The sequence below is a fragment of the Peromyscus eremicus genome, chromosome 17 (assembly GCF_949786415.1).
Source record: "Peromyscus eremicus chromosome 17, PerEre_H2_v1, whole genome shotgun sequence".
NCBI lineage: Eukaryota > Metazoa > Chordata > Mammalia > Rodentia > Cricetidae > Peromyscus > Peromyscus eremicus.
This window is the reverse complement of record NC_081433.1, coordinates 38,462,749-38,534,837: the sequence shown is the minus strand read 5'-3', so window position 1 is coordinate 38,534,837 and position 72,089 is coordinate 38,462,749. Positions and strand designations below refer to the sequence as shown.

Sequence of the window (72,089 nt, the reverse complement as noted above, 5' to 3'; positions counted from 1 at the left end):
TCGGGTGTCAGCGGGACTGGTTTCTTCCTGGGGCTTCCTGGCCTTTGTCATCTTCCAGTGGCTCAATGTGGCTCCTTCCTCCATTTCTAAAGCCAGTCGTTCAACTTCATCTCTTTTATTTGGTACCCGGGGCCCCTCTGAAAAGGTTAGGCTCAACCAGATAAGTCCAGAATGACTTCCTCCATTTTCCAGTGTCGTTAATCATATCAGCAATGTTCATTTCACCACAGAAGGTGATTATATGTGTGTGTCTCTTGTGTGTGTGTATGTATTTCAAAAAAATTCCTATTCATCCTGTGGTTGATATATTGTGCACCCCAGTAAACTTCTCTGGGGGGTCAGAGAACAGCACAGCCATAATATTAAACATAGAGGATAGGCAGTGGTAGCACATGCCTTTAATCCTAGCATTCCAGAGGCAGAGATCCATCTGGATCTCTGTGAGTTCAAAGCCACACTGGAAACAGCCAGGCATGGTGACTCACGCCTTTAATCCCAGGAAGTGATGGCAGGGAACAAAAAGGTATGTAAGGTGTGAGGACCAGGAACTAGAGCCTGGTTAAGCTCTTAGGCTTTTGAGCAGTTCAGCTGAGATGCATTCGGATGAGGACTCAGAGGCTTCCAGTCTGAGGAAATGAGACCCGCTGAGGAATTGGCGAGGTGAGGTTAGTTGTGGCTGGTTCTGTTTCTCTGATCTTTCACCCCAAGACCTGGCTCCAGGTTTGTTTTTATTAATAAGACCTTCTAACAATTCCTGCTACATCCTCCTATTCCTCCTGCATTTCCAAGTCGGTATCACTTCCCTACCTCAGTTCCCAGAGTAGCTTTGTGTACCTGAGTTTTTGAATACATATATACAGTGATTGGAACATGGGGATATTCTGGAGGTGGGAATCATGTAAAGGAGTCAGAGGAGGTCACAGTGACTAGGTGACAGTCAAGTGCAGCCCTGTCACTCTCGATACCCTCGGTACTCATGGCGTTGCCCTGGCAAATGAATTCACAACAGTGTGAGTTTCTCTCCTCTGGAAGACCCTGCTATCCCTACTGCATCCTGTGGTGAGCTGGTATGGCCAAGACCGTGACTTTATAGGCCATTCTCATCCTGTTTGATAAGTTTTGGTCCATGTACCGATTTCCCCAATAGCCTGTGAATTTCTTCAGGACAAAAAGGAATGAATTTTTCCCCACCCCCACCCACCCTGTGCTCTCTGCCAGGCATAGGAAGTGACCAGTGAGTAGCTCACAGACACTTGATTATATGAACGGGACCTGGTCTTAGAACCAAATACGAACTCAAACTCTGGGCCTCCCACTCAGCAGTTAAAGTAATTGGCAAGGTTCCAAATCCCTCCAACCTCTTTTCTCATCGCCGAATGGGATGACAGGGATGTCGCTTGCTTGCTAGGATTAATTTGGGAATCTAATAAGGATAAGAATATGTAAAACGTCTAGTGCTTGGCTTACGGTGGAAATTTCATTAAATCACAGAAAGCTGTGTTTTATAATATTGGGGGTGAAGAGCAGTTCACAGAAGAGAAGTTACTGAAAATTTGTCCCCAGTCACTTCAAATCAAGCTGAGGCCCTAGAGCTGAGTGCACACACACCGGAGGCATTACCATCCTGGGGGAGGCCTTTGGCCTCTGTTTGCAGAGTTCTTTGTTGTCTCACTTACACTGTGTCCCTCTGGGGCCCAGAGCATACTTGTTTTAGGTAACACAGATGTAGGAAGTGATCACTGTACCCCAAGAACTCGCCGGGTACCAAGGCTCCACAGATCACCAGACAGGCTCATTTCAAGAGAAGGACAAAGGAAAGTAAAGAATCTGACTTAAGTCTGGGAGGGAGTGTGTATTCTGGGTAAAAGAAAGTAAAAGCTTGACTCAAGCCTGGGAGGGAGTGTGTATTCTGGATAACATGAAGATAATATTTGCTTCACAGAACTCCTTGGCCTGTTTGACTTCGTTTCAGGGTTGGAAGAGAACACAGTCTACTTTCATGAGATGTCCCCCTATTATCCATGCAGGCTCTGGGCAGCCATACCGCGTCACGTCTATGGAATGTGCTGGCACACCCGTTCTGATCTCCCATACTGAAAGACGTTCCATGACATCTGTGCAGCTCCAGTCGGGAACATGCGCACACAGGTGTGTAGAGAGGTAGGCAGCCGCACAAGAACAGCCACGGTCTCTCTGGAAGTTTCCACTTGCTACCTCTCCACTTCTTGCTGCTCAACCATGACGTTGGGTGTCTCCAGACGGTGAGAGAATGTGAGATTCCCAGTCAAACTCTCAGCCCCAGTTATGCTACTTATTTTTCTGTTGCTGTGTTAAAGTACTCTGACGGGCGTAACTGAAGGGAGAAAGGGTTTAATTCAGCTAACGGTTTCCGAGGGATACCGTCCATCATTGTCGGGAAGAACAGGCAGAGAAGGCATGGCGGAAGGGCAGGAGGCTGACTGGTCACTCTGTGCCCATACTCAGGAAGCAGGGTGTGAGCAGAAGTGTGGCTGGGCTACAAAACCTCAAAGCCTACCCCTACTTCCCTTCCTCCAGGGAGAGTCTACATCCCAAAGATGCCACAGCCTCCCCTAACACTTCCACCAGCTGAAGACCACGCACTCAAAACACATGAGACACACACACACACACACACACACACACCTCACGGGGGCATGTCTCATTCAAATCGCATCTGGGATGTTATGTGGACATCCTGTCAAACTAGCCTGCTCTTTCTACAAGGTCAGGTCCTGAGTGTCAACTCCTGCCTGTGCGCCCCAACACTGAGAGGTTGCTACACAGTTGTCATGGAGAGTAGCATCTGGCCTGCCCTCATCACTCCCCTCCCTGGCCCGGTGAGAGGCCACTAACAGGGGTGTGGCCACACACCTTGCCCTTTGTTGTGGGTGCCACGGAGGCAGCTCTAGGAGAGCTGCTAGTCGGGTAGCCATGGCAACGGATGTGGGGGCCGGGTACCACCACTTCCCAGGTCTCACCCAGGTGCGTGGGCGACCTGCCCCCCACCCGCTCTAGCCCGCAGCTGACTTTGGCTTTCCTCACTGACCTCCGGCCTCCTGCTGAACACCATCCGCACATTTTCTCAAAGATGCAGCTTGAATTTTCTCTCCTGCCTGTTTGTCCTGGATGCCAGTGAGAGTTCAGCAATGATGGGAAAGGACAACGTGGCCAAAATGGAGTCTGTAAGGACCGGGTCCGGCTTATTTTGAAATTTAAATTCGGTTTTAAGTCATAAAAGGGCAATAAAAACCTTACACTAAATAAGGAAAAGGATCCCATCCGGGGGGCCTAATCCCTGCCCCGTTCTGCTCGGCTTCTCTTCTTCATTATGCTTGTATAATACAGTATGGTTTCTATTGAGTGTTTCCTTCCTGTTTTTACACTTATTCTTGCTTCACTGACTTTATTATCGGTAGAATTTTGCTGCATTTTTTTTTACACAGCCATAAATACTATTCAATTCAACAAATGCATACAAATGGTTTCCATTAGAATTTTAATCTACTCTCCAAATGAAAGAAAAGCTTAATATAAATCTTTTTAAATTACCAGAACATAAATTCAGACAGGGACAGCTCCACCTAGACTACGCACACGGGGTCACATCCTGCTGTCCTCGCTCATAAATTAATTGAGGTCTCTCGCTGCCGTAAACGAACAGTGTGCATTCCGGAAAGATCATATCTGCCAAGATTGTAGATTGCTTTCCCTCCGACTTTGTAAAAGTCACAGCTTACAATACCTTCATTATGCCAATGAGAATGGCTGTCTCCCCAACTGGAAAGAAATAGGTGTTTTGTTCTGTTGGACCAAGATTTACAGAATGCAATTTTCCTCCATGCAGGAGATATGACAAACCTACTGGAAAAAAAAAAATGTCATTTCACAACTTTTCACTCCGTCACCTTTTTTTTTTTTTCCACTGTGAGATGTGGACTCTCTCCCCCCTGTGAACGGGGCTGCGCTGACATTTAATGGCTAAGTTGAGGTAGTCGCCGGTGAGTGAAGGCATCTTTCCAAGGGGCTGAGCTGAAGAGAGCTCATGTCCTCTTCTTCGCTCCCTGTCTGGAGAGGTCCCTGTGCCTGCAGCAAGGGATGGAAGGAATCGTCGGGTCTTGGGACCTACTTGAACATGAGAACTCCCATGAGTCTCGACATTCCTTTGAGAACATTCCAGACTCCCAGCCTGCCTGTTCTGCCTTTGGCCAACAATGGCGCGCTCTCTCTCTCTCCCTCCCTCTCTCTCCCTCTCTCTCTCTCTCTCTCTCTCTCTCTCTCTCTCTCTCTCTCTCAGGAGGACACCTGAAGGGCAGAGTTGGGGCCTGGATTTTTTTTTTTTTTCCCAGTTTCTCGTGTCATAACCTAATGCTGTCTAGCAGAGCTTCTGCATATTAAATCGCCTTTTAGCAACTGGGAAGGGGGCGGCGTGATGTGGAGAGGAAGGGCCCCTTATGTAAATGCATGATGGCTGACATGACCTCACCGAGAAGAAAGGGCAAGATTAACTGAGAGACCAGGGGTCAGGAAACCCCAGGAAACATCACTCTGCAAAGCCACTTCCCTGTCCTTGAGTCAAGAGCCACTGCTACCGATCTGAGCTCTTCGTCCAAGGCTGTACCATCCCGGATCTGTCACCACTTGGTCTCTGGGCTTTGGTGGGTGAGAAATCCGAGGAGGTGTGAGGAGGGGTCAGGAACTGTGCTTTGAGTTCTGAGGGCTTCTATGAGCTTTTCATAGCAGAGAAGAAGCAGACAGCTAGGGCAAAAGGGAGGTTCTCTTCCTCCCCCCGGGGTGGGGGTGGGGGAGCCAGGCTGGTCCCAGGTGACATCGGTCCTGCAGCAAGGCTTCCCACCTGGGTGGCTGCTTAGCTGCAGTGGGCAGGAAGGACAGGACAACGTCCTGGAGCGGTGGTGTTCCCATAGGCTGGCGAGATTTCTGGACGTCTTTCTGCAAATGATGATCTCCAGCCACATAAAGTGGCCTAAGAGCCTCTTCGCAAACAGAGCGGTGCCAGGCTGCTCAAGTGCCTATTTCTTGATTCGAAGCCCATTTGCTTCCCATTAGCGGTAATCCCAAGCCTGAAAACTCCAATCACCGAACACGGGGTCCAAATGGATTGAGTCCTATGCTTAGCCATGAGCCTTCATGTTTATGCCCCAAGGGCCAGGGGAGCATGTCTGCATCACAGGGACCTAGGGAGCTGGTAGAAACTGGTCCGATATTCCTGAGAGGCTGAAATGCTGAGAGAAAGAGAGAGAGAGAGAGAGAGAGAGAGAGAGAGAGAGAGAGAACAGAAGATATGGGGGTTAGAGTGCAGGAAGTTCAGTGTATGTCTGTTGGATACGTGGTTGGGGGAAGGACATACCGTGAACTGAATCGCATCCTCCCACTGCTGTGGGATGTTCTGTATGGCAAATGTGTTGCTGATTAGTCAATAAATAAAACACTGATTGGCCATTGGCTAGGCAGGAAGTGTAGGCGGGACAAGGAGAAGAATAAAGCTGGGAAGTGGAAGGCTGAGTCAGAGAGACACTGCCAGCCGCCACGATGAGAAACAGCATGTGAAGATGCTGGTAAGCCACGAGCCATGTGGCAAGGTATAGATTTATAGAAGTGGATTAATTTAAGCTGTAAGAAAAGTTAGCAAGAAGCCTGCCACAGCCATACAGTTTGTAACCAATATAATTCTCTGTGTTTACTTGGTCAGGTCTGAGTGGCTGTGGGACTGGCGGGTGAGAGAGATTTGTCCTGACTGTGGACCAGGCAGGAAAACTTTAGCTACATCCCACCATCGACCACCAATTCAGTTGAAGCCCCAGTGGGATGGTTTTTGGAGATAAAGCCTGTGGGAGGTTGTTGGGGTTAAACGAAGTCTTAAGAGAATTGTCATCATGATGAGTGACAATTATGTTTGAATCTGAAACGTCCCTCAGAAGCTCATGCTTTGAGTACCCATGCCTCAGCGCAGGGTGCTATTTGGAGAGGCTGTGGGACCTTTAGGAAATGGCGTCTAGTTGGTGGAAATAGGTTATCAGGCCTTTGAAGTGCGTATTAGGCATGGTTCTGCAGAGGAACAAGACTGACAGAATAAAAATATATCGCAATGAGGTTTGGATTAGCTAATGTGATAGACAGGTGTAGTCAGATTTTGGAGGGGGGGGCCACCAGCTCCCAAATAATAACACGGAGACTTATTATTAATTATGAAAGCTCGGCTTTCAGTTTAGGCTTGCCTCAATGAGCTCTTATAACTTAAATGAACCCATTCATTTTAATCTACGTTCTGTCACGTGGCCCCTTACCTCATCTTCCCATACGGCCCATGCTGCTTCCTCCCCATGCAGCTGGCAGCCCTACCTTCTCCTTCCCAGAGTTCACTCTCTTTAAAGACTTTATTATTTTTAAACATTTTTTTTTTCTGTGACTGTCTATACCCATTTTCTTTCTTCAGCGTCGAAGCACATTTTTAAACATACTGTCCCTTTTTCGAGGTTTTCTGGGTCTGGACCTGGCTTTCCTAAACACCTGCAGCATTCTCTGACTGCGTGAGCCAAATCTTAAACTGTCATGGCAGCCACGGCGTGGCTCATTTTGTGCGTGGTGCTGGCACAATGCACTGGCTGGTTAAAGCCAGCAGGCAATGGCGGGGAGCCACATCTCTGTACACCCAGCACTGGCCTGCCTCAGAGACTGCAGGACTAGGGATCTACATCCACTCCTTGTCCAGAGCTTTTCTTAGCTTTCTTGGGCCCTATGCTTGGCTATTCCAGCCTCCACGTTGGAGGCCATATGTGGCAATTCTTTCTCTGTACTGCCAGCTCCCAAATAACAACACGGAGACTTATTAAATATGAAAACTCGGCATTCAGCTTAGGCTTGCCTCAATGAGCTCTCATAACTTAAATTAACCCATTTATATTAATCTATGTTCTACCACATGGCTCTTACCTCTCTCCCATTCTGTGTGTCCTCTTCCTGTCTCTGCCAGGAAGTCCCGCCTATCTCTCCTGCCTACCCATTGGCCGTTCAGCCTTTTATTATACCAATCACAGCAATTACATCTTCACACGGTGTACAAGCTATTGGCATGCTTCAGAGACGAGGAACATGGTGGCTTCCTTCTCAGCGTGTGAGACTGGACGCTTCCACAGTCCCAGTCTGGCACTGTAGGCCAGCAGGATTCCTGGGAAAGCAGCGGTCTGCAGTCCACGTGGAAAGGCTGAAGGAGCTGGGTACCAATGTCAGCAGTAGGGACAGGAACAGGCTCGGCAGGCTGACTGGCAAGGAGCGAAGACAGGCAGACAGAACAGCATTCCCCCTGCACCCCCTGCCCCCGTCCCCCCTCCCCAGGCCTCTTCATATCTAGACCTCCTCCAATGCAAGGTCCTACCCATCAGTCTTCCTCCTTCAGTTAATCCTTCCAGAAAACACTCTCACAGACCCACCCAGAGGCGCGTCTTTTAGTTAATCCCGGATCCAAATGAGTGAACAATCACGACTCACCGTCAACAGTTTGGACCCTGTTTGCTGTTATGTTCTCTGCTCCCTGACCCATTGAGACGCCATCAGCTCCCACGACACCCTCCACCACCTCTCTCTCAGAGAGCTGTGCTGCTCTGCCACAGCTTTCCCACTAGTGGCCTGACACGCCCCCCAAAACCGTGAGCCCAAACAAGTTGCTCTCTTACTTTATTTTTGTCAGATACTGTATATGGCCACAGCAGTGCAAAAGTGACTGATACACTGTCCTTGAAACAGACCAGAGAGCTCCTCCCGTCATATGAGCATCCAGTAAGAAGGTGGCCACCTGAGTTAGCCAGAGTTCAACAGGACCTGGCTATGCTGGCACCCCGATCTCAGACTCTTGGGCCTTCGGAACAGTGAACAGACAGACGCCTGTTGTTAGAGGCTGCTGTAGTAGTCATGGTGTCCTGCTAGAACAGCTTACACTGACTAAGATGGGCAGACAAAGAGCAAGTCCTGAGGTCAATACCAGGTGAGACCATCCAGAACCGACCCCAGGCTGCTGATCCTCAGCCATTCTACAGGCCAAGGCCGCTGCTTGATCTTCGGTTGTGGCGGGGAACGTAACATGACATTCACTGAGCCTTCCTACATGGTCAGCGCTAGCTATACGCACATGGGTGTGGGACCCGCCAATCTCTTCATCTTGTCAAACCGAAACTCCACCCATTAATGACTCCTCACCCCACCCCACCCCCGCTCCTTCCAGCCCATAATTCCTTCTGCCTCTATGAATTTGTGTTCTTTACCTACCTCTTCAAAGTGGCATCAGACAATTTTATCAGTCAGGATAATGTATCCTTTCTACTTCTTTCACTTAGCGTGATATTATCCAGACTCATCCTGTTACTGAAGACAGTAGGCCTTCCTCCTCTTTAAGACTGAATATTCCACAGCACGGACATACCAGTTTGCTTACCTGGCCATCCACGGCGGAATGACTCCTGCCTCTTCACTACTGTGAATGTTACTGCCATGAGCACGGGTGTGGAGCGGCTGGTTTATAAATGCCAGGCATTCTAACATCCCTCACATCTGCTATCTGCTCCCTTACTCCATCTCTAGCACCTCCTGAGATCTCTCCCATAAGCACCCCGCGACCCCAGCATTTACCCTGGCTGAATTTCCTATCTGCCTGTCCCACATGTTCCCCAGTCACAACTGTGGAATGCTGGCCACCCCAATACAGACTCGCAGAGAACTCCGGAAGTCTAAACTCGAAGACTTGACTCTCTAGAGCTTGCGATTCTCCCCCTGAAAGCTGGCTGGTGCTTCTCTGAAAGTGGAAACCTGCCAACCCGCAGCCCAGGGACACTGACAACTCACTTGGCCGGGTGAGCAACGTCACAGCTGTGTCCAAGAGAGGAGAGGCAGGAGGAGCGAGACACAGGCAGGAAGCCCACTCCGGGACAATGAGGCTCTTAAGAGTCCTGACTGAGCAAGCAGGCTAAATTGAAACATCATCCCAGTGCCGCGGAGTGATTGCACTGAGGCACATTGGCAACGCATCAGACAGCAGGCAACATGGCCGCCCGGGCAGGGGGGCTCCAGCTGACTTCCTAATTGGGCCAAAGCTCCTCCAGTGTCCTGGAGTCCAGCATCAGCACCAGTGGCTAAAACACTAATCCTCGAATCAATTAAACCGTGTTGCCAAAGCGGCATCTCCTCCTTCCCCGAAGCCACGGGACTTCTCACTCTTTGTGATCAGTCACGGCTTTGAGCCCCACATTCAAGGCTGTGACCCCAGGGTAGCTCGGAGCTTGTTGTACTCTTCCTGAAACCCTGGCGGCTTCTGCTCACTGTCCATTTTGCTCCTCTTCACTTAGACGCTCACAAGTGATGCTTCGTCAAGGGGTTGGATGACAGGGTACGTTCATTCCATAGTAATCCTTTCTGCATGCACACACCATTCACCGTGAGTCCCCAGGGAAGGAGGAAACCCCGTCACAGGCCGCTTTCTACCTCTCAGAGTTGGAACTGCATTCCCGAATCCTCTACCGCTTCATCTCCCCGCCACTGTTTGAAATGTAAGGAGTTACTTAATCAAGTAAGTGATACTCCAGTGGGGCCTCAAAGGCCTGGATTGCCTTCGCTGATTGGTTGGTTTGGGTTTTGGGGGGAAGGGTCTCACTATGTAGTTCTTGCTGGCCTAGAACTCATGGTCTTCCCCCTTCAGCGTCGGGAGTGCTGGGCTCATGGGTGGCATTTTTTTAAATCCACTTTGCATTTCCCCTATCTTGCTTGTCCGGGACGTGACATGGAGCTGTTTGTAGGGGTAAATGAAAACTCAGGGGCACCCTTCCCCCAACCCCTCCCGCTTGGAAGGTAGTCCTGGAGAAGGGCTGAACTCTGAACTCGCCGGTTCCTCCTCCACTTGTCTCTTCTAATAACCCACGAGAATCAAGGTCACAAAACACACAGGCAACATGCTCACAGTATGCAGTTTCCTCCAAGTAATACTCTTCTGATTCGTTTTATTAAGAAATTAAATCGCTGATCTGTTTGAACCCGCATTAATAGATATTAAATGTTGCTTATTATAAAAATGCTAATAAATCATTACTTTTTGTTGTTGTTGGTTTTGTTTTGTTTTTTTAACTAACCACCAAATGGCTAACAAATTAAATTTAAATCATGAAGTCTGATACTCCTAGAGAGGGATCACAGGGGGTGGTACATTAGAGAGAACCTGTTTTGATTTTGTTTTGTTTTAAACACAAAGAGCCCGTGCTGACTCCTGGCCAGCACCTCCCTGGCCCCTTTCCAGCCTGCAGTGAGCTTCTGCAGGGCAGCTGACCGAGCAGGGGCTGCAGTCTGGAGGATGGCAGGGATACCTGGGCTGCGGAGTCTGGATATGACCTCAGCCTCATTAGTCCTCACTCTAACCATCCGAGCTAATCAGCACAGACACGCGCTGCTCAAGTGTTAATCGCCCCGTGTCTTATGGCCTCTTCTTCCAGGATTACCACGGGTAATTAAAAGCTCCACCACGCAGGCCAACCAGCCTCGCCTGGGCTTAGATTGCTAGAGCGACTGTTGTCCGCTTTCGAGGGAAGAGGAGGCAGGAAGCATGAGGTCTCCCTAGGCGGACACAGTTCTAACGCGAACTGGGAGCCCAGCACTGCCGCAGTCTGCCCAGGCCGCTGAAAACCCCACCCTCTTGAAATGCACCCCATCTTCTCCAAGTGCACCCCGTAACTCGACTCACTGTGCTGCCTCTTACGAACGTGTGAACGGACGCAGGCACGCTAACAGGAAGAGTCCTCGGTGCTCTAAATTTGTGAATCAGTAATCGACGGTTCCATTTGCTCAGCATCAGCAAACCACGACGGCCCGGTACATTTCAAGCTGTTCTACCTTTCTGCTTTTGCTGAAGAGACAATACTAATCACACTTTGTATAGTCACCGTAATATAAGAGATAGAACTACAGGCGAGGAGAAAAAAAACGTGTTCCTCAGATTTCTGTAATGCAATACTTGTAAGAGCCAACCAAAAGAGAAGAAAGAGGGCTGGGGAGATGGCTCAGCAGATGGAGTGCTTGCCACACAGGTGTAAGGACCTGAGTTCAAATCCCCCAGACCCATCTGAGGCTGGACACAGTGGCCTCCCTCTGTAATCCCCAGTGTGTCTACAGGAGGTGGAGACAGAATCTCTGGAGTCCCTGGGCCAGCTAGCCTGGAGTTCACAGTGGGGAATTAAAAGCAATTCTGTTTCTAGGTAGAAGGCCAGGACAAATCCGAAGTTGTCCTCTGACCTCCACGTGCGGGGCCGTGATACACACAGACCTGCACACTCATGTACACGCAGACATACACAGTTTGTTTATTTTTTATGAGGCATGATTTATTTTTGCTCCCTCCCTCCCAAGTTTTAGTCCATGGTTAGCTGGTCCCAAGGCAAAGCAGTATTGCCTGGGGGGAACACAGTGATAATACTTCCCGGTGGGCGCTAGCAGGACTTCCTGGTGGAAGCAGCTTACCTCAAGGTCACCAGGAAGCAAAGAGAAGGGCTAAAGTCCTAACTTCCTTCCTACCTCTACTTCCCAATAGCACTCTGGGTGAAGAAACTCGAGATCCGAACTGCAGATACACCAAATGACGGGCATGTCTAACATGCCTTTCAGGCTGGAAGCCTTGTCACCAGAGGGGCTCTGCACCGCCCAACTCTACAGACTGCTAGAATTCCTAGCCACTCCCCCAGCTACAGACCGCACATGCGCTGTCCAGTAGCCAGGCAGGATGCTTAGTCATCCCAGGGCCTTGCATCCTATAGAATCTGTGCATGCATGATCACGTAATTTGCATGAGTGTGATCATGTAGCCTATATGCATGCGTGGTGTAGTTACAGAAGCCCATATGTGCATTTGTGTGTCGGGGTGGGAGATCTATAAGAGTGGGTTCCACCTGTCCCTCCTCTTCCTGCACGATCTTTCCACAGGCCTAAGCACCCCCTTCTATTTCCTCCCCTTAATAAACTCTTATAGTGGGTTTTGTACCTCGTGGCTTTTCTTGCATGGTAAACAGTGCTGCTTAATGAATAACGTTATGCCGCTTAATAAATAACACAGACTTTTCCGGGGCATCCCCATCAGCAGGACGATTTCCAGGATCACCTGTTGGCCTTTTGCACTGTGCTGACACTGGCACGGATGCAACAGACCAGGGGTGAAGGGAAATGCCGGGGAGCCCATCAACCCCTGACATCCAAAGCAGGGGTGTAGACTCTGAACTGTTACAGTCAGGGAAGGAGAAGAGAAGAAAGCAAACTGCCTTTAAGAATCTCCCAAAGCGGGAGCTGGAGAGATGGCTCAGAGGTTAAGAGCACTGACTGTCCTTCCAGAGGTTGTGAGTTCAATTCCCAGCAACCACATGGTGGCTCACAACCATCTATAATGAGATCTGATTCCCTCTGAAAGAACACTGTTTATATTAAATAAAATAAATCTTAAAAAAAAAAAAGAATCAAAAAAAAGAATCTCCCGGGGATGGTGGGGGTGGGGGGTGGGGCTGGGGACCCGGGTTCAATTTCCAGCACCCACATAGCAGCTCACAGCTGTCTGTTAACTCCAATTCCAGGGGGATTTGACATCGTCACACCAATGCACATAAAATAAATTAAATGAATTAAAAAAAAAAAAATCTCCCAAAGGTGCCATAAAGCTCCTCTGCTAGATGCCAAATACAAAGGCTGTCTTCAAGAAAAGCATGGTGTGGTCGTTTGAGCTATAAGATAAACTAGCCAGTCTGTTCTGATGCGCTCACTGGTGATATCTGCAAAAGGGCTTTTTTTTTTGGTATCAAATAATGAAACGTGTTAATATTTGAATTATCCATGTAACTTGAACCAGTATTTTCCAAATCATTATGATGCCATTCATAGGAAAAACACCAGTTAGAAATATAGGGCTGGGGAGGGTTCAATAGCCAACACTGCTTATTGCCAAGCCCTGACAACCTGAGTTCAATCCACAGGTCCACAAAGAGAACCGACTCCTGTGAGTCCATTATTCATCCCTTGCAAGGACGGGGCTTCCCAAGTCTTGCATTTCCCCAGACCACACTTCATGGGGGGGGGGTGTCTACCACTTGAATAGCATCCCAATGAGGACCAAGCAGTTGTTACTGCTTATGTGGTACCAGGGCAGGGCCTTGTGAATCTTGTAATTTCCTGAGCTTCCTCCACCTTGTAAGGTTTATGAGCTTTTCTCCTCCCCGCAAAGAGGGAATATTTCAATCAAGAGGAAATAGCCACACAACACCAACATTTTTCAAAGCTACAAAAAATGTAAGGCAATGCTACTCTTTTTACTAAACATCTTTGGTTCTTCTGGAGGATTCAACAGTCCTTCTTCATAAAAACATACTATTTGTGTTAACATGAGAAAGGGTTGTCACTGTTATTTTAAATGAATTAAAACACAATTTAAATTTTTAATGCACTACATACCAATAGCTTTAATCTGTGTAAAGGAAAAGTCCATTGGTATTTTCAATAATTTTTAGGAGTGTAGAGGGACCGTGAGACTAAAAGTTTGAAAACTGCTGATTCCAAGGGATTGGATCATGAGGGAACAGGAGAAAGCAGTTTTCTGAAGAATCAACACCCCTCATGGGAATGTCCTATATTAAAGAGGCTAACGAGATATGACAGCATAGGCCACATTAAGCCCTGGATGAGACTGTACTTTGGAAAAATGCTACAAAGAAAATTATTTGGTCAAATTTATAAAGTCAATAAACACATTGTGATGATGTATGAAAATATCCCTGTTCTTAGGAAATAGACACTAAATATTTGAGGACCAAAGGCTATGATGTAACTCAAACTAAAAAAAAAAAAAAAAAAAAAAAAAAAGTTGTGTCTCTCTGGGTGTAAAATTCTTATGATAATCGAAATAAATAAGGTTCTTCGCAAAGGAGTTTGAAAGTTAATGAAAAGTACACAAAGACTTTATAAAAGACATATCATTTTTATCTGAACAAATATTTTAGCATGAGGATGTGAGGAGAAGCTGAGTAAAAATTATATAATCAGACAGCTACCCAATTTTCCATGAAAGGATATGCAGCAGCTATTACCATGACTTACAGCTGTTGTTCAACTCTTTCTCCACACAGCCTCCATGATAGAGCTCTGGATGCTGAGTACCCTTGCACTTCCCTTGCAGCTAGGAGTAGCCATGTAAACCAGCTGTGACCAACGAGATGAAAGAGAATATTTGCTGGGGAAGTTTTGCTTTCCTGACCAAAGGGACAGGCTAGAGATGAGAACCTTAACTACCATGTACTACCACGACCCCTCTCTCTCTGTCTCTCTGTCTCTCTGTCTCTCTGTGTCTCTCTGTCTCTCTCTCTCTCACACACACACACACACACACACACACACACACACACACACACACCCTCAGATTCTCCCATTCAACGTGACTTGAGATACTTGGACTCTACAAAACAAGCTTGACATCAGGTAAATGCCAGTGAAGACAACATCAAGGGGGAAAGTCTAGACCTTTGCTGACATATTGGGCATCTGACCCACTTCTAGGCGAACACATCAAGTTACACTTTGTTTTATGTGAAGGAAGAGTACCCTATTGTTCAAGCCACGGAGGCGGGTGTCTGCCGTGTACAGCTGCACCCACTACTCAAGCCTACCCATCTAGGAAAAGGCTGGAGAAATAGAGCAGGAATGAGGCCATGCCGCACCGTGCAGAGGAAGTGACTCCAAAACAGAATGCCTACTTAAAACCTGGACCGAATGACATCCTTAAATTCTTAAGCAAAGCCAAGGCGCAATCATTTTCACTAACCAAAGTTAAAGAACCGCACGACAGTAAGTATTCCACAGTGAATTAAGACTAAAAGGTTAAGGCGGCTTCCAATCAGATGGGTTTCAGCACAAACATCATTCTGGGTGCTCTGCCAAAAGCATCCATTATTGCCAAATCCCTAATTCAAAACCATATATAAGAACACTGTAACTCAAACACAGAAGTTAAAAACAAGACATTTAAATAGCAATCTCCCTTCTCTCTAAAAGATAAATGTGCCTATTAACCCCAGATGCTAACAGGGAGATTTCTTTCTCTTATATTCTAAATGACAATTGTTTTTTTTTTCTTTTTCCCCCAAGCCATTCACAAGGAAGTCAACCTCAAAAAAACAAAACAAAAGAAATCAGGAGGCTGGCTCCTGAAAAGCTGCTTGGCTTAACTCAAGTGTGATCAGGTTCGTAACTTTTAAGTAGAAATATTAAAAACATGGATTAAGCTGTGCAACACATGGTGAGGAGAGGCGATGGGGTACGGCGAGGCAATGTGTGTCTTCCGAGGCAATGCGTGTCTTCTCGTGGCCTTTATCTTCTAGTTAGAGCAGGAAGCAACAAACACGAAGTGAAGTGTTTCAATATCATTTCCAGACAGTGGAAGAGACGCCATAAAACAAGGTTCTTTATCAGGAAGACTGTTGGTGGCATTATCTGTGGCAGGGTCCTCGAAGAGGAAAAAGTCAGCTGGAAAGGAAGGTCTGAGGGATGTATAGAGAAGGCAGAACCCCAGCTCAGTCCTGAAAGAGGTACAGAAATGTGTGGATGGCCAAAGGACACACATCAAGAGTCTAAGAAATGCTGGTTTCAGAGCCAGATGTGGGGTTGGGGAGATCACTAGTGGAGAGAGAGTATTTGCTGTGTGCACATGAGGACTGTAGTCGGAAGTTTTCCTGTGTCCTACCAGGTCCTGCAGCTGCTGGGTCCCAAGTAAACACACAGAGGCTTTATATTAATTACAAACTGTATGGCATATGGCTCACGCTTCTTGCTAGCTAGCTCTTTCATCTTAAATTAACCCATTTCTATTAACCTATGGCTGTGGCTTTTCCTGCTCTTTCACATTTTGCTTCTTCTGGTGGTGGCTCCCAGCATCTCTCCTTCCCCGCCTTTCTTCTCTCTCTATCCTTTTAACCCTCTTGGATCTCCCGCCTGGCTCCATCCTGCCCTGCCATAAGCCAATATAGCTTTATGTATTAGCCAACTGGAGCAACACATATTCACAGCACACAGACAGACATGCCACAGCACTAGTCTGCAACCTACCCTAACAATCTAGGTCTGGTGGGACACGCCTGTAACCCCGGGCAGAGGCAGGGGAATGGAAACAGGGGGACCTAGGAAGCTTGCTGACTAGCCAACTGAGCTGAAATGGTTGTGCTCCAGGTTCACCAAGAATAAAGTGGAGAGTACTAAAGGAAGACATCTACCACTGACTTCTGTCCTCCACACACACAGGCACAGGCAACCACAGCTGCACACATGTGCACACACGTGTATACACCACACATACACACAGATGGAAAGACCTAGGTGTGGTGGTACATCCCTATAATCCTAGCACTCACGAATCTGTGGCAGCGGGATTTAGAGCTGGAGGTGACACAGCAATTTCCACATGAAACCCTGTCTCAAAACAATAACAAAATATAAGGGAGGGGGAAATGCTGGCTTAAAGAGTCTTCAGCAGAGATTATGGGGGAAGGAGTGCGCAGCAGGTGTCCAGGGCTGAGGGAGACAGCACAGCACAGGTAAAGGTAGAACACAAGAGAAAGACAGACTAAAGAGCAACAACCCAAGCATCTGTCAGTGGATGAATCCATAACGAAAGGTGTCATTTTACATTTCTTCAGTCTGCAACATGGGCTACAACACAGATGAATCCTGAAGGCATCATGCTAAGTAACACAACCCATCACCAGAGAATTCTAGGATTCCATTTACAGAACGAGTGTTGTGGGATAAATGCTTTTGTACACTGGTTTAATAAAATGCTGACTGGCCATTCGCCAGGCAGGAAGTATAGTCGGGATGAGCAGACGAGGAGAATGCTGGGAAGAGGAAAGGCTGAGTCAGGATTCGCCAGCCAGACACAAAGGAAGCAAGATAACAAGGCAGAACTGAGAAAAGGTACCAGGCCAGTGGCTAAACAGGAATAATTATGGGTTAAATTAAGTGTAAGAGCTAGTCAGTAATAAGCCAGAGCTAATGGCCAAGCAGTTATAAATAACATTGAGCCTCTGAGTGACTATTTTATAAGTGGCTGAGGGACTATGGGGCCGGGGTGGGACCGGAGAAACCTTCCAACTACAGGGTGGTATCTGGGGTAGTCAAAGTTATACAGAAATTATCGTGGTGGTTACCAGGGACCAGGGAAAAGAGGAGGTTAGTTACTAAGGGGATGTGGAGTTGCAGCTTGGAAACCACTCATTCTGGAGGTGGATGGAGCAACAGCTGCACAACAGGACTGAGATCAGTACTACTGAGATCAGTACTACTGAGCTTAAAGACGGTGAGGATGACAAAGTCTTATGCTACACATATTCAAGAGGGGTTTGTTGTTGTTGTTATTGTTTTTCAATGAGAAGGAACGGCAGCAAGCAAGATGTGGACCTGGCTTGTGAGGGAACATAGTGCTTGAATGGAGACTTGGTAGCCAATGAACACAAAGGGCAATGTTGTTGTGTAAGGCTCCAGGTCAGAGCTCCCTGGGCTCCACGAAGCAATTCCCTCCCTTGTCATGAGCAGACAACGCCTTTTCCCTTGATCAACAAAAGGACCCCTCTCCCAATTTTCTCTGGGAATATTGAACTCCACTTCATCAAAGACGGGAACTCTTCGAAGTCTTTGACCTTCCTGAGAGCCTGGCTTCTACAGAGTGACCTGGCTCTGGGGGACGGCAACACCAACCACAGACACTATCAAGGTCATGACTCAGGTGCCTGAAGCCCATCACTCAGTTCCATGAAGAGGACGGCTTCATCGGTCTCACGCTCTGGCATCCGGCCATCACAGCGCGTTGGAAACCGAAGTCGGTAGCATCAGAGAATGCAACCCACGGTCAGCACTCGGTAAATATTTGGAGACTCATCCTCTACTCTCAGAAAAGAGGGTGCTATACTAACTACTCCATCGGCAGGTCTGAAAGAGACCCGCTAGAATTCTAGAGTAGTTCTCACGTAGGCGACCATCATGTAAGTGACTTCTTTTCCTATAAATGTCATCAGGTCCCAAAGCACCGGGCCTGGGGACATTGTGCCTGCCCCTCTGCAGCTCAGCACAGCTCATCACCACACTCCCAGATGACATTGGTGTGTAAAGTTCTCTCAAGTTCCAGTGCTGCCACTGAGCCTAAGGCAGGCTGTCCTGCTAACTACTTACAGAGCTACCATTTCTAGAGCGGCCTGTTTTTAAAAACATCACCTACAGAGATGGCTCAGTGGTTAAGAGCACCGACTGCTCTTCCAGAGGTCCTGAGTTCAATTCCCAGCAACCACATGGTGGCTCACAACCATCTGTAATGAGATCTGGTGCCCTCTTCTGGCCTGCAGGGACACATGCAGGCAGAATACTGTATACATAATAAATAAAAATAAAAATTAAAAAAAAAAAAAAAACATCACCTACAAATAATAAAACCTGTCTAGTCCTAAAAGCAAGACAGTCTTCTCCCTGAATTCCTTGGACACCTTTGCAAATACTTACCGCCCACCCCACCCCAGACAGGGTTTCCTGTGTAGCCTGGGCTGGCCTGGAACTCAAGAGAGTGATGGGATCAAAGGCATGGGCCACCGGGCGGTGGTGGCGCACGCCTTTAATCCCAGCACTCGGGAGGCAGAGCCAGGCGGATCTCTGTGAGTTCGAGGCCAGCCTGGGCTACCAAGTGAGTTCCAGGAGAGGCGCAAAGCTACACAGAGAAACCCTGTCTCGAAAAACAAAACAAAACAAAACAAAACAACAAAAAAAAAAGGCATGGGCCACTTTAGTCTCCCTGTGTAGCTTACAGTGGACCCAAACTTACCGTCTTCCTGCCTCCACCTCCCAAGTGCTCGGAATACAGGTCTGCCTCTGCTTTTGGCTTCATCCTAGATATTTTTAATCCTCTGGTAGAGAGAGACATTGGAAGATGACTAGCTATCCCTGGCACCTAAGAATTTCAGATCACTGGACACAGGAGCCTGTTCTTATTAACGAGATGTCCCCCCCCCCCTCTGGTTTTGCTCGTCTTGTTTTGCTTCACGTGCAATTAGGGAATGTGGCTAATAAGTTAGATCATCTTCATTGCGAGGTCCTGTTGGACTCCAGAAGGCTTTAAGGACAGGTGCAAGAGGGGGCGGGGATGTGTAAGATGTCGGGAACACGGTGCCTACCATTTCCCTCGAACGTCTGCCTTTTAATGTGGTCCTGCCCGCAGTTCAGCGAAAGATGGTTTCCTCACTGTCATCTATTAGCCATGACAGGCAGCCCACAGCGGCTCTCAGATACGGCCTCCCTTCGCCACAATTATCCAGCCATGCCTGCGAGGCAAAAAGAGTGCTCGGGACACCCTCCTTCTGGACCGCTCTTCCCAAAGGCAACAGTTCAAAGCACCCCTCTATTAGCCGGAGCCCTGACATCTGCAGAATCCTCTGGACAGGACAATTACACTCCTCTTGGAGTGATGGCGGAAACGAAGACCTAATTACCTGCAATCCAGTCACCGGGAACCCAGGCTCAGCAAGAGTGCAGAGGTGGAGGCCTGTGCACCGACATCCACGGCACTAGCACCCCGCAAACAACTCAGCCACCACCTGCATATCTCTCCTCCAAATGGCACACGAAAATTACTGCCCGAGAACAGGGCTTACAACCCGCAGCACCAGAAAATGAGACCGTGTTTTCTGTCTTTTGTCTCTTTTCTGATTGCTTCTACTCTCCTTTTGTCGCAGACATTTTGGAGCAAACCAGGAGCAAGGAGAAGAGAAATCAGCCGAGAAGAAAAACGAAAGAGGGTCATGGAGAAAGAGGAGAGTGGATGATGGGCTTGGGGCCTGAGGTCAAGCCGCTGCACTCACACGAAAAGCTGGACGTGACAGCATCCAGGGGAAGCTCCTGGGTTTGCAGAACGGCAGCAAAGACAAGAGAAACACCTGCCTCAGAACAAGGTGGAAGGAGAGAACTGACCGCCAAAAAGTTCTCTTCTGCCTCTACAGGGGCACTGTGGCACGGTACACACTGCCAGCCCCCCCCCCCCCCCCCCCGCATACACAATTTTAAAAGACTACAACGTATTAAAAAGAAAAAAGCACCCCTCCCCCACCCTGGAAAGGACATGGCGTCAATACTTCCGATACACTCTGAGCACAAACCTGCGTAAACGTGCTTTGCAGACAACACAGAAACAATACAAGCAGAGAGCCGAGCATATATAAGAATACAAAATTGATCATGTTTTGGCGCTGGGAGATTTTAATAAAACTTTAATAATATTGGTAAAGAGCTAAATGACAAAATGCCCCAGACTACAGAGTTTAAAAAAAAAAAAAAAAAATGAACTCAGAGACGAAATAAAAACTCATGAAAAAATAAGCGCACCCTAAAAGGTAATCATCTTTAAGATAAAGAAACCATTTTATCAAAGGCACCGAGCATGTTTAACAGAAGTTAAATGGAACTAAAAACAAAGCTCACAACGGAGCACCCCCCTGCCCCCCAGCCACATTGATCACGGAGCCGAGGCTGCCTGTGTGGCTGAAGGCACAAATGAGGGACAGTCACCAGTGGGTCTGGAAGAGATCACCTCCAGTACACAGACTTTCCCACAGTTCTCTTACGGGACAAGAATGAATGCACTCTCTGGTTGTAGGGCGCCCTTGGAAACGAACCACGTTGGCACACAGAGCATGAGTGACATGTTTCCACACAGCGGGGGGGAAATGGGACTGGGGAAGGGGGGGATGCCCCACGCCACCCATCCATAAACTCCAGCTGTCACCACACAGTGCTTGGTCTAAGGGGAGGGATAAGCTGCCTCCTCTAGGAACCACTTATCACTCGGATAAATTTAACAGTGCTGTGTGACCAACAAACCAAGGATAAGAGGCTGGAACCACAGGGGTCGCCACCCTCCAGAGGGATAGCGTGCCAGGGCTGTGTGTGAGGCAGGGAGGCACGACCTGAGAGGGTGTTCCTGGTTCAGCTGTGCTGATCTTCTGGGGGGGACACATGTCACCCTCGACCCTCTCTGGGTAGGTGGGTGCCAGTTCCCCTCAACTCTGCAGCAACGGCTCTCCTGCCTCCGTCCCATGTGGTCCTGGCATGACAGGGTATGCTTCATTGGGGCCAGATGTTCACATCACTGTGAGTCTGCTAAGCACACACAGCAATTATGTGTGTGTCCTAGCGAAGGAGCCGCTGTTGGAATTCGGTGGGTGACAGAGAGCTGCCACTGTCCTAACCCTCACCCCAGCCAGACGGTCGGCGAAGGCGGAAAGTCCTTCACTCCAGCCCCGTGGGCAGGCAGGCCCTTGGGTTCCAAATCAAACTAAATCACCAGCTTAAACAGATGTAGATCCGTGGGACGGTGGGGACGGGAAAGAAGATTCAAGGTCTACGTGTGCTGCGCTGGCTATTAAAAAGTTATGCGCGACTTCAAGATGAAAGGCACCAGGGGCTTCTGAGAGGAGAGGAGCCCTCTTCTTCCGGGACTTAACGAGACGGAACTCACTGAAGCTTCTGACTCGGCTGGATATTAATTGAGTCAAAGTCAATGACAATCTTGCTGTACTTGGGGGTGAATTTTCTAAACATGAAAAACAAAATATATACAGGAATTATCCAACGAGTAGTTAGAGTGATTTGTTTATTTCAGCTTAAACTGTATTTCCAGGGCAGAGAAAAGAAATATCCTGGGATTCGCTTGATATCTTATCTCTATAGGAGCCAATTATAGAGCCCCATACGGAGAGGAACACAGAGCAGAGGAGGCTAAGACAAGATCGATGCATGGGGTGGCTCGGCTTGTGTGTTGTTCAACTATCCGAGTTCATGAATTATCCGGGAGTCAAAGGATTTCTAACAAGTTAGCAGCACCCCATGATATCCGATTACAGCTTCCCCATCATATTTATCTTATTTTCTAGGAAATCGCTGCAGCCAACTTTGAGTTGCTCTAAAAGCAAACATAGTCCATTTTCTTTTGCATCTGAGCTACAGAAAAGACAACCCGTGGAAGTAGGGGCAGGGGGATTTTCTAAATTCAAGCTCTCCGAACGCAGATACAGCTACCCTACCTGAAGATACTTGGGGACTTTTTCAAACAAGTAAATAAGAGAGCATGTAAGCAGCGTTCCTCCATGGTCTCTGCTTCAATTCCTGCCTCCAGGTTTTGGCTTTACCTCCTGCCCTGGCTTTCAGGATGCCAGACTGCAACCCGTGAGCCAAACCGAGCCTTTACCCCCAAAGTTAGTTTCAGTCAGTGGTTTATTAAAGCAACTGAACATAAACCAGGAGCACACACACACAATCATTCAAGACACGCATCATGCAAAAATCGTGTTTCCAAACGGGCATGGTGGGTGGTGTCACTCGGGAGACTGAGGCAGGAGGCAGCCTGGGTTACCCAGCAAACTCAGGGGCAGCCTATTCGTACAGAGACCCTGTCTCAGAAAACAAAGAAACCACCCCACGTCTCTAACTAAGACGACAACCCACGGGGCAAGTCGCCCATCCTACAAGCCTTCTCACTGCCGGCCAGAAACACAGGTTAACACTTTGCAAAGCTTCTCGGTCTGAAAACAGTTTTCTGCTGCTCATAAAAGATGGCAAAAAATGAACAAGTCAAATGTGTTCTTCACTCTGCGAAGATAATCACAGACATCACAAGGGCTTCCTCTCTTAATTCAAAATGTTGCTCAGGAAAGAATTCCTGGTGTCTCACCCCGGCGGCCCGCTTTCATCCTAAACTATCTCCACCAGAGCCCTTTACATATGCAAGATTTATAAAGGCTTGGCAGGGCCAAGCACCAAAGTTGTAAATTTTTAAATTTCTTGCTACTTGCATAATTAGCCTCAGCCTTAGAAAGTCACTAATATTAAGACATAATCATTACACAGGCTGTCTCCAGATATTTTTGTCGTTCCTCCATACCTAAAATAATCTTTAGGGGCATAACGCTGTCACATTCCAAAGACACTGCCACCACGCGCGGGGGCACCAGACTTCAGGCCAGGCCACGTGCACTGCTCTACCCCAGTTCCCCGACCTACCTGAACGTGACCCCAGCCAGTTTAAACAGGAGTCTGGCGGCCCTTGTCTCCTCACTGTCGTGGTATTTATCCGACATGAAAATGACTTCTTTTATACCTGAAAAGGTAAGACTGGAAGATAAGCACGGACACAAAATTCAAAAGACAGGCAAGAGAAAGAAGAGAGAGAGCCCCGCGCCTGTGATTAATTACCTTTCTCGAGTGGGCTTGCAGACAATGTCCAGTTACTGAACTATTCATCTACGGCTTCCCAGGACAGCAGAGGGGACTGTATTAAATCTGCCTTCCAGTCTTTATGGATTTTTTTTTTTTTTTTTTTTAATATACAAATGAAAAGTGAAAACACGTCAAGCCGTCAAGCCTTGATCGAATTAACCAACTTTCTTTACGGGCAGGTAAGCAACTATCCTTTATTCACAAAGCAACTACTGAACTCAAGAGGTGTGGAGGGAGGGGGCTGGCCAGTCCAGAGGTCAGCAGCATTAGGCATCCAAGAACAGTTCAGCTATCAGCGCGGAGGGCAGATCCGCCTCACGATCTCCCTAGGCAGCATGAAGCTCAGCCAGGATTCCTAAGCGTCTTCTCCTCAGGGTTGCTCTGTACCCCCTTCGCAAGGGACGAGCCCACACACTGCTCTGGGCATGTACCTACTGCCAACCTCTTCGCCTGTGACCAGCTAAGGAAGCACCCCCAAAAGAGAGGTTCACGGCAGCAGTTTCATGGGCACCCACGGCTGTGGTCAGCTATCAGCCGACTTCTGCTCTGAAACCCGGGGGGGGGGGGGGGGGGCGGGGCGGGGGGCGCTCGTGATAAACAGCCCCTTCAGCCCACACATCTGGCTAAACGTGCTTAGTCTTTACATCTCAAACTGAGAGCTTTATGGAGATGAAGCGTAGCTCACTCTTAGGTGTGACAGTTCAAATACAGGTACAATATGCAGAACACAACTTGGTAGGTTTACAGCGGCTGTGACAATAATAGAAGTGAAGCTCGGAGTAACATTTGAGTCTCATGGTATTTATAAGCAAAGATATGCTTAGATCCTCAAATATCTACCACGTATTAGATACAAATTAAAATTTGATATACACACTCCCAGCTGACCTTGTTTCTGACAGAAGTTCATTTCCCTCCCTCCCCTCCCCACCTAATCTATGCACAATATGTCAGAGAACGGTAAACTGACAGTAATTATATGCAATGCCTGTGTTCTTTTTTGGCAGCCTGCAGTTTAAGAAGTTGCAAACTAAATTAAAAACATGCTAAGAATCACAGAGGATGCAATTAGTCTTAGAATACCTGGCACCACTCAAAAACAAAACACGGGGAATATCCCGCAAAGTTGATAGCGCAATTAATTTAGATCTAAACAATAACAACTTCAGATCAAACACACCTGCGCGGAGCTGCTGACGAGCAGACCCCCATGCAAATGGGACAAATGGGAAGGCCTGGTTCCTACCTGCCTGGATGATCAGCTTAGCACACTCATTACATGGGAACAAGGCGACGTACATACTGCAGCCCTTCACATCAGCCGAATTCTTGTTCATGATGGCGTTCAGCTCGGCATGGCACACTATGGAAGAGAAAGAACAGGGCTTAGGCTGCAGCTCATGGAAGGTTTACTGAGTACCTCTGTCTCCACCTCCGAAATAGCAGAGAATAGACTCAACAAAAATAAATTGATTAGAAACAGCAACCCCCAGACTACCAATAAGGGCCACGCGGTCTGTCTGGGTGGTGATTACCAGAGAGGAGGCTGTTGCAGCAGCTGGCCTTGGTGCGTAAGCACCTAGAGCACCAGGAGGGACTGAGGTCAAGTACCTTCACCCACCCTAAGCGGAGCAATACCTCACTGCTCCACAAGACCCTGGGGTATTGAAATGCCCACATAAAATGGCTCATTTGTGTGTTGATCTGCACACACAGGGATAGTCAGCATGGCTGTTAAGAGGGCAGGGGTCATAAGGACCCAAGAATAAGAAGTGAGGCTGAGGATTTCTATCCTGAGGGGTCTGCTTCCACTCATCATGCTCAGCCCTGAGCCCTGAGGGGGGGGAAGAAAAGAAAAGAAAAAGAAAGCCAGTGGATAACCAGTTATTTATCTGTTTTACAAACACACGCATCCACTTAAGGGCAAGGGACAGTCAAGTTCTCTACATACAGATCCACCCCACCAATGACTCCCAAGGATCATGTGAGCATCCTTGACTGAGTTAAAGGACAAAAGAAGCACCCTCCTTTCTCTTCCTCGCTACCAAAGCTGACATCCCCTGTCCTGTTAGGGTGGCTGTTGCTACTCCCTAGCCACAGGGCTGAAATAAAGAAAAACTCCAGCACAGAAATAGCTCTGAATCCCTCCGCCTGCCCAGCAGGCTTTCCACCTGAAGGTTTTGGGTGTGTTATCTACAACTACCTTGCATACTCCTTATGATAATCACGTGAATATTTATCCCCAGGTCCAAATTAGTATTTATTTCATACTGGAGAGTAATGGTCTAGCCTTGGGAACTTTAAAAAAAAAAATCCCCAGATGACTCGAATGTGCAAACAAATTTGGGAAGCCCTGTTATACAGGCTGCCCTGAGATCCCAACATAAACTCTGCACACAATACTAAAACAAGCACCCGCAGCGTGAACTGAGTCTCTGATTATGGTCCAAACCATACATAATTCCTAGAAAACAAATACTGCTCCCTTCAAGGATCTCCTCTACCCTCCATCTCCAGTCACCAGCTTCCCATATTCAACCTTCATCAATCGAGGCTGTCAGTGCACAGTGGCCTAAGCTCACGACCCTGGGCATTTCAATCACTTCTTGCTCCTAGAGTCAGGCACATTTATTGAGAATCTATTCAGGGTTAGAAGGATGAAGGAGGCACATTTATTGAGAATCTATTCAGGGTTAGAAGGATGAAGAAGGCACGTTTATTGAGAATCTCTTCTGAGTTAGAAGGATGAAGGACCAGCCTCCTGGTTTTGCATGGAATAGCAACTACCTGGAGAGTAGTAGCCAGGTAGTGTTTTACCAGGAAGCTAAGTAAGAGCTCTCTCAGGAAATTTGTGCATACCAGCATCCTCAAACTGGGAATTAATTCCACGTATTAAGAGTTCTCAGCAGGAGTGAAAAAAGGAATCGTCTCTGGCAATACAGGGAGCGAAAGAAACAATCTGTGATTCATCAAATCACAGACCACCAGAGAGCAATGGCTGGCCAGAGGGGCTTGAGTCCTGTCCCCCAAGTGTCGCTGTCCGATAAACTCCAAGGCCATGGGAAGACTGGAGAGAGCCCAGAAAGGGTTGGAGTGGCCACATGGCCAGTGGACTTCAAGAGGTATCCATGGTGCCTTCTCCCCTGGTGACCAAGACGGCAGGGTGGAATCACAGAGTTTAACACTCTGTTCAGTGATAAAAACAATTAGATATAATTGTTTCCTCTATGCCCCCCTTGGGGGAAAAACCCAGCCCTCTAAGTTCTTTGTAGCTCTCCCCAGGGTCTAATGGCATGCCAGGAACATAATGGTGTTAAATATTTATTGAATAAATAAAGGAGGAAATGCAGATCCCAATTATTGATGGTGATGTTGGGAAACAGCAAAAGTTCTCCTCTGTTCTCAAAAATGGGCTTTCCCCATCTAAGAAGTGTTCTGGGTACGGTGCCAGAGTTAACATAACATTCAGAACTTCGAAGACCCCCATCTGTGACCACACAGCATTCTGGTGTCCTCCTCTGGAAGAATTGTCACAGTGACTACAATCGAAACCAAGTTTTATTATTCGTGAAAATCCCCCTTAGAAACAGCTCGTCTTGGGTAACCCCTGACATGGCCGGATACGGGCGATGTGCAGAAATAAGACACAGGATTCTAAACAGGCGTCCTTTATCTTATCAAAAGTCACGGGATGAAAATGCAAAGCTACTTATTAAGAGAAGATGAGGTCTGATGGGTGACATGAACGAATGTCAGAATACAGGCCGGCTCACACCCTACAAGCTTACACCTTCAAAGTCAAATGTCTGAATGATAACCAAAAAGAAAACCGTGCGCTCTGAGGAGAGGGAACCACAGACCCCACTCTAACTGCTCTGGCTCAGTCCTGCACTCCTTTGAACTTGAGAAACCACAGCACACTGTTCCCCAGAACCCCTTCCCTACCAAAGGCCTATCTGACTAATACCAGCCTCCTGGGGTCAGAAGGGGTCCAGAGGACCCTCAACCTGGGAGAACACCCTCACCCTGGACCTGCCTATCTCACTCCCACCTTCAAACTCCTCCATTCAGAGCCTCCAATCTTCCCCTGAGACTTTCCCACCTAACACCTGACTGACGCTCGGGGGGTCTCCACAGCCTCTATATCACTGCTTCATCGTCTGTGGAGAACCACTGAGTTGGGCCTCGGGCCTAGAGCCCCACACTGCCCTTAAGAAGGAACAACGGACCAACCTGATAACCGTCCGCTCAATCTGCTGCCTGTGCACTGGAGTGAAATGCTTGGGGCCTGTTTCTCAGCCACCTACAGACATTGAAAGCGGGTAACCTCTAAAGCTGCTTCAAGCCAGAAAGCTTGCTTCAAACCCTCATGCCCAGCCCTTCTGGTCCTGGTCCTGGATAGGAAGCCCACAAGTCCAGGTATCTCTCCCCACAACTGAAGACAGAATGGGGAAAGGGCTTCCCAGGGGACGGCACCAGTGCTCAAGGCCCAGCTTGCCACCAGAGGGTCTATGAGCTTTCAATAAGGTGAAGGCTCTGTTTGCATGATTAATACCAGCTCTGGGAATGTGTACTTCGAACTAAAAATAAAATCAAGTAAAAGCAGGCTGGGAAACAGTTCTGTTGATGAAGTGAGGTTGTGAGTTCAGACTCCCAAGGATCCACATAAAAGCTGGACACGGTGGTGCACGTCTGTAATCCCAAGAATAGCCACACGGGGGGCAAGTGGATCTCTAGAAGCCTCTGGCCAGCTAGGCTGGCCTATGTAGCTGAGGTCCAAGCCAATGAGCCTGAAGTCCGAAGCGCCTTTAGATGGATACCCAAGGTTGTCCCCGGACCTTCACACATAAGCCATAACCCACACCTGTGCGCATACACACTCACCCACCCACAAAGAGATAATAACAACAACAACAATAATAATAATAATAAATGGTAAAAGCAATTTTTAAAATATCAAAGTCCACCGACTTTTGGCTTTTTCCTAACATTCCTCCATCCTCCAGGACAAGCTCTCACGAACAAAACAGGGGCTCCTCTCTCGGCCCAGCACAAGGCTGCAGCCCTCACCCCCGGTGCTGAGTGGTGGCTTCCCTCTACTCCGCTTCCTCCTCCCTTCAACCCACACACAGTCCTCATTCATTCAGCAGAGGTCAGGCGCTCAGCGCTTTAACTTTCTTTTCAAGAGGAAACCATTTCAACAACTGCTAGTCTAATTTTAAAAATAACTGTCTCATTGTAATGCAGATATAACCTCTAGTTTTCTTCTCTCCGATTTTTTGGGGGGTGAGGGCATATTAATTATACAGAATAATAGGTTTCACTGTGCCCTTTTCATACATGCACAGAACATTCTTTAGTCATATCCACCCTGGATTAACCGCCCCACCCCACCCCAGCCTTCCCCGCCCCCTCTTCTCTCCCTGATCTGAGTCTTGGTTTCTAACACCCTTCCTTCCTTCTCATGCCCACCACACCCCCTGGGTGTCTGTCTGTCCGTCTCACTGTGGTATTTTGCTATAAAGCCCTAGCTACATAGCACTTTCCCATGTAGCCTGAGCTGGTCTCGAACTCACGACATTCCTTTCTTTAGCCTGAGTCCAGGGATTACAGGCATGCACAACCAAACCCAGCAAGTCACAAAATCAGTTAAGTGGGTTTATTAGCAGGTTTTGCTTGCTTGGTGGTATCGGGGATACCTAAAATCTGAAGCAAAACTCACAGCATGCCTGTGTCCCAAACCAACCACGACTGGTTCTGTCTGACAGTTCTTGTGTGAGATTTCATAAGGACAAAGAACTTAGGACGCACAATGCCTAACAAGTATTCATAAGGCAGTCCACAGTGTCAAAAAAGATGAATTTTCCCATTATTAGCTAGAAATCCATATCTACAGCTAAGTAAAAACTTAAGTCCCCAAATAACGCAGATATCCGATAAGCACAAAAGAGTGACAAAAACCCTTTAATTATCCCCAACATCATATGAAAGAAACAAGTGCTGAAAATACCCGATTAATGCCCACAAAGCGTGGTAGTCAGAAGAGGGCCTGTTCCAGGTGATTATGAGACAATTCATACACTTCAGTCTTTTCTTTCTTTCTTTTTTCTATTACTAACTGTCAGAATTCAGAACTGCATTAACCTTGGCCCACTGAGAAGAGACTGTATAATTAGAAAACTATATTTTTCAAATTCTCTCTCACGGGGGCCTGATTAATCCTCACTGTCTCACGTAGGCGGTTCTCGGGAAGTTTGACAAATTTACAGGATGTACTCCATCCTTGTTAGATGTAAGAGATTCGGCATTTTATAGATGTGACTTCCATCACATCTGATGTGAGACTCATGCAACATCTATTTTAGACACCAGTACTATCACAGCTACTCAAGTAGAAGAGGAAAAGAGAAAAAAAAAGGAAAGAAAACACATCTGAACAATGCTAAACAAATTCTAAGTGCTACACATATAACCTGGTGGTCACAGTGTCACCCCCAGTAACCTTAGTCTCCTGGTGACACACTGGAGCCCCATAAAATCTGGACTCAGAAAAAAATTTGTACACACACACACACACACACACACACACACACACACACACCCCTCCTGTTTCTAATCCAAGACAAGTTTCTCTTTTCTTGGACTTTACCCTGCAATTAGTAACTGACATGAAATGGGGTACCCCAATTCAAGGCTGCTGTACACACGTTACTAACAAGCTGTCCCACCTCTGTTCTGATGACCCCACTCTTTTGCCATTATTCTCCAAATTAGAATCTAAGTGAGTTTACTCCGGGGGTACCAGAGTGTCAGAGTCACTAAGTGTGGGCACATCTCTAGGAGCACGGCTATGTCCACCTCTGCCCTCACTAATGTGCAGATGCCGGGTGGAAACTTCCACCCAGAGGAAGGGCACACACTTCTCCGAGATCCATTTAAGGAACTTGCTTCACCACAGTGTCTAGAACTAAAATGGAGCTTCAACTACTTATTTCTTAATTATTGAAAGATACCCTGACAAGGCCTCATCTGTCACTGCCAGCCTTCCATGGACCTCTCCTTCAAGGCAATAATTAACCACAGCCAAGCCCCTGAAGTTACACGCCACAGCCTCCACTACCCAAGACACTGCCCGACCCCAAAGGCTCACTTTTTAATGGCTACCCCCAAACCTGAAACCAACATTTCTAGAATGTGCTCCCAAACGATGTCACACCTTTGTGGTAGGGGGCATGAGTGCTCACAGACCACTAGGGACACCAGGAATGTTAATCACACAGGCCTGTCTCCTCAAAAGACAAAATGAATACCTGTTTCCACCCAGAAGGTCGGGAGTGGAAGCTGTTAATGACCAGGGTAGAGCCGGGCCTCACCCAACACCCCCCACCCCCGCGCCCCAGAATGCTTACCCCAGACTCTCCTTCCCCAAACCTCTGTTTCTCAGTCAACAGAACCCTTCCTTGGGAGAAGATGTCAGATGTATTTTACAGCCTGCTGACCTCTATGCTATCTCAGCCGGAAACCACACCAGATCTTAGGCCCTTAAGCCACGGAACCCATCTTCATGATCACATGTATTTTGCAAAGGAGTTTTGATGAATTCACGCCTTAATCCTCCTCCTGGGAATTAAATTACACAGGAAACATTTTTTCCCAAATTGTACCGTGTTTAAATATGCTTACAATAAACCGCCTAGTGTCAGACTCCACAGCAGTGGGTCTCAACCTTCCTAATGCTACGATCCTTTAACACAGATCCTTATGTCGTGGTGACCCCCCGAGCATAAAAACACTTTCACTGCTACTTCATAACTGTAATTTTGTTACTGCTAGGAATCGTAATGTAGATACGTATTTTCCGAGGTCTAGGGTGACCCCTATGAAAGAGTCCTTCAGTCCCCAAAGGGGTCGCGATCTACAGATTGAGAACCACTGCTCCAGAAGTTTTTGACCCAGGACCAGCTAAGTCCTGCTGACCTGAGTTTTGTTTTTTGTTTTTTTTTTCCTGGCCTGGATCATTTCCTTGTTGGCTGTGACACTTGCAAGGGAACCCCCACCCCCCAACACACACACACACAAACACACCCCTGTACCCAGTCTTCTCCTACAGCAAGGTTTGTAACTCTAAAGTGGCAGGCTGATAAGTTATCAGGGTTTCCCAAGGATCTGAAGCCCCAGCCTCTCAGAATGATAACATGCTGCCTTTCTCTGTGCATAGTACACGAAGAACACAGAATCATGCTAATGAAGCCTTTGTTACCACAGGTCAGAACTTGGCAGACAAAGGATGACTTCAACCCTAGGAGATCCCCATGATGGTGAAGACTCCTGGGAGATGGACACCGGGGTCTTCTGTGATGAGCAGAGGTGACTGAGGAGGAGAGCACTTTTGCCTGGCCAGCCAATGGACTATGTGTGCACACAAATGCCTCTCCCTTCCCCCGGCCCCACATTTAGCCAGTGACCTTTCTCCTCAGGAGATCATGGAACACAACCTCACAGCCTTCTGGCATCAAAGACACACAGAATTCCTTGGAAGACAAGAGAGTATAGTTTGTATGTAGAAATGAAAACAGGAAACTGAGATTAATTCGGAGAGGCCCAGCCCTCGGCTGGGAAAATGTCTATTAACTTTCTATTTCCACCCTGTACCCAGAGAAGAGGTGACACTGGAAAAGAATCCAGCTCTAGAGAAGAAGGCACAAGCCTCTTGCTGAAAAGCAGCCAAATCCCCCAGGTTCCAAGCAAGGCTCGAACTTCCACAGCACCCACAAACTACCCAATCTCTACTGGCTGCTGCAGTAACTTCCTGGGGCCACGCTCGGAAGAGGACACCCCAGTTCTCAGAGCGGCTGCTGGCTCTGCCTTTCCCCTCTCCCTCCTCCTTATGGCGGCCACTTCGCTGTCCATCACCCCCCACCTCCTCAGTTCAGGACTCTGATGGACTTCAGTATGTATGAGGTTCAGCCTTCTGACCAGAGAAAAAGAGAGAAAAGTCCCCCCCACCCCCAAGGGACCCTACAGGGATCAGAATCCAGGAAGAGCACGGTGCACAAGATCCACCTGGTAACTAAAGTCAGTGTTGCTTCCTACCCTGTAGGGTGGCCCCAGAGTAAGCGGGTGGCCCTGGGTGGCACACTTCAGCTGGACCACAGGAATACATGTTTTTCCCCCCCTCTCTGCAGCTCTGTTTCCATCCAGTCCTCTACCCCCTTCCTCTGCCTCTCAATAGAGCTGCTGGTAACAACTCAAGGCACCCAGGGGAGCCACTTAGCCCCAATGGTAGTGCTTAGGGCTAAAGACATTTCTGACTGTGGTGTTTCCATTATTGATAATAAAGCCCCCAGAACTCTAATTACATTGCTTCCCTATGTGCTAAGGGCACACAATCAGGTCAGGAGGGGGAGGAGGTAGAAATAACTGCATTTTTATCCATGGCTAAGCCAGGCCAACTCCGTTCCTACTGCTCACATGAAACACACAGGCATTGCTGGAAAAGGACTGAAAAGGTACCAGGAGCGAGAAAGCACCAGCCACCCTCCGACAGTCTCTCTGTAAATATACACAGCCGGGCTTCAACACTTCCCTTGTGGGTCCCCAGCTCTTAAAGGATAAATTGGGAGTGCACTGGGCACCGGAAGAAGAGTCAGGATCCCTGTTCTGGGGCTCATTAATTCCAGCTCCAGGACTGACCGCTTTAGGCAACCCTGATCGCATCTCAGCATGAGGGGTGAGCGGGATGAGCTGACCCAACTCTAACTTGGGATTTCCCAATCCATGCGGTTCCTCTAACTGGCCTACATTCCTAGGACAGTCCTCCAGCAGCTGCTCCCAGGCCTCAGCATCCTTCTCCAGCTCCAGCTCTTTCAGCTCATTTTGAACTCATTCGAACCGCTGTACTCACGCTCCAGTGCGGCTCCAGAACTTCTGTGGCTGCTGTCACCTGGCCCCTCTCTGCCCAAGGTGGCCCCGCTTCCTCTCACTAAACATGACCCTTGGGAAGCCATCCCTTCCCCTGTCCTGAAACACCTCCCCTCTTTTTCCTTTTCTTAATTTTTTCCACACTACTGGATGATGTCTTTTATCAACTAACAAATGCCTGATACAAAACAAAAAACAAGAAACTAAAAATAAGAACTCCCGTCTCACCAACTACACAACTCTGTCTCAGTCCCACATGGTTCTAGGGCTGGGCCCCGTCAGAGCCACACACTTCAAAACTCTAGCTAAATAGTACCCCACTTCCTCCAACTTGCTCCAATTTGGCTCTGAAGGCTACCACTGTTCAAAGTGCTGTTGGCAACACCAACGCCTTGATAAACACAGACTCGCTTACTCTACAGAACTCTTGGCAGACCTGGGCATAGTGGAAGGCTTCATTCCCATCCCTCACCCTGCCCCCTCTTTTTCACATAGCTCTATGGCTACCCTGCTCTTCAGCAGGCCCCTCCTCTTACACCCAACCGCCAGGTGCTGGAGTTCTCAGGGGTCAGAACCACCTGTCTCCGTACACACTCCCCTCTCACATCACCCATGGAGACACTCATAAGCCCAACCCAGCAGGGAGGCTGTCACCAACCAGTCCTCTTTCCCCACCCCCACCCCCGTGGTGCACATGCAGTCTTGCCAGGAGCTTGTACAGCCACACACTTCATCCCCACCAAACCTTGCCCCTCCCACTGTCCGCTCCGTGTCAGGGTGCTACTGCTTGGAACTGCTGGGAGGAGTGATTCTTCCTCTCCAGCTCAGCATCAGCATCAACCCATGCGCTGTCCAGCTCTCCAAATCAGCCACATCCTGTACTCACCTGTTCCTCCTTGCTCCAGTACCCTCTCGCCTCCATGCTTCCTCCCTCTCCTGCAACTACCCCACAGCTGGGCTGCTGTTACCACTCTTGCCCCAAACACCCACCACACACACACACACACACACACACACACACACACACACACACACCCCGCCTTAGTCTATTTGGGCTGCTCTAACAGACTGCTACATTCCAAACAACAGATAATTACATCCGACAGATCTGGATGCTGGGAAAGCCAAGGTCAAAGTGTGTGTGTTCACACGTGTGGAAGCCAGGAGCTGACACTGGAGTGTCGTCCACCGTCACTTCTGTAACTGAGTTTTTGAGACACAGCCTCTCATTCAACCTGGAATTTGTGGATTTAGCTAGAAAGCTAAGGAGCCCCAGGATGCTCTCGTCTCTGTCCCTCAGCACTGGGGTGACAGGTGTGTACCACCACAGCTGGCTTAAGGTGGGTGCTGGGGTTCCAAAGTCAGGGCTTCATGCTGTGCCATCACCCCAGTTCCTCACTGAGCATCCTTTATAAGGATACTAACCCAAAGGCTCCGCCCTCTTGATCAGGAGACCCCTTAACACCACCACGTAGTCAATGTAAGAGTTAGGGGAGGCACATAGTCAGCCCAAAGCACAAAACAAGAATCTTTTACACCCAACCTCCTCAGCCCACCTTCGCTCTCACAGCCTGGGCTACTTCTTTTCTTGGTACACGTCATCCCACCAGGGAGCTTAACCCAAGCAGTCCCACCAGGGATGCCTCTCCCATCCCCAAACACCAACCTGCCCATCTCCCCTGACCCTTCAGATCTCTGCTCAAGGTACTCCCTCCAAAAAGGGGCAGCCAATAATGTCGGTTTATTTCACTCACATTAACATCTACCTCCTCCACAATGAACTTGCAGATGCTGTGGAAACGGACCAGAGAGCAGTGCATTCTGTTTACCACTGGTACAGTTCCTGGCATGTAACAAACATACAGGCATGATGTCCCGGAGTAGTGGCAAATGGATACACAGAAAGCACTCTGCAAAACAACCAATGACTGATAAAATGTATCTCTAATACACGTAAAGCACTCTGCAAAACAACCAATGACTGATAAAACGTATCCCTAAAGCCCAAGCAACATGACTTGAGAGGCCAGCCTCTTCATGAGCCGACAAACTCAGGCTGATAGAAGAACAGATGATTCGTTAGTATTTATTTTAACTCTCCAAAAGGCATTAACTCATTTGCAGAGGGAAAAAAAACAGCCAAGGGTTCCGCCTCCCCTTATTCACCTAAACTCAAAATTAATGGCATTTCAACAAAGTCTTTTAACTGCAGAATTTAAAAATTCATACTCAGTTATCATATTCAATATTTTAGATTTGCTATGGCATCTATCATTGGAAAGAAGCAAAGAGATAAAACGTGCACTTCCACCGAGGAGCCGGTGCGCAGCCCTTCAGGTGGCCGGGTGGCAGCGGGCTAGCCTCTGCTCCCACCAACGGTCAGCATTTACCACTGGCGTCTGCCAGGGCCCAGCACTCATCTGTCCAGATGAAGACCACTGCTGCTTGATTCACAAAAGGATTTCTCAAGTTCTTTCCACCTGATCTTAAAGTCACCTCTTTCCTCCACACAGGTCGTGTAACACATTGTCTCTCGCTTGTATGCGGTTCCCCAACCTTCTCTAACTTAATGCCTTTTAGTCTCCACATTTGCGGGCAGCCTGTACCCCGTAGCTACTCCCTCTTACTCTTGAACACTGTCTCTAACTGGTTTATATTTACCCTAGAACTGCGGAGCTAGAGACGCAGCTCGATGACAAAGAACTTGCCTAGCATGCACAAGGCTCAGCTCGATGACAAAGAACTTGCCTAGCATGCACAAGGCTCTAGGTTCAATCCCCCAGAATCCCCAAATGGGATCAAAACTAAAGGAAAAGGGAAGGGAGGTAGGAAGCCTGAGTCTATCTACTAATTCATCCTTATGTACAAATGACGTTCTCTTTGTCACACACAAACAGTTTCACAGCCTGCAGCCTTGTCTGAGCATGCCTTCAGAATTCAGCAAACAGGAACACTAACCACACGCCATTGGTTACATCATTAGTATTTTTTTCCTCAAAATTACAGATGGTAGCGTCTTCAGCAATGATCTGCTCCACAAAGAAACTAAGAGGTCGGGAAGGTGAAATATCTCAGCAGGGAAAAGCACCTGCCACGCAAGCCTGTCAACCTGAGTTCAATCCTAGAACCCACATAAAACTGACAAAAAGATGCGAAAAGCCAGCTGCAGTTTTATGGGCATCTGTAATCCCAGCATTCTTATGGCCAGTGTTCTAGCGGAGGTGGAGACAGGAGAATTACCCAGCAGCTCTCAAAAGCATGCACCGGCACACACAGAGGCAACACAATGTTTTTTATTAAGCTGAGAGACAGACTGAGACTTTGAAGTACATGCCAAGTGCTGTGTCTAAAAACTCACTACCACCAGGAATAACCAAAGCAGATGAGGAACCCAGGGCTCCCGATGGCTGGCCCGGGTGGGGTCTTTTCACGAGCATGTGATCATGCTGTTTTCAGTAAACTGGGGTTTACTGAGCTGATATCACAGACAGGCACAACCCCATCCAGACAGAGATGTCTTAGGACGTAAAAGCAAAGGGCAATATATACATAAACCCCCTGAGAACCAGGTTTTCCTGCCTGTGAGCTGGCTGGTTTTCCGTCAACTTGAAACAAGCTGGAGTCATCTGAGAGGAGGGAGCCTCCGCTGAGGAGATGCCCCCATGAATCAGGCTGTAGGCAAGCCTGTAGGGCATTTTCTAAATTAGTGATTGATGGGGGAGGACCCAGCCCATTGTGGGTGGTGCCATCCCTAGGCTGGTGATCTTGGGTTCTATAAGAAAGCAGGCTGAGCAAGCCATGATCCCAACACTCAAGAGGCTGGGAAGGGAGAGTTGCCATAAATTGCCTAGAGGCTAACATTGGCTACATACCAAGACCCTGTCTGGGGTGGGGGGGGAACAGGGGCGGCGGCTGGAATTATTATCATCAGAAATATTCATTTGTGATGGAACTGGAAAAAAAAAACTGGGGTGGGGGTGTCCATCAACAGTTTCACCCAGCTATGAACCTCAAGGTCGACAACACCAACCAACCTGGCAAGCCATGCCCACTGGCACAATAGTGGTGTGAACGTTACGCAGTTAACCAACTCTCTTGGAAGGAAGCACTAACTTTTCTGCAAACCTTTTACTTCACGGTAGAGTACAAGACTCCACCTTAGCACACTTCCGGTCATCAGCCCAAGAGCTGTTACTATTTCCAGCTTCTCTTTGGAATAGGGAGACACGGGTGTTTGGATGGCAAGGCCTAATCGCCACAGGCAGGCATTTTAGCTTTTCCTACATCTGCTCTTTAGAACAGGGATTATTCTGTTACTGACCAGCCTTTCTACATAGTCATAATGAAATGATCACTGGTGCTTTAAATATAACTAACCCTGTGCCAATAAAAAAAAAAAAAGTACTTTATTTGATAGAAATCAACTACATCAACAAAAGTTATTTGTTCCTTCCTGAATTATACCTCAAGGTGAAATAGTCTTATCTCAAGCTGGGTAATATAAATGGCAAGGAAAAGACCCAACATAGACCTGAGTTCCCACACCATGGTAGCCGGCCTGCTGGTTCATTAAAAACAATCTACCTGATTTCCGTCCTTCACAAGTGTTCAAAGGTTTTTCCGTTGGTTATATTAGTTATTTGCACAAAAGTCCCCAATTAGACCGCTGTCGGGCCACAACTCTAGGACGGCCAGGCAGGCAGGGGAGGGAAGGCAGGAAGCTACATACAAAATGAAATTCTGCAGAGAGACAGAGAGTCATCAAATGGACGGATCTGCCTCACCAAACCAGAGGGCGTTCGGTTTCAACCGGAAGAAGCTCTTAAAAGTGGCGAGGAAGTCACAGCTTTGAGGAGGATCAGCCTCCTAACTTCTTGATAAATTAGTTTCTCAAGTCTAACCTTTTGGATGCCAAAGAAATACATCACATGCATGACAGTCAGGAAAATGTCAGTGTTCAAGGGGGGGGGGGGAGGGGGGGTAAGGCAAACGGCCACGTAATCACTAAAATGACATCTCTGCATGCTTAACGATATGCTAAACGTGAAAAATAAAGATTAAATTTAAATACGGAATTTAAAGAGGCTTTGCCACACGCTGGCAAGAGTGGTGAAAGTTGCCATGTGGATCTGTCACCTTAATTAATTCCTGGTTTTTTCAACATTTCATTCCCAGCACCACTTACTTTCTCTGTGCGAGCGCATGCCTGTGCGAGCGCATGCCTGTGCACGCGTCTGTGTGGGTGTGCGTGCCTGTGCATACACGGAGGCCAGAGGAGGACCCTGGGTGTCTTGCTCCATCACTCTCTGCTTTAATTCCCTTGAAAGAAGATGACCCACCAAACCTGGAGCGAGGCAGGTGGCTAGCAAGCCCCAGCAACCCTCCCGTCCGCATCTCTCACAGCACTAGGGTTGCAGGGCTATGCAGCTACGCCCTGCTTTTTTTCCTGCGGGTACCAGGCGATTGGACTGAGGAGCCTCACGCTTGCCCAGCAGCAAGTGTTCTTACCTGCTGTGCCATCCACCTCCCCGGCCTCGGCAGCCCAGTGCATACTCTTTTTAGAGTATTCCTGCGGAAACAGGAACCGATTCCGGTAGAAGTCCACAGCTCCATTTCTGCCCAATGCACTCAGAGTGAAGGTGCCGCCACCCACTCCTGGGGACATCAGGACTGGGGTCCCTAACAGGACAACATGTGATATGGCCAGCATTGCAATCCTGCTTCCTGACCTGTCCTGGTATTGTGTTCCCAAAAATATTGTGCACTCTAATAAACTTATCTGGGGTCAGAGGACAGAACAAGCCACTAGATTAAACATAGAGGACAGGCAGTGGTAGCACACGTCTTTAATCCTAGCATTCCAGAGGCAGAGATCTATCTGGATCTCTGTGTGTTCAAGGATACAGCCAAGCATGGTGACTCATGCCTTTAATCCCAGAAAAGTGAGCCTTTAGTCCCAGGGAGTGATGGCAGAAAGCAGAAAGGTATATAAGGCATGAAGACCAGAAACTAGAAGCATTTGGCTGGTTAAGCTTTTAGGCTTTCGAGAAGCAGTTCAGCTGAGATCCATTTGGATGAGGACTCAGAGGCTTCCAGTCTGAGGAAACAGGATCAGCTGAGGAACCGGCGAGGTGAGGTAGCTGTGGCTTGTTCTGCTTCTCTGACCTTCCAGCATTCACCCTAATACCTGGCTCCAGGCTTGATTTTATTAATAAGATCATTTACGATTCCTGCTACACTGAACAAGGAAGAGGCATGCTCACACACGGAGTCCTTTCAACGGTAAACAGCAAGGCTGCAAACGCAGGGCATCATGGGAGTGTCACAACCACTCTGTAAAATTCCCAGAAGCACGCCAGGCAAAGAACTTGCCTCTACCCCAGCCATGACGCCTCTAAACTGTATCATCCAAACTTGCTACAAAACCCCAAGGAACAAGCCATCTCTGATTTACCAAGAGTATTTTGCCTCCATTTTACAAAATGTGGTATTTTGATGAACTGTGCGTCACTGTAATGAACTTCACAAAAATGTCAGCTGAATACTTCATCGTGAGTTTAGCAACCCACCTCTTCTTCATAAAAATAAAAATCTCCTAGAGTCTTTTTATATGGCAAATTAGATAAATTTGCTGCCTCCTGGTTTTTTTTTTTTAAATGTTGCTCATCCGGAAATTGCTCACTTGAACAAGGCTGCCTTCTTCCTGACGCTGACTGGCACAGACATCACACCAGCTTTTGGATTTTTTTCAGGGGTGGGGAAGGAATGAATGGGAGAGCAGTTTCTTTAGCAGGGGGATTTTCCTTTTCCCTATTAAAATTTAATCATAATCACACAGTTTCATGAAGTTTTGATCCTAAGGCGGGAAGAACAAAAACACCCTTTCAAAAAGCCTCTCTGGAGAGACAGCCCAGAAAAGGCTGTCTTCCTACTACGCTACCAGCATTCTGCGTTTCCCTTCTCCCCACAAAGTGTCAATCACGGCTGGTGACTTCAAGCTTGCGAAATGAATAAAGGGGAATTAAGTTGCATTATTATTGGTAAACTCAGATTTACATGAAATGTAAGGCTCCCCGTCTTAGTCACTCTAGGTTGCTATGACAAAACACCACATTGAATTCTTACTGTTCTGATGACTGGAGGCCCAAGATCAACATGTTGACTTCCGGTGAGGGACCAGGTCTAGATTTACAAGCCACCAGCTTCTTCAAGGGTGGAAGCAAGCCATCTCTGGGGTCCCCTTCTAAGGGTACACTCGCCCGTGATGACCGTACAGGAGGGCTCAACCTTCAAGGCCTAATCACCTCCCACGATCCCCACCTTGAAACGCCATCACTTTGGAATTAGGCTGCCAGCTTAGGAATTCCAGAAGCGACAGGCACAGCCCACCACACTCCTCTGAAGAAACATGAACATACGTCATACGGAAGTGGCTTTCAGTTTTACCCTAGGCCAGGCCACCACTCCTCTCCCCAGGTACTTGATCTCTGCTCAACTGCAAAAAAAATAATAATAATCAACGTCTTAAAGAAGATGAATTCCATAGCAGACATGCAGCGCGCCACAGCAGAAATGGCCCAAAGGCTCTCAAAACAACACAGGCCACTCTCACTGCTTCAGCTGTCCACTGGAACCAGCTAAGAACCCTATTGCTAAAGACACAACAAACTTTGGTTACAGACAGAGAAACCAACCTGGAACTCGCCTAGAAACCTCCTCTCTGCTAGCTAGCTTCCACAGTACCAGAAGGTTCTATGCAGGCCACGGAGAGAGAAAAGCCATCAATGGTATTACCCAACAGTGAAACTCTCATGCTAGAGTACCAACCCTCCAGGCCAGATGGACCACTGGTAAGACAACGGCCTGAGGTTATGGAGATAACCAGTCACTCCTGGAGTGGACTTGAGGGCAGCTCCACAGGAGGGAATTCGTGTTCCATGCTGTAAGCATGGACAAAAGCTCTTGGTGAGGGAGGTGATGACCCTGGGGAGGACCCTACTACTACTGTCTTGCTAAATGGGCATGTTGTCAAACTCTATTCTAAATATTTGTGTTTGTACATGTAGATGAATGCCGCCCTTATCCTTGGCCACAGAAACTTCTCTGTGCATTAGTCAGTAGTTCATGCAGACACTAACAACTGATCAAAAGCTCGGAGAGGAGGTTGAGTACTGGGTGCTCAGCGCTAGATGGGACATCTGTATCAACACTTGCCCCCTCCAAGGCTCAGGACATACCTCAGAAGGGGAGGCGGAAAGCATGTAAGAGGTAGGCGATGGGGAGATGCGCTGTGAAATGTCTTCTGGATATGACGTGACTGTCATACTCAGGAACCCACCGCAGCTGTGGTTACCCGCACAGGACCGGTCCAATGAGATCAGTCAACATCCGAACCGGCACCACTAACTGTACTCAGTGGGTTACCAAAAATAAAAGAGACAAAATGAAGGAGGGAGGCAGGCATTTTAGGATGCCTGGAGGGAGGGGCTGAGGGGCATTCAATCAAGATCCACTGTTTACATGTATGAAATTGTCCAAGAATTTAAATACACAGACAGACAGACCACACACACACACACACCACACACACACACACACACACACACACACACACACACACACACACACACACACACGAAAGAGACCCTACCCAGGAATCAGATGTCACCCTACACACAAAACATCACAGAAGGCACTTGGAAAGGGGTAGAAGCAGATGCTGTAGACTTAGAAGCCTGGGGTACTGTGGAATATACTAGAAAGGACCTAGTGTGGTCCCAGAACTCTTCCCAAGCACATGTATATGCCATCTGATAAATATTACTGGTAAACCCTGATGACATGCAGCACCTTTGGTCACTACATTAAAGATCTGAAGCTTTTCTATTTAGATGAAGGTCTCTGTATCAGACACTTCCCCCAATACTGTAACCGCAGCCCTGACAGAATCGTCTTGTCACGCTGGGAGAGGCACAGGGGCAGGACCAGCTCCTGCCTGTGGAAACTGGAACCTCTTGCTTACATCACGGCGGATCACAAGCAGAGAAGGGGAAAGGCTGGAGCTCAGCCTTCCTCCTTCCCTCAGGCCAGGGCCTCAGCCCGAGAGGAGGTACCACCCACATTCCAGGGCAGGCCTAACCCTTTCAGTTAATCCTCTCTCACAGACAGACACACCCAAAGGTGTGCCTCACAACCAAGCACCTGGCCTTTCTTAATCCAACAAGGTGACAACAGAAATCTGTCCTTACGGACCTGCTGACTTAGCAGTTAAGAATGATTGGACAGAGCTCTTGAAAAATTCTCTAAGAGTTCCATGTATTGTGTGGGGCCCAAAACAGCTTGACCATACAGTTGCCATGACAGGCTTGGAGGCCCAGACACAGCTTCTGTGACAGCCTTACTGGCAGGCTACACTCAGATCCAGGAAAAGCCATAAGCTGACCCTACCCAGGGAGGGTCTACATCTGAGGGGAAGTATCTGACATCCCAAACATTCCAAACATTAGGAAAGGTTAGATAAGGTGACCAGATGTCCCTGAGTCTAGCACACACCTTTTTCTGTTTTACAGGTACACCTAGACAAATGTCAGCCAATCAGGGTCCTAACCCTGGATATCCCTTCACACCCAACCTCTGCTATGATAAAAACCCCACCCTGTCTGAGCTCAAGGCTCTCTGCTCTCACCACTGTGTCAGACAGAGAGACCAAGCTCGGAGCTTGAAAATAAAAGCTCTCTACTTTTACATATGGGATTCAGTCTCCATGGTGGTCTTTTGGGGGTCCCCTCGATCTGGGCATACCATTATCTATCCTTTCTTGTGGAGAAGCTTGGTCAACATTAACAGATGTGAGGAAAGAAAAGAGTTATAGCATCCAGTTATGGCCTTATTTATTTATTTATTTAAATTAAGATTTGTAAGCTTCAACAGAAGTTTGAAAAAAACGCCTCTGAACATTCTTCTAGATGCCAGGCAATCTGAACATTCACCTCTCAGTGGCTTGGAAAGCCCTGGAAAGGCAGGATTGAACGCAAGTGTACACATAGCCGTCATTATTTAGACTTAAAGCCCATCGTTACGTGTATTATGATGGTAGTAATACTAAATGCCTTTTAAAAACCATTTAATACCTTCTACAATTTTTATGGCACATCAAATTACAAGGTTATTCTCGTGAAAGAAAATTGTCTACACTCTAACACAGCTACACATAAAATGAATAATTGATGAGGGCAGGCAGAGAGCTCTGAAAACCTAGAGGTATCTCACGGATGATAAAAAATAATGTAGACAGACAACCGCTGCTCAGAAACCCAGCAGCTCCTCAGTAAAGAACAATCAGTGAGCTTGGACAGGTGCCTGCATGGGTTTGGTTCCTCCTGGGAAAGCACTCCAAAGGTACCCTCCCCACCCTTGACAAAAGTGACAACTTCGGAACAAAGCCGGTCACTCTGAGGTTACAGAACACCACGCAGTGAGGAGAGAGGTGTGTGTGTGTGCGTGTAACTCATCCAGAGCATTATCACAAACACGCCCCGGGCTCTCCGTGAATGAAGGCACAGGCCCCACTTTGAGAAGTGCCCAGTGACCCACTGGGGACCCTCCCCACTGCACTCTACATCCACTGGTTATCTTTAGCAACCAGCCTGAGGACCACAGACTGACATTCCGTGTAAGAACTCGTCCTCCCCGGAGCTCGGAGGAAGGACCCATACGTCACTGTCCCGACATGTTGAAATATTGACTGCAGTTAAGTCATACATTTCGATGTAGATTTTCAACGTATCGACCTTTTCGCTTTGACCGTTCTTAGACGGGACATCGAACTGTCCTGTGAAAAATTATTTTTGCACAAGACCTCAAAACAACTCATCATTCCCCCCTCTTTCTTCCCATCAGAGGCTTAGGGAATCAAAACCGGGGTGACAAGGTTTCTAAAACATGCGAGCATATTCCTCACATAATTCACAACCACGAGCTGTAGCTAGGCCTGGGGGTTGGGGGAGAGTTTCACACACTCCCAACTTCGTCTGAGATCTTGCCACCCCTACCAGGGGTGAAATGAACTCACTATTCAATCCCCTTAATCAGGAAACTATTTTTTATGCCCTGGAGACCCATGGACGCTTTGTAGCTGTTCTCTACCACCTTTTACTCCTTCAATTCCTTCTCTTTTTTTTTCCACAAACATGCAGGATTTGCCTGTAAGCAGTTTAGAAACTTCTGGGGCTTATTTAAGAAGATTAAGGTCCAAGAACATTAGTAAAAAATACATAAATTAGACTAAAGGCAGCCATGGACTTCCTCACGAGGAATACCCAGAGGAAAAGCCTACCAGGGAAGTCAACAAACGAGACAGGTCTTACACTGAAGCCTTGTGCTTGATTTCCGGAAGGCACAATCCTTACCATTTAGACGACCTTAATCTACTTTGCTTCCAACAGAGTCAATCTGTTCGTTCTCAGACATAAATACCAGGTGTAACGTTACGAAAAGTCAGAAACGGATATATGCCACCCAATGAGGCTCTCTTCTGGAATTACCTACCCAGACAGGAAAAGAAAAGGAAAAGCAAAGCTGATTCTCCTCCTCCACGGGTCTCTGGAGGGATTCGATTCCCACTGGGGCAAGACTAGAGGAAGCACCTGCTAGGGTATCAATCTGCAATGTCCCCTACAGGCTTATGTTTTTGAGCACTGGAGTCCATAGCCTGTGAACAGCTTTTCAACAGTGTACAGCTTTTAAGAAATGGGGTTTACCTAGCAAAATGGCTCACCGAGAGTGGGTCTTTAAAGGTTATATCCTCACAGCTCTGTAGAGGGTTGGCTTCTGGTCCACGGGCTGTGAACCGACACTACCTTACACTTCCGGGGCCAAGGACAGAGCCTACCCAATGCCATGCCATCCCCGCCATGATGAACTTTGAAACGGAGCGTCCCATGAAATCATTCCTCCTCTAAGTCATTTCTGTCAAGTCTGGTCACAGCAACAGTAAACTAACACGGCACCTCTTCTAATTTCAAGGTAAGCAGCCAAAGAGCCAAGGCAAAGGTCTTCTTTTTAATACTGATGCCTTTGGTTTTGAACACAGCCCATGATGGGACCAGAGACCCAAGCAACAGGAAGAGGAGCTGCACCATCCACCTCCTGACGCTCGGCTCAGTCTGGTACCAGCTTCCCAGAGATGAACTTGACTCGTCCTCCTGAGGCCAAGAATCCGAATGTATCCTGCCTCACAGCAGAGCAAGGGGAAGGCCTGCCTGGTTAGCAGAAACACCACTTGGAAAACTGATTCTGCTTTCCCGAAGTAGAGAAACGACCTACAGAGCCACGGGACCTGTGTCCCTGCTCTCTCTGCAAAGGGCCGTGGCCTTCACTGCATGTTCTGGTGTCTACAGGCTCTCAAGCCACCGTGAAACACACCAGACTCACAAAGGCAGCAAGGCCCAGGACTTCAGGGCCAGCCTGCTTAACAATGACCAGGCTTCCATCAGTGGCTCTCTTTGAAACTTTAGGGATGGGCACAGGCGGAGCGGGAGAGATGCCTCAGCTCTCAACAGCACTCACTGCTCTTGAGGTAGACCCAGACTGGGTTCTCGGCACCCACATCAGGGAGCCCACAAATGCCTGGAACTACAGTTATAAGGGACCCGACACCTTCTTCTGGCCCCTGCAGTCACCTGTAACTATGTATTGCGAGATAATTTGATGACATTGTGTAAAGATATGTCACTGTGATTGGTTTAATAAAAAGCTTAATGGCCAAAAGCTGGGCAGGATTTTCGGGGCAGAGACGATGCTGGGAAAAAAAAAAAGGGCAGAGTTCCAAAGAGATGCCAGGGAGGAAGAACAAGCAGCATGGGCTTTACAAAGTAAAGGTAACCGAGCCCTGTAAAAGAACACAGATTAAAAGATATGGCCAGGCGGCGGTGGCGCACACCTTTAATCCCAGCACTCGGGAGGCAGAGCCAGGCGGATCTCTGTGAGTTTGAGGCCAGCCTGGGCTACAGAGCGAGATCCAGGACAGGCACCAAAACTACATAGAGAAACCCTGTCTCAAAAAACAAAACAAAAACAAAAAAAGATATAGGTTAATTTGGGTTATAAGAACTATTTAGAAACAAGCCTAAGCTATTAGCTGAGCTTTCATAATTAATAAGATGTTTCTGTGTTATGATTTGTATGCTCGCTAGCAGGACAGAGAAAGACTCATGTAGTGCAAAAAAATTCATGTAGGTACGCATACATGCACATAAATAAAATATAAATCTTAAAAGGAGATAAAATTATCAAAGAATTAATTAAAACATTATTTAAATGAGAGAGTAACAGGAAGAATTTACAAAAAATTTACATTTTTGCCCCATCCCATCTGTTGATAACTAAAAGGGAAGACTATCTTTCAGTGAAGCCCTCGGCAGGCTCTGACAGGAAGCAGGATGGAATCTGAGGCTGCCTTACCATACGGGTATTTAGTATCCAGCTTATTTTCTGCTGTTCTCCTCCAGGGCAACAGGTCATCACTGCATCCATTTGGCATTCCGTTGTACCCGATCCCAACAATCTTGTTTTCTGTATTCACAATGCAGGCTCCGACCTAGAGAGAAACATTGCCCAAAGGTTTGGTAACTATGAAAAGCTGCTGTGCCACTGGGCAGGTAGCACAGAAGCATGGGAGAACACCCTATGAAAGGCAGCAGATTACCTCTGCAGTTTTTAAGCTGCCAAAAGTCCATTTCCTAACCTGCTCTTTGTGTACATCTCTACAAGTATCTGAACATCCTCCTACAAAACCGATTTACCTGGGAACTTGGATCCTTGCTTCTTTGGGCTGATAAGAAGGCCACCGCCATGAAATACTCAGGCCATTCCAGATAGTCATCCCGTTTTTTGCAGGAAATGTCACTCATGTTGGGTCTAGAAGTCATATGCCACTAAACACGGAGAAGAACAACCGTCAATCTGCTTTCTGAGTCAATGCATCCGTCCTAAACGCTGGGCAACTTCTGTTGTACTTACTCAGCAGAAATCACAATGGGGTCCCACCTAGACTTAAGAACCTCACTTCTAGCTAAAGCAGACATCAGCATCTTACAGACCCAGAACTCAGGAAATTGGCCCTCCAAGCCCAGTGTAGGTAGGTAGGTAGCTAGATGATTGATTGATAGATAGATAGATAGATAGATAGAGACAGACAGACAGACAGACAGATAACATTTGAATGAGGCCAGTTTAGAAACTAACCAGGTGATTTTTCCCTTTCCTTTCTCCTTCGTTCCTCCAAATAAATCGATTAATCAACTCTGAGGACTGAATCAAATGGGAGAAAAACAAGAAAATGCTAATACTAAAGCCAGGTTCTGTAACATGGGCTTCGGGGCCAGGCCTAGATGGTCTCTACAACGGGGGAAGAGTTTGAGAGGGTGAGAGGATGGGCAGAGAACTTCAGCTAAGAGAATCCTTTAAAAAATAAACTAGGTCAGGACAGGACCCCACTCACTGAGAAATCTTACGGTGGGCGTTTCCCAAACTTCCCCTTCACACGACAGGGCAGTATCTAGCAGTGAACACGTAGGTATCAGAAAGCACAACTAAGAGCCAAGGCCCTTGCAACCCTGCTCAACAGGGAGACAGGCTGGTTGGAACCGGCTTCCCGCCTGCTTTAAGGTTTGGGGAGTGGGGGATGGGAAGGCAGCGAAAGGGGACACGTTTCTCCACCCCGGGCTGCCCTGGGCTGGCTTCCAAGCTCCCTGGGGGCTCTGTACCCACCCACCAGCAGCTTCAGAAGGAGGATACTGAGGCTGAGATGTCGCCAGTCCAGGGAGACCCTCCTCCAGCCCGGGAGAGGATGCACACACACACACACACAGAGACTCCTGGCAACTCCCCGCCAACTCCGCTCCAGGATCTCAAGTCTCCACCCTCCCCGCCACGTGGGCGCCAGGAGGGACTTGGGGGTGGGGGGGACAGCCTCCCTCCTCCGCGGCGAGCCCGCGAGTGGCCGCCCACGTGCACGCGGAGCGGAGCGCAGCGCCGTGCGAGCCGGGGGGTCCTCCGGGAGGGGACGCGCCGATCCGCCGCTCCACCCCGGTGCAGAGCACGCTCTCACCGACCCGGGCCGCCGCCACCGCCGCCGCCGCCGCGCTGGAAGTCGGGAGGGAGGAGGCGTGGCCCGCGCGCGGCGGAAGGGGAGGTGGGGAGGAGCAGGGCGAGCACCCCTGCTCGGTCGCGAACCCCGCCCCCCCCGACTGCCGCCACTGCCGCCGCCTTAGGTCCTTGATGCAGAGTGGGTCTGCAGTCTGCTCCGCACCCGTGCAGTCAGCATCTGACTTCTGACCCGCGGCGGCAGCGGGACCCCGGCGGCGTGGCGGTGACTTTTGCGGTTTGCACAGAGCGCTTTTTTTTTTTGCACCGGTGGTGCAGGCGGTGGTCTCAGGAAGGGACGGCGCCTGGCCACGCCCACGGGCTTGAGAGCTTTTAGTTGTTGATGGTGAGTGATCTTCCTAGTCCTCTGAATCCATCATCAACCGACGTAAGCTGTTACTAAGACTACAGAAAGGTGACTTTTAAACAAAACAAAACAAAACTAAACTAAAGATTCCAGATGCCGGGGACCTGAAAGGGACAAGGGATAAAGGGACCTGGTTCGGGTCTCTGTAATAAGCCCTACAGGCTGTGTCCTCCTAGCCAGCGATGGCTTCTCAGCTTCCTGCCAGAAGGGTATAGGGCGTTGCAGCCGTGCCCCGAGGCCTCATACTTCGAAACTTCATTTGCATTGGCTTTTGTGGTGGACCAGGTTTAGAATTTCTACTCCAGTCCTGGGAAAGACCCTGAAAAGCAAGCTAAAGCCTTCTCCAATGAGTCAAGGTGCACACACGCTTGCTTTGCAGTCCCCTGGTAAAGTTTGTTGCGGTCCTGTGCCCCAGGGAACTACATCTGATTTCCTTACACATCGTTTACTGGACTCAGGTGTTAAGACTTTCTGGAGGAACTTTTGTTCCAACCCAGAATGACAGAATGTTTGTCCTACCCGCGGGGCTTGCGGCTGCTACTACCCACACTCCACACCGTCACTCCATAAATAAAAGCTACTGTAATAATCATGAGTTCTGATCTGCACATCCCCGATCTCAACTGCTAATCCAAACAAAAGCTTGTTAACTGTATTAATTTAGCCTCACAAAGGGAGAATAATGAGAATAAACAGTCGGTTCTACCTAATTTCTCACTAGCGCGAACACATCATTCTTCATCTCTACGGTCCAGCCTGTAGATTCCATAATTAAATTATGTACTGCTCTTGGTGGATACCAGGAAAGCAAAGGGGGGAAATATTTCATTGTTAGCTATAGATTTTTTTTTTTGGCCTTGATAAAACTCGGGCTTGAAAGAGCCACATAGATTATAGTGATGATTTTTTAATGTCAAGTTAACTTTAGTTGACTATCACATCACTAAAATTCATTATGTCCCGAGCGAGTGGTTTCTCTTCCTCCATCCACTGCGTGGTCTCTGTCACCCTCATCAATAGTCCCTGGGCCTTGTTGGGTTCATTTCTCTTCTTACCAACATCCAACTAATACATCACCAGTTGCTGCTGGTCCTTCAACCACAGCATCATTAAGCTTTCTTCCTTCCTCTGCCGAGTAAAGACTGTCATACATAATTTAGTTACTTCTCATCGTTCTCCATTTTGGTCAGCTCCCACACTCCCCCTCTGCAATAAATTCAGGACCCTGCTTGCTACAAACAAGTTACCCTCACTGTTCCTACATTCCGCTGAAAGCCCTCCTCTCGAAGAGGGCATCATCATTCATAATCCAGGAAACGCTCCTGATTCATGGTTTCACAACTAGAGGTTTTCAAATTTTCTGCACCAACAGTAAAGCCAGACAGCCAAGTGAGAGAAATGCCTGCCTTCCCATGTCTTGCTCATTAACACCTTGTAACTCCAAGCGTGACTGTAAGTGTTAAATCTCTCGCTAATACCTTACGTTTTGGCTTATAATGTGAGGCCTCTTGCTTCACCCTACCACACAGACGCAGGGGTTTGCTCTATTTTCAGTCATATCTAGATTTCAGCTCCCTAGGCAAGGTGAGGGGATGTCACAAGGGATAAACAGCATCAATATGGTCAGACTTTGGCCCACTCCTCTGCTTATGGAACGTCAGGTTATCTATGTGTATTACATTACTTAGAAAGTAGTTCAGTAGTTCAGGAGTGTGGGGGCCCCAGACTGAAAAGACCAGTCAAAGTAAAATTCTTCTGAGGCTACCCGGAAAGGGACTTGGATGGCATTCATAGATATTTGTCCTACCAAGATACCACCTAACAATTCTTCTACCTCTTTTGTTTGCCAAGAAGGGAAGTTTTTCTTTTTAACCAAAGAAACAGAGGCGGAAGTATAGGAAGTAGTCAATATGCACGTCATGTTTGTTATGGGGGGGAGAACACAGGGCTTTAGTCGGGCCATACTATGAATTACTTCATAGTACCCTAGTGACCTTCGAAGCATACTTACCTGGGCTTCTGTTGAATTAATGGTATGCATTTAATCATTTTGAAGAAATAATTTTCTACCATATACTAGTGCTGCAAGAATCACAATACACAAACCAGTTCTTGTTACTACCTGGTAAATGAAGAATAAATGAACCTTGCTGCTGCATTTAACATGTGAATGTTCTAAGTAGCTCATTGAAATCTTCTTCTTTTTACTTGAGTCTGTCGGTCTGTCTATCTATCTACCTACTTAACCTCTCTCTCCAACCTTCTTTCTCTGTCATTTATTTTGAGCAAGGGTCTTGGGTATCCAGGCTGGCCTATAATTTACTTCGTTGCTGAGATGACCTTCATCTTCCTGACTCTACCTTCCCGGTGCTGGGAGTACAGGTGTGTAATCAGATTAACACTCCACCAACTCAACTACATTCCCAGCTCATTTCCAGCTGTGTTTCTTTTTATAACCCACCAGTTGTGGGTAGAAGTACCAGGGTTACTGTTTTTCAAAGGATTAGTTATTTTATGTTCCCATACGCTGCAGTCCAAACTAAAATAGATTGTTTAAACCTAAGGGAAGATTGTATTATCTCCTATCTGACAAGAAAGTTGATGATGTTGTGGAATATTAGTTTAAGATGTATTACATTCGTTTATGCTGTTTAATGATGCAAAGATGTGTTGCATTCGTTTATATTGCATTTGTTTAACTCTGTAAAGCTGTGATACTTTGCCTGCCTACAACACCTGATTGGTCTAATAAAGAGGGGAATGGCCAGTAGCTAAGTAAGAGAGGGAAATAGGCCAGGCTGGTGTGCAGAGAGAATAAATAGGAGAAGAAATCTAAGGAAGAGTGAGGAATAAAAAAAGGAAGAGAGGAGGACACCAGGGGCCAGACACACAGGATGCCACACAGCCAGCCATGGAGTAAGAAGGAAAGGAAGATATATGGAATAAAGAAAGGTAAAAAGCCCAAAGGAAAAGCATAGTTAAAGAGAAACAAGATAATTTAAGTTAGAAAAGCTGGCTAGAAATAAGCCAAGCTAAGGCCGGACATTTATAAGTAAGAATAAGTTTCCATGTATTTATTTGGGAGCTGAGTGTCAGGCCCCCAAGAGTTAAAAAAAAAAAAAAAAAAAAAACCAACTACACAATGATAATATAAAAACTCAGTGTGTGATCTCATAAATATGTATGTGTGTGTATATATATATTTCATATGTGTTTTCAAGCATGAGGTCTGTTGTATGTATGTGTTCAATGATAGGTATACAAAGTAGTGATGGACATGACAGAATATGCCTATCAGAAATAAAAATCAGAACTCTTAAATAGACTTTGTTATAAGTTCAGGGTTGCCAATTACCTTTATTATTTCATAACTACAGTGGAGGCCAGTGGAGAAAGGTTAACTGGGCATATGTAAAGTGTGGATGCTTTGTTCTCCGTATGTGTATACATTATATATAATATAAAAATGCACACCAATACAATATATAAATATATAATATACACTATATATTATACAAACATATATAATATATTATATATGGAGTATATACCCCAGTGAGGTCTTTGTAATGAGTTAAGGAAAGGTACAATGTGGCAAGAGGCTGCACTAGCCACTAACTTCTAAATAAAATTTAACAGGGGCTTTCATTTACAGCGATTTTCAGGCATTCACCTTGTTCTATTTGTATCAGTAAATATATTGATCAGTAAATATTGGCTGGCTAAATAAATCAGCAGAAAAGAATTGCCTTATACCAAGCCATGCGTAGTCTCCATCACATAAAGCAAAACTTCGCAAGCTTTAGTTATTCCCACTATCTGCCTCCTTCTCTGTGTTTAATAGAGGGGCATTTGGCACACAGAGGGGCATTTGGCTCACAGAGGAGCATTTGGCAGGTGAGACTTTGGGGCTGGTGAGCCCAGCAACAAAGGGCAAACAGAACTGTTTTCAAGGCAGAAAAACCCAACTCTGAGGCTTAGGTTTGCTCTCAGCCCTGAACTTGCCATTTGTAACCCCCGAAGTAAAGGCAGCCACGAAGGCTCTCTGCCTCCCTGTGTTAATGCCAGTCCTCCTGGCGGCTTCCTTTTCCTCCGCAGACCTGAACTTGCAGCTCCTTTCATACATAGCTGGTTGAAGCTGATGGAAATTACATGTCTTATCACTTCTTAAAGGGGGAAAAAAAATCATAAAATGTAAATCTAAAAGAAATGGGCAATTTTCTTGTACCACTTTCTACTCCTGTGTAAGTTACCAAGTGCCAATCATTCCACTTTTTAAAATTCCGGTTTGTCAGGCAGCGCGCAGGCTTTCAGTGTTGTACGAGAAGAGATAATGCCTCGTGTGGAACCGCCACTTACGCTGCGTCTGTGGAAGTGCCGCCCTGAAGAGACGTGGTCAGAGGGCTGGTTTTACAGAAATATGAATGATCTCATTAAACACACCCTCCGCTCTGGGGTCACCATGGATCTCCTGAAAGGTCGTAGACAAGGTATGATGGTTCCAGATACAGAGTTCTTTATCGACATTGTGCTCACCACTTAGGTTGTGGCATGTGTTTTAGCTGGGATCACAAGGCGAACGCCTAAAAATTATTGTAAATGGAAGCCCCGATAATTTTTTTTTGTTTTTGTTTTTTTTGTTTTTTGTTTTTTGTTTTTCGAGACAGGGTTTCTCTGTGTAGCTTTGCGCCTTTTCCTGGAACTCATTTGGTAGCCCAGGCTGGCCTCGAACTCACAGAGATCTGCCTGGCTCTGCTTCCCGAGTGCTAGGATTAAAGGCGCGCGCCACCACCGCCCAGCTTTTTTTTTTTTAGAAGTTAATGGCTAGTATAACCTATGTGCCTTTTCTTAAGTCACTGGAGACCTCACCGGGTAAACTTCTCAAATAAAAAGGCAGGAGTCAAATCAATATTTTAGTGTCATACCCCCTCCCCCCCACAGAGGTGTTTGTTGAGGGGGACATTTGTGATCCTACCCCGACGACAACAATAGATAACTAATGCCATTGGGGGGGGGGGTGTAAAAAGATACAAACGAAATGATAAAGGGAGCTCGTCCTATTGTTGATCCCGTTTCCAGTGAGAGGTGCTAAGCTTTGGCCAAGAAGGGGACAGAGAACAGAGCCCAGGTCCTGTCTGTGGCGGCCACCTCCACAGTGTTTGATAGATAACTCTAAGATTGTGGAAGGTAAGAAGCGGCCAGCCTGGAAGCTTTGTACAATACCACGATCCTGGTAATGCCCCCTTCAAGTGAGCCCTGGATTTGACTATCAGCCCCAGGCCGTGAGAGGTAAGGCACTTGTGGAATCATCCCTAGGAAAAGGAGCGAAATTTAATAGTTTGGTGGTTACAGTAACCACTCTCCTGCCAGAAAAAAATCAATATCTACACAGTGTTAGACTCACACCAAGGGCTCCTGGAGCTGAGCCATTTCAGTGAAGAATAAACCCAGATTCATTAGAGGAGAGAGTCAGGATGTGGTAGGAGGTCAAACATAAATACACCCTGGGCTCCATTGTCCAGAAACCCAAGATGTGCTCCTTTCAGGACCTGAGCATTTTTTAAAAGCAGAGAATTTACAGAGCTGGAAGTGACCTTAGCAATCATTGAGTCCGGCCCCTTCTTTTTACAGATGAGGAAATACCAGCCCTGGAAGATTGCCGGCCTTGCCGCAGTCCACACCGCTGATCTGCGAGATTTCTCTCCCATCGCACTCTCGCAGACACTATGAATCAAACCGAAGCCCTTCGCTGCTGCGGACGGATGGACGCCCCTGTGGAAGGAACCACGTGAAGACTTCAAGGAACAGAAGGTCAAATCGGCCTCTGTGCACTCTCTTTGTCTGAGAGACCGATGTCATGTGTTTGCAATATTAATGATTAAGTAGCAACGTTAGACAACAGTGAAAGAAGTGTCCCCAAACAGAGCAGGATTACTTGGAGGTTCCGGGTGTTTTCTGCCTCAAAAGCAAAGCCCCTACTGCCTATCTAAACAGTAGGCTATGAGCACAGGGCTACCCCTACTCAGCTTCTTAACATCCTAACCAATTCATAAGCCACCTTCATTGGACGGGAGCGGGTACGCATAAAATAAACAAGACACAAAGAATAGGAGCAGACGTAGAGATCATTCGCATTTTAATTGTGATGGCATGTGCCTATATTTCGGAGAGGCTGGAGACTGGAGGATCATGAGTTCAAAGCCACCCTACCTGGGCTATTTAATACCTTTAAATTAAGCCAGCCTAGGTTACATAGAAAGACTCTGTCTCGGAAGAAAAAGGACAAATAAAAAATAATTGAAAGATGCCGGGCGGCAGTGGTGCAAGCCTTTAATCCTAGCACTCAGGAGGCAGAGCGAGGTGGATCTCTGTGAGTTCAAGGCCAGCCTGGTGTACAGAGTGAGATCCAGGACAGGCACCAAAACTACAGAGAAACCTTGTCTCAAAAAATAAATAAATAAAATTGAAAGAAAAAAGCTGTCCTACTGAATTCCTGCGCTACTCAGAAAAACGGTTTCCACTGGTAGAGATCTGTATTTGTTTCTGGAACAAGACCCAGACCAAGAGCTGAACGTGCCATTTCTGTATTCTCTAAAGAAGAAACCTCCATAACTGTTCAACACAATCACAGCTCCTGAGAACCGTGGAGATCAGGGCAAGCAAAGACACACACACACACACACACACACACACACACACACACACACACGCTGTCTCATTCCAGCCTTGTCAAAACGCCAGAGCTGACATTACCTTTAGATAAATGACTACTATCTTGTTACCCCCACAAAAACCATCCCGTGAAATAAAGAAGTCAGAGCATGCAACAGTCCACCCTCCAGGATTGGAGAAGAAAGTGGCTGTATTTGGCTTAGAGACTGATAGCTGAAAATTAAGCCTGGCTGCTGAAAACCAAGAATATCTTTACAATAAGAGAGTTAACTCTTAACCTTAGCTCTTATTGATGTTTTCATATTCATGGCTCCCGGAGAAACCCAGGGGAGTTTTTCTCAAAAAGTCTTCCTTAATCCCTTATTTGCCACTGCTCACCCATGCTATTCTCGTGTCAAAGCATGAATGATACATGTTGGTAACAGATGAGATAGCAAGTTTACATCTCAGAATGTGACTTCAGCTTGAAGAAATCCATTGTGTTTGTAATAGCTGCCATTCTAGAAGCATCTATGAACCAGGCCCCCATATGGAGGAAAGAATTTCACTTTATAAAATGGTGAGAAATTCTATTAGTGATTTTTTTTGTGTGTGTGGCATATTTTAAGTGGGTTATTATTAGACGGAGCTGACATTTTACATGCAGAAATATTCTTTACTTGAGAGTCAAGTGTCATTCAGAAGAGGGAAAAATTATTTAGGATTTTTTTTTAAAACATCTAAGAACCGCTCCCCGCACCCACCCCCACCCACCCTCGAACATCTATCCTTCTAAACGCCTCCATCTGTGGAGGAGTCGTGGCTAGAACTGATGTCTGTGATTTCTCTTTGATGCAAACACCATCGCCAAGATGGAATGACTTTGGGATATGTCTATAAGCACTGATCAGCAAAGCAGATTCTTCACTGTGTCCACAGCTAGACCCCAGCACCGATGGGCCAAAGCCCAGCTGAAGGTCGGTATTAGTCATTCCCAATGCATCGCACAAAGAACGCCCCCCTCCACCTCCTCCTAACAGAGACTCATCCTCCCGCTGTACGTCTGGCTATTACGGCAGTACCCAGGATGCTTGAAGAGTTTTTTCACTACGTTTGCCTTTGCAAGTATGTATTTGGCTCAGCAGAAGCTAAACATTTTAAGAGCTCAGTAAGAAATAGGCCAGAAAACATCAAAGCGTTATAGCCTTTTGAGAAAGCTTGATGGTCTTGCTGGTACAACTCCCTATGATACGGTTCAGTTGTGATAACAATGGAAAGTGTATCAGTGCAAACTGCTGATGAAACCATCAGAAAATGTAGCCAAGGGTCTTTTAAACACATTTAAGAACTGTTCTTTTGAACTGTGCCTCTTAGCCTTGGAAAACCTCTTCGAGATTTTAAACAGGGCTTTGGCTGAACTGCCGAGCGGGAACCTGAAATTATCTTGTGCGCGGGAATCAATATCAAGCGATATTTTCTCTTTGAGAGAAATTCAATCTGACAGAAAAGAATAGGAGCAATAAGGAAACTGGGACCCTGGTGAAAATGCTTGCCTTCCAAAGATGCCGTAAAGCAGTACAAATTAGGTGATGTCACCAGAGGCAGAGAACCATAGTGACAGAATATAATGTATCTGCGCATCAGAATACTTCATTATCACTACCACAGGTCACTAAGCTTCACAAAACGCATCCATCAGCCCTGAAGGCCATTTGCGAGCCACCGCTGGTAGCTAGATGGCGCAGTGCAGTGAGGGAATGCTCCCCCCACCCCCACCCCCACCCCCACCCCCACCCCCACCACAAGGACAGCAGGGTTCAAACGGAGGCCCAGGCACACAGCCCAGGCTTTGTCAGTCTCAAAGTGCTCTCTAGTGGCCAGATGAACACAGACTGATCGTGGGTACAGGAGTCAACTTCAGGAGAGGATTCAGAATGCTAGCTGTCCTGGAGAGACAAGGGAGAGACCATTCCCTCTGGCTTTTCATCTCCTGGATCCATGGGAACCACTGATGAGTGAACGCGGGGTGGGGGGGTGGGGGTTGTGGATGGTGTTGCCAGCCATCAGTTCTTAAACTCAGCGGTTCTGTACTGCATGTCGTGGACGTGCCAATCAATGGGGAAGGGTGTGCGTTTGAAGGGCCCCCGAACATGGCCGGGGAGGCTCCTTAGGGCAAGGCGATCCTCGGGAGAACACCAAGTCCCGTTCAGCATTGTCCTCTCTCTGTGTGCTGTGCTCCAACACCGTTTTAGGAAAAGGGAGGAAGTTTAAGACCAGAAGCACTGTTCCATTCCAGGCACAGGGTCCACACCTATTTCTAGTGTTTGGTTAGTTCTCACAAGCGCCCTGCTGTAGGAATCATTTCCAGCACCCACGACTCCCACCTTAAGGCGGCAGTTGACAAACCGCAGGTGGAGGAGTCACAGGAAGAGACAGGTGTAGGGCCACATCAATGCCAGGTGTGTCTCCAGCCCTCTGGTGTCATGTGAAAGCAGTAAAGGTTACAAAAAAAGAGACAGGGGCATGTCCAGGAGAACTTCTTTATGGATACTGAAATGTGAATTCCATCCGATGTTCACATGCCTAAAATATTGTTATTTTGATTTCATTTTAGCCATTGTGTGTGTATGTGCCTTGTGTGTATGTGTGTGTGTGTGCATGTGTCTGTGTGTGTATGTATGTCTGTGTGTGTATGTGTCTGTGTGTGTATGTGTCCATGTCTGTGTGTATATATGTCTCTGTGTGTGTATATGTGTCTGTGTGTATGTATGTGTGCGTGTCTGTGTGTATGTCTGTGTATATGTGTCTATGTGTGTATGTGTGTATATCTCTGTGTGTATGTGTCTGTGTGTGTATATGTGTCTGTGTCTGTGTGTATATGTGTCTGTGTGTATGTATGTGTATCTGTGTTTATGTGTGTCTGTGTGCATATGTGTGTGTGTGTATGTGTCTATGTCTGTGTGTGTATATGTGTGTGTATGTGTATCTATGTGTGTGTCTGTGTGTCTGTGTGTGTGTGTGTGTATCTGTGTCTGTGTGTGTATATGTGTGTGTGTCTGTGTGTGTCTGTGTGTGTATCTGTGTCTGTGTGTGTATATGTGTATATGTGTATCTATGTGTGTGTCTGTGTGTCTGTGTGTGTATCTGTGTGTGTATATGTGTGTGTGTATGTGTATCTATGTGTGTGTATATGTGGCTATGTCTGTGTGTGTATATGTGTGTGTGTGTGTGTATATGTGTGTGTGTATGTGTATCTATGTGTGTGTCTGTGTGTCTGTGTGTCTGTGTGTCTGTGTCTGTGTGTGTATCCGTATCTGTGTGTGTATATGTGTGTGTGTATGTGTATCTATGTGTGTGTCTGTGTGTCTGTGTCTGTGTGTGTGTGTACGAGTCTGCAGAGGGCTGCCCAGGCAAGTGCATGCAGAGGCCGTAGCCGGATATAAAATATCTTTCTCTAGGTGCTCTACCATATTGCTTTGGCACAGCATCTCTAAGTGAAGGAGGAGTCGGGCATTTGGGGTAGGAAGAGACTGGTCAGTGAGCTCCCAGGATCCACATGTCTCCTCCAGGTGCTGAGGTTGGAGGTACACGCAGCCATGCTCAGCATTTTACACGGTGGGTGAGGATTCGAATTCAGGTCCTCAGGTTGGCAGAGCAAGTCCTCTTACCCACTGAGCTATCTTCCCAGGCCCTCATTTTATTTATTCATTCATTCATTCATTCATTCATTCATTCATTTTGATTTTTCAAGATAGAGTTTCTCTGTGTAGCTCTGGCTGTCCTGGAACTCGATCTGTAGAGCAGGCTGGCCTCGAACCCAAGAGAGGTGCCTGCCTCTGCCTCCTGAGTGCAGAGACTAAAGGCGTGTGCCACCACCGTTCAACTGGTCATTTTAAAAGGTTAAAAAAAAAAAAAAACTAGGCCGGGCGGTGGTGGCACACGCCTTTAATCCCAGCACTCGGGAGCCAGAGGCAGGCGGATCTCTGTGAGTTTGAGGCCAGCCTGGGCTACCAAGTGAGTCCCAGGAAAGGCGCAAAGCTACACAGAGAAACCCTGTCTCGAAAAACCAAAACAAAAAAAAAACAAAAAAACAAACAAACAAAAAAACAAAAAACAACAACAACAAAAACCTATACTGGGCTCAAGACCATGAAATCAGTAATGGGGTATCCCACAAACACAGCGGGCCTTGCTGGCTATCAGCCATAGTTTGCTGAAGTCCAATGACAAGCAAATTAAGTCTGAATCCCGCAGCCTGTAATTGGTGGTCTCAACAACTGCTTTGGCCTGGGTATTTGCTCCCTCCAAAAGGTATATAGAAGTTTAATCCTCAGTCAAGGCCTGGTGGCACAGCCCTGTAATCTCAGCTATTGAGGAAGTTGACTCGGGAGGATCTCAAGTTCGAGGACAGCCTGAGCACCTTGGTGAACCCTTGCCTCAGAATGTGAGGTAAAGAGAGGGCTGGGGGTGTATCAGCAATAGAGCACCGACCTACCGTGCGTGAAATCCAGATTCAACCCCCAGCACTAAAAATGAAAGTGAAAAAAGAAGGAACTTTAATCCTCAAAGTTCCGTCGATAGGCTTGGGGAGGTAATTAAATCTCTGTTAAATGAGACCATGAGTGTGGGATATTAGGGACCTTATGAAAGGCAGAAGAGACTCAAGTTTGTCGGCTTCCTGTCTTACCATGAAATTCCCTGAGCTCCCTTGGGATTCTGTAGAGGGCCCACTAATGAGAATGAATGGCCTTCCCCCGTGCTCCCATCCAATCCTGAACTTCCCAGCTTCCACAATCATGAGCCAAATGGACTGTGATTTATTATAAATGACCCAGTCTGACTGTCGGGTAACAGCAGCAGCAGATAGACAGTCCAACCAGTCTGCCTGTGGCCAGTGCTCCCTTAGGTATCACGGGGGCAACAGATCTGCTCCCGCCAGCCACACTAATTATGTTTTATAAAGAGAAAAAAAAAAAACTAATAATATCTATAGTCCTTGGATTGCGAGACAACTCAGCAGATTGAAAGTGTTTGTCATGCAAGCTTGACAATGTGAGTTGGATTCCTGAGACCCATATAAAGGTGGGAGGAAAGAACTGACTAGATAAAGTTGTCCCCTGACCTCCACACATGCATCCTGGCACATGCATGCCCCACCCCACACATCATATACATATATAACATATAATAATAATATAGAGAAATAGTACCTATGCTATAAGCACTCGAGAGGTGGATGAAGGAGGAGCAGAGGGTCAAGGTTACCCAGAGCTATATATATTGAGTTTGAGGCTCTCTGGATCACGTGAGACTCTGTCTCGAAAAGCTAAAAGAAAAAAGAAGAAAAGAAAGCAAAAGAGAAGTTCTATAAGGAAAGCCAGTCTCCGGCGGGAAGAAAAGAGAAAAGCCGTGGCAAGCTATGTCCAGCGGTCCTAGGAAAAGCTCTGTTTAAGACTGCAGTTGTTCCTGAAGCAGATGGAAAGCTTGACGCCATATGGCGAACGTATTAGAAATTCATGGAAACGGATATAGAAAAACCCTCACAGGTGTCCAGCCAATCACCTTTAGCAGTAGGGAAATCCACGTAGCAGGAGTTAACTTGTCAGAGCCGGACCTCCAGGAAGCCGGGGCTCCAGCTTTCAGAGGTGGCAGGCATTTATTCATTGGCAGTCCGAGCAGCACTTGGAAGCTGTAAAACCCAGGTGGGCAGACAAATGTAAATTGTCTGACTTTTCTAGAACTTACATGAGCTTCTCCTTAGAGCTCTTAGGCAATCTAGAGAAAAAAAAATGTGGACATTGCCATTTTGGGTTTTGTTTAAGCACTGTTTTCCCCAACTTTTTCTATCCAGGAAGAAAAATGTGAATGTACACACACACACACACACACATACACGCGCGCACGCACACACGCAGGCACGCACGCACGCACGCAGTTTCAGAGTGGAAGGCAATGCTATATTCTCAGGGAGAGGAGTTTGGTCCTCAGAGCACACACACACAGGTTCAGGGCCTCTTTGTCTCTCCAGTTGGGGACGTCAAGACCCTCTAACATGGAATGGGCCCCTCAAGGACCAGGAACTTCCCTCCTTTCAGCCTTCTGGATGTCCCGTTGTCTGGCCCTGCTGGTCAGTGGCTCAGGCCCTCTCAGAACAGCTATAGAGGGCAGCGCCCACACTTCGCTGCCATAACACACTCATACCCACACCCTCACACATACACACTCACACCCACACAAACACACAAACACACTGGCTCAAAGGACAAGTTTAGGTCCCTGTTCTCATTTCTTGTCCCCAACAGGAAGCAAGCAGCAGCACCCATGCTTATCTGGAAAGAAACACAAAGAACAAATTCACAGAACAATTGCTTCCTGCCCCTCCATCTCTGAATCCTGACCCTGACCCTGACCCACAGGGGTGAATGGAACCGTGAGAGGGCTGCCTTGTGCACAGTTCTGAAAGAGAACTCAGCCACTGTAGGAAGACAGGAGAGAAGAAGACCAGCTAGCAGACAGGATGTGCTGCTGGTTTGGACCAGGTGGAGAGAGACCAAGAGATGGACAGAATGCTTCCTACATCACTGGCTTAAGCAACAGGTGGAATGGAGACTCGAGAATTTCTCCTCCTTCTTCTGATTTTTTTTCGGTTGTTGTTTGTTTCTTTTTAAACACAAGATCTCACTCTGTAGCCTAAGCTGGCTTGACACTCACTGCGTAGCTTAGGCTCTGCTAACACACAGCAATCCTCCTGCCTGAGACTCCCAAGTCTTAGAATTACAGGTGTGAACCACCATGACACACAACATTATCTTATTTTATTTTATTTTTGAGACAAGGTCTCACATATTGGTCTCTACCTCACTGTGTAATTGATGACCTTGAACTTCTGATCTTCCTGCCTCTCCTCCCAAGTGTTGGGATTAGAGGTGTAGGCCACCACACATGGTTTATGAGGCGCTAGGGATTCAACTCAGGGCTTCACAAATGCTAGACAAGTACTCTGCCAACTGAGTTCTAACCCCAGCCCGGAAAGATTCCATTTTCTAAGACAGAAAAAAAATACCTGGTCTATAAATGAAAATCTACAGAAAACCCCAACTCTTATTAGGGATAAGACTCTTCAGATATCACCAAGACATCTGAGTCTAGACCCCAAGTTAGCCTTCTCCCATCCACATTTTCCACGGATCATCAATTCATACGGGCCAAAGTAGGAGTGACAGCTTTGGGCATTGGACAGAAAGGGAAGGAACTTTTGGGACAGCCCAGTGTGTAAGGGGATGGTGACTAGGATACTCAAAGAGGAAGAAAAGATGGCCAGAGGTGGTCCCACCAAAGCTTTGCTTGTGGAGGTCCTGCTGGCTTGGGGATTTCATGATTGACATACGTCAATGGGTTCGGGAAGAATTAATAAATTGTAGGACATATTGCCAAGAGCATTTCTGGAAGAAGGCAGGATAGATAAGATTCAAAGAAGACAGTAAACCAGGAGGGGAAGAGGAGGTTATAGGGTGAATTGCTGTAAGAAGGGCTTCTTCTAATCCTCTGTCTTGGTCCTTTAACTCATAAAAACAGTGCTTCAAGAAATTCCCTTCCTTTCCCCACAAAGCCTTGCTTTTCTCACCTTTCACAAGAAGGGTCTGCAGAGATTCTTAACTTGGGGTCATAGACCGATCCCTCCAGATGAGACCATGGCTGCAGAGTAAGTTTCAAGAGAACAGGAGTCCTCCACCCAGGCAAATCATCTTCAAAAATCTTCTATGTATTTTGTGTATATGGTGTTTTGTACCCATGAGTTTTTCTGTAAGCTGAGTCTTTTAATGAACTTCTTCAAGACTATTGATCCAGGGCTGGAGAGATAACTCAGATGTTAAGAGCACATGCTATTCTTGCAGAAGACCTGGGTTCAATTCCCTGCATCCATATGATAGCTCACAAGCATCCATAACTCCAATCCCAGGGGATCTTATGCCCTCATCTTACCTCCTCGGGCACCATTCACATGCATGGTGCACAGACATACGTGCAAGGAAGCAAAACCTCCAACATATAAAATAAAGAAACCTGAAAATAAAAATTTAAAAGGACTAGTGATCCATATTTGACTATTTGTGCTGGGCAGTTTTGTGTGTCCACTTGACACAAACCATTGAGTCATCAGAGGAAAGAGCGTCAGCTGAGGAAATGCCTCCTTGAGATCCAGCTGTGAGGCATTTTCTCATTTAGTGATCAATGAGGGAGGGGCCAGCCCATGGAGGGTGGTGCCATTCCTGGGCTGTTGGTCCTGGGTTCTATAAGAAGGTGGGCTGACTTGATGCAGGGGGAAGGGGCTAGGTTTGGCCCCAACTTGGTATGCCAGCCTGTGTTGACTACCCAAGGGAGGCCTCACCCTACGAGGAGGGGATGGAGATGGGATGGGGGTAGGTAGGAGGGGAGTGGGAGAAGGGGAGGGAGGGGGAACAGGGGTTAGTATGTGAAAGGAAAGAAATTTTTTGTTGTTGTTTTTGTTTTTTGAGACAGGGTTTCTCTGTGTAGTTTTGGTGCCTGTCCTGGATCTCGCTCGGTAAACCAGGCTGACCTCGAACTCACAGAGATCTGCCTGCCTCTACCTCCCAAGTGCTGCGATTAAAGGCATGCGCCATGGTCACCCGGCTGAAATTTTTTTTTAAATTATAAAAAAATTACGGTGGGCTGAGCAAGCCATGGGAAGCAAGCCAATAAGCAGCTCCCCTCCATGGCCTCTGCACCAGCTCCTGACTCTAGTTTTCTGCCCTGCTTGAGTTCCTGTCCTGACTTCCTTCAGTGATGAACAGCAATGCTGAAGTGTAAGCCAAATAAACCCTCTCCTCCCCAACTTGCCTTTTGGTCATGATGTTTTGTCACAGCAATAGAAATCCTAAGACACCATTTTTATTAAGAAATTCCAATGTTAGCTTGTAAGTGGTGGAGCACATCTTTATTCCCAGCATGGGAGAGGCAGAGGCAGACAGATCTCTGAATTTGAGGTCACCCTGGTCTACAAAGCAAGTTCCAGGACAGCCAGGGCTACCCAGAGTAATCTTGTCTCAGAAAAGAAGAAAGGAAGGATGGAGGAAGGGAGGGAGGGAGAGAAGGAAGGAAGGGAGGAAGAAGGAAGGAGGGAAGAAGGAAGGAAGGAGGAAGGAAGGAAGAAGGAAGGAAGGAGAGAGAGAAGGAAGAAGGAAGGAGGGAAGATATTCTAATGTGAAAAGCTTTCTAGGGGCCTGAGAAGGAGGGCTGAATGATAAAAATGCTCTGAGGCTCTGAGTTCAAATCCTCCACATTCATGTAGAAACGCCAGGTGGGACTGTGTCCCCAATAATCTCAGTACTGGGAAGGAAGAGGGATCCCTGGGGCTTGCTGGTCAGACAGCCCAGCCAAACTTGTGAGCCCCAAGTTCAGTGTGAGACCTTGTCTCAAAAATTAGGGAGGAGGGGCTGGATTTTGCTCAGCTGTTGAGAGCACCCGGGACAATTCTCAGGGGTCCATTCTCAGCACCTACTTGGCCCCTGTCCACAACTCCAGCTCCAGGAAATCCAGCACCTTCTTCTGGCCTCCTCAGGCACCAGGCACACACATCGTACACATGCACATATGCAGGCAAAGCATGCATACACATGAAATAAAAAATCTTTTTTAAAAAGAAAATTAAGGTGGAGAGAAACTGAGGAAATCACCTGATGTTGACCCATGTCTTATACATGTGCACACACATACATGAACACACGTGTATACACACAACCTACATACAGAAGCATTTTTCAAAACGAACTTGTTAAAAATGACAGACTGTGATCATGTACGTAGAAACATCACCACTGTAAATTATTAAAATTAATGTTTTAGCAATGATGGTGGAAATAAAAGCAATTTATAAAAATAAAATGAATTTCTATGAAACTGGTTTAAATTCCCAGAAAGTACATAAAGCTACTATGTAAAATAAATATGAGAAATCAAATGCCAGCTAGATAGATAGATAGATAATAGATAGATAAATAGATAGATGATAGATTGATGATAGACATAGAAGATAGATAATAGATGATAGATAGCTAGATAGATTATAGATAGGTAGATTATAGATGGTAGATGGTAGATATATAGATGGTAGATTATAGATAGATAGATTAAATGTAGACATAGAAGATAGATGATAGATGATAGTTAGCTAGATAGATTTCAGATGATAAGTAGATAGATAATAGAAAATGATAGATATAGGAGATATAGATATAGATATAGATATAGATATAGATATAGATATAGATATAGATATAGATATAGATATAGATGGATGGATGGATGGCTATACAGAAAACCAAAACCATTACAGGGTAGATTAAAAGGGTTTGAAATAAATGAAGAAATTTATAGCATATTCATGGGCTGAAGGATTCTGTAATGTAAAGACTTAAGTTCTTCCTCAGTTGAAATTTAAAATCAATACAACGCCAATCAGAAGCCCAACAGGACTTTCACCGTCCTCGACAGACAGACAGACAGCTCTTCTTTCTCTTCTCTTCCTCTTTCCTGGCCTTCCTTTTGCAAAATTACCTAAGGACAATGGTTTCTCACCATCAGAGCAGAGATACAAATATACAGAGGAGAGACCAGAGCGGGCCCTCTTTAGTGAACTGGATATTGATGTGGACTTATTGCCTTCAGTATACGTAAACTGACATAGAGATTAGCGCTACTAAAACCCAGGATGTGGCAGAGACTGCTGTTGGTCTCTGTTCCCAAATCTTTCCCGGTGACAAACCTTGAGAATACAACATCCCCATTCACATCTCTGTAGCTAGAGTTTTCCTGCCTGGCCCACAGTCAGGGCAAATCTCTCTCATCTGCCAGTCCCACAGCCACTCAGACCCAACCAAGTAAACACAGAGACTTATATTGGTTACAAACTGTATGGCCGTGGCAGGCTTCTTGCTAACTGTTCTTACAGTTTAAATTAATTCATTTCCATAAATCTATCCCTTGCCACATGGCTCGTGGCTTACCAGGATCTTCACATGCAGCTTGTCATGGTGGCGGCTGGCAGTGTCTCTCTGACTCAGCCTTCCACTTCCCAGCTTTATTCTCCTCCTTGCCCCGCCTATACTTCCTGCCTAGCCAACGGCCAATCAGTGTTTTATTGATTAATCAGCAACACATTTGCCATACATCCCACAGCACATCTCTATTTCTGTTTTCACCAGATGTAGATCAATTTAAACACTGAAAATCATCTGGGGAGAGAAAGCTCAGTCAGTACATTGTTTGCTACAGAAGCATGAGAACCTGGGTCAGATACCCAGGACTCATGTACAAAACCATGCATCCAGTTTTTGTGCCATTGTAATCCTGTAATCCCAGCTTGTAATCCCAGCTTGTAATCCCAGCTTGTAATCCCAGCACAGGGGAGGTGGAGACAGAGGAACCTGGAGTTTCCTGGCCAGCCAGCCTAGCCTAACTGGGGAGCCCAAGGGTCACAGTGAGAGACCTCAGGATAGAACCCGAGGAAAGGCACCCAAGGTTGGTCTCTGGCCTCCAGGTCCACCTGTAGACACACAAGCACACATGTGCCCAAGCACAGAAGTCAAAATAAATGGCAATAGTAATTGAATACACTCCCCTGAGTCACATGGGAAGGCATCAGTAGGAGCTATTATAAACTGAAAGCATATTAAAGACAGAGGGGGTCTGCGTCACTCCAAAACATGATCCCAGGGCCACCTAACAATAACCAGTGGTTCTCAACCTTCCTAATGCTGTGACCCTTTAGTACAGTTCTTCATGTGGTGGTGACCCCCCAACCATAAAATTATTTCAGTGCTACTTCGCAACTGTAATTTTGCTACTGTTATGAATCGTAACGTAAATATCTGATATGCAGGATATCTGATGTGCAACCCCGGGGGGGGGGGGTCAGGACCCACAGATTGAGAACTGCTGACAAGTCAAGGGTTGACTTCACAGTTAGAAGTCTGACAGACACTACATGAACCAAATTGTCAATGTTATGATGATTGATGGTGGCAAACATTGAAATCCTGAAATCCACACTGGTTCTGTGATATTCCTACCAAGAATGGATAACCTGAATCTCAAAACGATCCAACAAGGACAGATCTATACTGCTGGGCATTTAACAGAGCAACTGGGCTGTGGTCTTCATATGCATTCAGGGAACATCTGAGGAGGCTGTCCCTGACTGATAAAGAGTAAAGGGACATGTGTCAAAGGCAATGTGTGGTCCTCAGCCGAGTCCTTGGGACAACTGGTGAGACCTGATGACAGATTCCAGAGCGGAATTCCTGATTTGGATGGCTGTGGGTTAGACAAGAGTGCCCTTGGTGGAAATACGTTGAAGTGTCCAAGAGTGACAGTACAGCCTACTCCCAAATGGCTCAGAAAACAATAGTTTTGCTTCTGTACTTGAAACTTTTCTTTGAGTTTGAGATGGTTTGAACATTAAAAAAAAATTAGATGAAATGAAAATACCCATGGAAGCGTAAACACCCTAGAAGAGCCGAGGTGCCGCCGAAGGAGCACAAGTTGGGAGAAGTTGTGCTACTGAATATCAGGAGGTATTAAGGGATGCTAACAAGGACCATGTGGTACTTCATGGCACAAGCGTAGAGAAATGGACTAATGGAGCAGGAGAGAGCGCACATAAACAGGCCCACTTTAAATGGAGACTTCCTAAATTACTAGTTAGTGCTACCGAACAGTAGCGGGGGGCAGGGGGGAGCAAATAGCACTGGGTTAATTAGAAGACCATATGGAAAAAGTTAAACCCTGCATACTACCAAGCACATATACAAAAATTAAATCCAGGTGGATTGCAGAGCCAATGTGGGAAGTGAGCAGTAAAGCAGAACTTTCTGAGATGGTGGAAATGTTCTCAAGCTAATTTTCTGTTGCCTAATGCATTTAGACACTCAGTGCATATGGCTCGTGAATTTACTTTCAACCAAATCATCCTGTATGAGCACTGGACAGCACAGATTTTTCAAAGTAGTTGAAGAAAATGTCTCCATCATTTTGTCCTTGGAAAATAAAAATACTTAAGGGGAAATGATACACTGTACTTCATTAAAATGAAGAATGTTTGCTCTTGAACCAACAAATGGACTCAGTGAATACAGGTGCTTGCCATGGAAGCCTGGGCACCTAAGTTTAACTCCCAGAAGGCAGAGAAAGGCAGACAGAGAGCAGTGACCCACGAAGCTGTTCCCTAACCTCCATACACATGGCATGGTGTGCAAACCTACTCACACACACACATACAATATTAAATACTTTAAAAAAGAATTTCTATTCTTTATTAAAAAAAATGAGGACGGGCACAATAGAGGAAAGAAAAAGCATATTATATAATTGATACAGGAGTTAACATTCAGATCCCCAAAGAAGTCTTCCAAATGGATAAGAAAAAGACAGTCTAACAAAACAAAACAAACACACACAGGATGTTTTAGCAGAGACCTTACAAAAGGTGATGTGAAATGGTCTATAGAATACATATTATCCTCGGTGTTATCATCAAGGAAATGAAAACTAGAAATCCAACCATATAATGTCATTCTCATGATGGGTTGACTAAAATTAGAGGAATTTAAATGGAAGGGTGTATGGTGATATTTTATTTGTGCTGAAATGTGATTTTATTTGTATGTTAATAAATAAAGTTGCCTGAGGATCAGAGCTAAGAGCAAGCCATTAAGCAGAAGCCTGGTAGTGGTAGCACACGCCCTTAATCTGATCACATGACAGGCAAAGTCTCTGTGTGTTCAAGGACACAGCCAGCATGGTGACACGAGCCTTTAATCCCAGTACCAACCATAGAGACCTAGAGGTCTGTATAGACAGGCAGTGATGAGGAAGTCATGTGGCTGGGTTTAGAACCAATGAGAAGGCAGAACAAAAAGGCAATAAAAAGACAGGACACAGGAAGAAGGCCTCTCTCTCAGGGGAAGGATGGCAATGAGTGCTAAGATAAGGTGGTCTTAGCTCTTGGCTATTGTTCTTGTCTCTGAGCTTTTAACTCCTATTTTGGCTCTCTGTTTCTTATTTAATAAGACCATTTAGAATTTCATCTACAAGAGTGGGCTTGAATGAGTAGAAGCTGGCCACTCTCCTGTGTCAGAGGTGACAGCGGGCCCTCTTCAGGCTATTCTGGACAACTATGTGGCCTTACCTGGTAAACTGAATGTAAGCATCCCCTATTACCCAGAAATTTCATTTCTAGGCAAATATCCGCATAAACATGTGCACACACATGCCAAGAAACATGTTTAAGAATAGCTATTCTCAGCCGGGCAGTGGTGGCGCACGCCTTTAATCCCAGCACTCGGGAGGCAGAGCCAGGCGGATCTCTGTGAGTTCGAGGCCAGCCTGGGCTACCAAGTGAGTTCCAGGAAAAGGCGCAAAGCTACACAGAGAAACCCTGTCTCGAAAAACCAAAAAAAAAAAAAAAAAAAAAAAAAAAAAAAAAAAAAAAAAAAAAAAAGAATAGCTATTCTTATTATTATTCATAATAATGTAAAATAGGAAATAATCCACCAGTATCTATCAACAATAAAGTGGAATGATGACTTAGACATAAAGAGTACATACTGCCCTCGCAGAAACCTGAACTCAGTCCCCCAGTACCCACGGTGGGTGGCTCACAACCAACCTGCTGCTATTCTAGCTCAAGAGGATGCAATACCTTTCTTTTTTCTTTTTGTCTCTGTGGGCGTTGCACTCATATGTTCAAACCTTCCCCATTACATACACACACAATCCAAACAATAAAATCTTGAGTTCGAGGCCAGCCTGGACGACCAAGTGAGTCCCAGGAAAGGCGCAAAGCTACACAGAGAAACCCTGTCTCGAAAAACCAAAAAAAAAAAAAAAGCTAAACAGAAGATTGCTATAGGAATGCAGCACACAATTTATTATATAGCAAAAAAGATCAATGACGTACTGATCTGGCCAGTGCGGGTAAGCATGTAGAGCAGAGGAAACTGATCTAGATAGTAGATTCTTCATCTTCAAGGCCACCCTCCCTCTGTGCTCTGCATTTTTTCCGCCTTCCCAAATCTCTTTCTTCTCTCTCCCAGGCTCTACCAACAGTAAACGCCAGAGTAAGTCTGCAAGTGAGGAAGAAGAAGGACCACGCTTCACATAGCATCAGTTGTTACTGGTTCCCAACTTTTTCCTCCATCAAAGAAACGGCATCACTGCATCTCATTAGCGGTCTGAGAGTCATCTCCATGGCGTCTCTCCCCTTAGTCTTTAAATGTTAACAATTCCAGCTTCTTGCCTAGGTTTCATCATCCCTGGAGGCGATGATTGTGTCCTACACCTGCTGTCTTCATGGATCTCTTTTGGTCTCCACGATTCTTCGATACCCAATTAGAAATCATTATATTAACTTATTTTCGAAGTTCAGGGTATGGCTCAGTTGGTAGAGGGCTTGTCTAGCACACACACAAGCCCCTGAAATCAACCCTCAGCACAGGAGAAAAAAAAAATCTCTGCTAAAATAACTGGGATGACGTCTCCAAATCGACCCCCTAAAGCTCAAAATAATAGCATGATTCCATTTATATAAAATTCAAAAGCAGACAAAACTAGCGGGATCTTTAGGGAGAAGTGTGGGGGCTCTGCATTGGAAAGATGTGGGGTGAGGTGTCTCCTGGGAAGCTGGCTGAGTTCTCTTTGCCGGCTTCAATGCAGCTGACACAGTGTGTCCCTACATGATTAATTCATTGAGCTGCTTGTTCATGCTGGGCATTTTTCAGTGTGTAGGGTTAAAAAAAAACTTTAATAATAACGTTTTAAAATTACATTTCTGCTAGTTTTAGAAAGAAGAGGGATTCCTGAAAGGGAAAAATTGCATCTTGTACATGTGTTGTCTCCCAGTATAGACTACTGGAATCAGGAGCCACTTTACTTACATGACAGAGACAAAGTCCCAATGCTCAGAGATCCCATGTTGACCTAGATGCGACTTAGGACCTGGAAGAGCTTCGTGGGCTCTCCAAGAGTTTCACACACTGAGGCTTAGGAACCACTAACATTGACTGTGTTGTATGTGTCTATTGTACACACACTACAGGCATGGTATAGATTATAGGAATGAACATTTATTGGATGTTTTGGAACAAATACAAAGGTATATCCACACGCAAGGAAAATATAAAGCCTGTCATACCCCTATGAAGCCATGCATTGGATTTATCCATCCACATTCTCCCAGGTTGAAGGATGTCTTGTGACATTTCAGCAATCACTAATGAAACTGAAATAATGTGGGACTTCGTGATCAGCTTTTACCCCTTCTTGAAGTAAGCGCTGGAAATCTGGAAAGTGGTTTGGATGCTTGATTTGGACTACATGGCAGTTCTTGGCTCTGGCCCCTTGGAGACCCAGGTGGTAACTCTGAAAACTATGAGCATATGCAAAGACATGGTTTCTATATGATTTCTAGAGAGTTCTCTGTCTTACATCTGTAAACTTGCCAGGGATCTGTAGCCTCTTGGCTTTACAGAATTTGTCCTGTAGAATTTCTGTGTTTGGTAGACATTTTAACTCCAGAAGCAGGTAGGGTCTTTGAGGTTTGTGGCTAACCTTCTCTGGATGCCTCAGAATGAGGGGACATCAACGAAAGAGAACT

At 46.8% G+C, this 72,089-nt stretch overlaps 1 protein-coding gene and 1 long non-coding RNA gene across 3 annotated transcripts; one reads left to right on the top strand and one right to left on the bottom strand.

The window, feature by feature from the left end:
* Positions 1-20,411: 20,411 nt before the first annotated feature.
* Dctd (dCMP deaminase) lies at positions 20,412-48,144 on the bottom strand. 2 transcript variants are annotated; one of them, XM_059244413.1, is made up of 6 exons: positions 48,029-48,144; positions 47,058-47,189; positions 46,717-46,852; positions 24,581-24,697; positions 23,119-23,215; positions 20,412-21,652 (listed from the first exon to the last, which is right to left on the bottom strand). In XM_059244413.1, exons 2-6 carry the CDS (start codon positions 47,181-47,183, stop codon positions 21,574-21,576), a joined length of 555 nt encoding a protein of 184 aa, XP_059100396.1. In that variant the 5' UTR covers positions 47,184-47,189; positions 48,029-48,144; the 3' UTR covers positions 20,412-21,573. The 2 variants fall into 2 exon arrangements, with proteins under 2 accessions (XP_059100396.1, XP_059100397.1); XM_059244414.1 differs by lacking the exon at positions 48,029-48,144 and adding an exon at positions 47,500-47,928.
* Positions 48,145-52,789: 4,645 nt separating this feature from the next.
* Positions 52,790-54,788, top strand: LOC131894610 (uncharacterized). Its single transcript, XR_009374963.1, has 3 exons — positions 52,790-53,256; positions 53,846-54,055; positions 54,398-54,788. It is a non-coding gene; the product is annotated as an uncharacterized LOC131894610 (long non-coding RNA).
* Positions 54,789-72,089: the final 17,301 nt, after the last annotated feature.

What these genes read in the sequence shown, in the direction of transcription:
- Dctd (XM_059244413.1), bottom strand. Translation starts at nt 47,183, where the DNA reads ATGACTTCTAGACCCAACATGAGTGACATTTCCTGCAAAAAACGGGAT. An exon ending in GGATACTAAATACCCGTATG is followed by an intron (nt 24,698 to 46,716) that starts GTAAGGCAGCCT and finishes TCTCTTCCATAG; the next exon opens with TGTGCCATGCCGAGCTGAAC. An exon ending in CTGGCTGGGGTCACGTTCAG is followed by an intron (nt 21,653 to 23,118) that starts GTAGGTCGGGGA and finishes TTTCATGTTTAG; the next exon opens with AAAATTCACCCCCAAGTACA.